The sequence below is a fragment of the Talaromyces amestolkiae genome (genome assembly GCF_001896365.1).
Source record: "Talaromyces amestolkiae strain CIB chromosome Unknown scaffold13.1, whole genome shotgun sequence".
Classification (NCBI taxonomy): Eukaryota; Fungi; Ascomycota; class Eurotiomycetes; order Eurotiales; family Trichocomaceae; genus Talaromyces; species Talaromyces amestolkiae.
The window spans coordinates 1-59062 of record NW_024468049.1 but is presented as its reverse complement, the minus strand read 5'-3'; the positions used below and the strand labels follow the sequence as shown (position 1 = coordinate 59062).

At 44.9% G+C, this 59062-nt stretch overlaps 14 protein-coding genes across 14 annotated transcripts; 9 read left to right on the top strand and 5 right to left on the bottom strand.

The window, feature by feature from the left end:
* Positions 1–647: 647 nt before the first annotated feature.
* BHQ10_006705 (uncharacterized protein) lies at positions 648–3395 on the top strand (the record flags this gene model as incomplete). Its single annotated transcript, XM_040879321.1, has 6 exons — positions 648–810; positions 867–1172; positions 1242–1435; positions 1489–2322; positions 2405–2858; positions 3019–3395. 6 exons carry the CDS (start codon positions 648–650, stop codon positions 3393–3395), a joined length of 2328 nt encoding a protein of 775 aa, XP_040735209.1.
* A 3917-nt stretch (positions 3396–7312) lies between these two features.
* Positions 7313–9513, top strand: BHQ10_006704 (uncharacterized protein; the record flags this gene model as incomplete). Its single annotated transcript, XM_040879320.1, has 5 exons — positions 7313–7453; positions 7513–8473; positions 8541–8563; positions 8623–9070; positions 9125–9513. 5 exons carry the CDS (start codon positions 7313–7315, stop codon positions 9511–9513), a joined length of 1962 nt encoding a protein of 653 aa, XP_040735208.1.
* Positions 9514–10442: 929 nt separating this feature from the next.
* BHQ10_006703 (uncharacterized protein) lies at positions 10443–12317 on the bottom strand (the record flags this gene model as incomplete). Its single annotated transcript, XM_040879319.1, has 1 exon — positions 10443–12317. One exon carries the CDS (start codon positions 12315–12317, stop codon positions 10443–10445), a length of 1875 nt encoding a protein of 624 aa, XP_040735207.1.
* A 734-nt stretch (positions 12318–13051) lies between these two features.
* BHQ10_006702 (uncharacterized protein) lies at positions 13052–14872 on the top strand (the record flags this gene model as incomplete). The annotated part of the gene is made up of 6 exons (XM_040879318.1): positions 13052–13131; positions 13209–13319; positions 13369–14098; positions 14229–14283; positions 14333–14390; positions 14449–14872. 6 exons carry the CDS (start codon positions 13052–13054, stop codon positions 14870–14872), a joined length of 1458 nt encoding a protein of 485 aa, XP_040735206.1.
* A 2031-nt stretch (positions 14873–16903) lies between these two features.
* On the bottom strand, positions 16904–18018 carry BHQ10_006701 (uncharacterized protein; the record flags this gene model as incomplete). The annotated part of the gene is made up of 5 exons (XM_040879317.1): positions 16904–17151; positions 17198–17301; positions 17362–17467; positions 17529–17687; positions 17745–18018. 5 exons carry the CDS (start codon positions 18016–18018, stop codon positions 16904–16906), a joined length of 891 nt encoding a protein of 296 aa, XP_040735205.1.
* Positions 18019–30042: 12024 nt separating this feature from the next.
* BHQ10_006700 (uncharacterized protein) lies at positions 30043–31150 on the top strand (the record flags this gene model as incomplete). The annotated part of the gene is made up of 3 exons (XM_040879316.1): positions 30043–30305; positions 30371–30437; positions 30494–31150. 3 exons carry the CDS (start codon positions 30043–30045, stop codon positions 31148–31150), a joined length of 987 nt encoding a protein of 328 aa, XP_040735204.1.
* A 5516-nt stretch (positions 31151–36666) lies between these two features.
* Positions 36667–37653, top strand: BHQ10_006699 (uncharacterized protein; the record flags this gene model as incomplete). Its single annotated transcript, XM_040879313.1, has 2 exons — positions 36667–36693; positions 36742–37653. The coding sequence occupies 2 exons, from the start codon at positions 36667–36669 to the stop codon at positions 37651–37653; spliced, it is 939 nt and encodes a 312-aa protein (XP_040735203.1).
* Positions 37654–39753: 2100 nt separating this feature from the next.
* BHQ10_006698 (uncharacterized protein) lies at positions 39754–40977 on the top strand (the record flags this gene model as incomplete). The annotated part of the gene is made up of 1 exon (XM_040879312.1): positions 39754–40977. One exon carries the CDS (start codon positions 39754–39756, stop codon positions 40975–40977), a length of 1224 nt encoding a protein of 407 aa, XP_040735202.1.
* A 794-nt stretch (positions 40978–41771) lies between these two features.
* BHQ10_006697 (uncharacterized protein) lies at positions 41772–45809 on the top strand (the record flags this gene model as incomplete). Its single annotated transcript, XM_040879311.1, has 10 exons — positions 41772–41829; positions 41888–42138; positions 42204–42481; positions 42570–42801; positions 43874–43946; positions 44007–44064; positions 44394–44737; positions 44826–44977; positions 45045–45327; positions 45394–45809. The coding sequence occupies 10 exons, from the start codon at positions 41772–41774 to the stop codon at positions 45807–45809; spliced, it is 2145 nt and encodes a 714-aa protein (XP_040735201.1).
* Positions 45810–46579: 770 nt separating this feature from the next.
* On the bottom strand, positions 46580–47911 carry BHQ10_006696 (uncharacterized protein; the record flags this gene model as incomplete). Its single annotated transcript, XM_040879310.1, has 4 exons — positions 46580–46618; positions 46678–46794; positions 46856–47710; positions 47768–47911. 4 exons carry the CDS (start codon positions 47909–47911, stop codon positions 46580–46582), a joined length of 1155 nt encoding a protein of 384 aa, XP_040735200.1.
* A 477-nt stretch (positions 47912–48388) lies between these two features.
* Positions 48389–49315, top strand: BHQ10_006695 (uncharacterized protein; the record flags this gene model as incomplete). Its single annotated transcript, XM_040879309.1, has 1 exon — positions 48389–49315. The coding sequence occupies one exon, from the start codon at positions 48389–48391 to the stop codon at positions 49313–49315; it is 927 nt and encodes a 308-aa protein (XP_040735199.1).
* Positions 49316–50085: 770 nt separating this feature from the next.
* BHQ10_006694 (uncharacterized protein) lies at positions 50086–51624 on the bottom strand (the record flags this gene model as incomplete). The annotated part of the gene is made up of 1 exon (XM_040879308.1): positions 50086–51624. One exon carries the CDS (start codon positions 51622–51624, stop codon positions 50086–50088), a length of 1539 nt encoding a protein of 512 aa, XP_040735198.1.
* A 513-nt stretch (positions 51625–52137) lies between these two features.
* BHQ10_006693 (uncharacterized protein) lies at positions 52138–53135 on the top strand (the record flags this gene model as incomplete). Its single annotated transcript, XM_040879307.1, has 2 exons — positions 52138–52195; positions 52249–53135. The coding sequence occupies 2 exons, from the start codon at positions 52138–52140 to the stop codon at positions 53133–53135; spliced, it is 945 nt and encodes a 314-aa protein (XP_040735197.1).
* A 431-nt stretch (positions 53136–53566) lies between these two features.
* Positions 53567–56402, bottom strand: BHQ10_006692 (uncharacterized protein; the record flags this gene model as incomplete). Its single annotated transcript, XM_040879306.1, has 8 exons — positions 53567–53756; positions 53868–53944; positions 54003–54055; positions 54120–54355; positions 54427–54891; positions 54972–55320; positions 55372–56168; positions 56221–56402. 8 exons carry the CDS (start codon positions 56400–56402, stop codon positions 53567–53569), a joined length of 2349 nt encoding a protein of 782 aa, XP_040735196.1.
* Positions 56403–59062: the final 2660 nt, after the last annotated feature.

Genomic DNA, 59062 nt, shown 5'->3' with positions numbered 1-59062 from the left:
TGAGCCGTTTACCAGAGAACTCAGTAGGTCAGAGAGAAGTTGACATTGTGAAGACTGAGATTGTAGGTACTGTAACAATGAATAGATAAATTAGGATAGTTTAGACTTCGGCGTTTCTCTTCCAACAATAATATAATCAACAAGGCTGACTGAAGTCATTATCACAATTCTAAAGATCTTGAAGAGCGGCGTAGGGGCACTGACAAAATCACAGAGTCATAAAGAATCAATGTGTCAACCTGTTGAACAACTTTGACGGTCAAATCTTGACTCGAGCTCAAAATTTCATGACTTGATAAGAATCGGTTATTTTCTCCGACCTTTACCGGGTGTCTAACAGCCAACTAGATTTCTTGGCGTGGGGTAATGAGTCATTTCAGCCCTTTTGGTGTGAACTTTTGACGGAGATTCCAGGCGATCACGGCATGATCAAGATCGGGAAACAGGCCGAGCTTTGCCGGCTGATAAAGTCCATCTCTGTAGGCTCATAGTGAGGCTGACTATTTGATAAGTATTCAATCAACCCGGTATTGCCAGTTGTTCCCGTAACTGTCTCTTCGCATTCTCGTGTATAGACATGCATGAATAGACTGGTCTTGATTGCTTAATCTGGTTCTCTGACGGTGACTATAAAAAGTGAAATCGTGATGAGGCTAGCATTTAGCTGCCTGGCCTTTCTGTGGCTCGGTGTTTCGGCCATCACCTTGCCGGAATCTTATAATGTTGTGTGGACTTCCCAGAGTAACCGCTCGGCGGATTCAATGCCACTTGGTGGTGGTGGTCTGGGAGTCAATGTCTGGGTTGAAAACAGTAAGAAGAAACAACCCCTATCCGCTTAGAATGTTTTGTCTCACACGGTGCCCCAGACGATATTCTTTTATACATTGCCAAAGAAGGAGCTTTTGACGATAACAACAGTCTTGTTAAATTGGGACGCATACGTCTAACACTTGACCCGAACCCATTCGAATCTCAATTCAAGCAGACTCTCCATCTGAATGATGGTTACATTACGATCACGGGGCAAGACAAAACAGCTTTAGACCTATGGGTCGATATCAATAATGCTGCTCTCCATATTGAACTCAGTTCTCCAGTCAAGGAGGTGAAGGTTAAAGCTGCGTATGAAAGCTGGCGGTGGACAGATCGTCTCATGGCATACGATGAATGGGGTAATTCCTCTTCTATCTTCGCTTCCTCTTTTATTGCTTTTTATGCATGACGATCTAAAATCTTTCTAGAACAATCGGACTGGAATCAAGTGGAGTATATCAAACCAACTCCACTTACTCGGGCCGATAATATATCATTTGAGGAACACGGTGTACGAATGTTTCACCAGAATCAACCGAACACAACATTAGATGTTGTTGCGGCCGAACAACATTTTGAGATGTTTAACGAAACCATGTTCAATCCACTGGCATACAACACAGTAAGTTGTAATGCTTTCTGAGTCACGATGTCTTATAGTAACAACATCACTAGTACGGGCTGTATATGTATAGTTCTAAATTAATTCCCGGACCCATCACTAGTGGCCATTATATGAACACCACTTTCAAAGCTTGGAGCCTACAAAGCGAAGCAACGTCAAACTTATCACTCACAGTATTTACGTTCCGGAAACAGACCCCTAATATCCAAGAATTCAACGCTAGTTTTGAAGAAAATATCGTCAATGCAACGCAAGAAAAACATGAGAACGTTAAATCCTGGTGGCACGATTATTGGGACCGAAGCTGGATTATCATCAATGAGGGAATGGGAGAACACGATCCTGGCTTTACAGTTGGCAAGAACTACCAAATTTTCCGCTACATGCAAGGATGTAATTGGGGTGCCGAATGGCCAATGAAGTGGAACGGCGGTCTGTTTACCTACGATCCATATTGGGTAGACCCTACGAATCCCTGGACACCAGATTATCGTTCTTGGACAGGGGGAGTTCACACCGCACAAAACCAACGTCTTCTCTACTGGCCTATGCTGAAAAGTGGTGACCTCGACCTGATGAAACCACAATTTGAATTCTATCGGCGTTTGACCCCTGTCGCCATGCAAAGAGGGATAACCTATTTCAACATCAACGCCTCGTTATTTACGGAACAATTAGAAAACTACGGTCTCCCAAGCTACCTTGACTATGACACAGACATTTATTTCTATAATATGTCTCGGCCAACCTCTTTCCCTGTTGGTATTGAGTGGAACGATTGGCTTGAATGGCTACAAGACACGGCAAATGAATTTGCTGATATGATACTTCAAGCAGCCATGTTTTTTGATTTGGATCTAGATCCATACATGCTTTTCATTGAGGTATGTGATTTTTGCCGACGTAGCTCCTCGCATATTGTGGAGACTGTGAAGAATGATCACTAACTTTTGCAACTATGAACAGAGTCAGCTACAGTGGTTCGACATTTTCTATCAACAATACCATAGTAGAATCGATACTTATAGTACGGCACAGATAGGTGGCACGTCAAAGCTTGTCATCTATCCTGGTTCTGGAGCAGAGACGTACAAAGTTGCATACAACCCAGCCTCGACGGTATCTGGACTTAGAAAAGTTCTAGCCGATCTTCTTCAGATCAACCCAGACTATGTGATGGGTAATACGACATATTATCTGAATTACACGGATCGTGTGCCTGAAACACCATTAAGATATCAACAAGGCTATGAATGTATTAGCCCTGCACTGGCGTATGTTAGGATTCAAAACTCAGAGGTCCCCCAACTTTATCCTGTCTTTCCATGGGGTGAATACGGTCTTGGTCTACCAAATCTTACTAGAGCTATCAATACCTACTTCTACGATACCGAAACGCAGAGTTTTCATGGCAATACTGGTAAGTAAGCGTTCTTCCTTTGTCTGACATCATCTACTTTTCCTTTGTTGCCTAAGAGGCAGAAGGCAGAGTGTATACTCATGCATATTCAGTAGCGTGACTTATTTAGATATATGAACGATGTCAAGAAAAAGCTAATTTTTATTGACTGATTTCCCAGGATGGAAACAAGATGTTATTTGGATGGCACGAATGGGTCTGACTAAAGAAGCTACGAATTTAACCGTGTCCCGCTGGGCCGACTCTACTGTCTCTCGCTTTCCAGTCTTTAAAGGTCCAAACTACGATTGGGCACCTGATATGAATCATTTTGGATCCGCATCAATTGCGTTGCAAGAAATGTTGCTGCAGACATATGTGAACAATAACACACAAATAAGGTTATTGGGTGCATGGCCAAATGAATGGGACGTCGACTTCAAGCTCTATGCCCCATTTCAAACAGTTGTTAAAGGGGTTGCCAAGAGTGGTCAATTAGGAAACCTAACTCTTATACCTTCTTCGCGTAAAGCCGATGTCGTCTACGGCCACAATTAGCAGGGTCGAAGCAAGTCACTTTATAGCTTCCGCACGTTGGAGGACAGTCTCGCTTAACAACTACAATCCCGGGAGTCATTGAGGGTACAGTGGATTTTCATCGAGAACCTATTTTACAATGTTCATAGCTTCTCATCCATTGTATTAGAAGTGAAGGGCGGCATTCATTTTGGAACTGCTTTCCAAGTCATATCGTGGTTTATTGAAGTGGTTGATGGGCCTTGAGTTGTCTAGCCCATGGTTGGTGTAGCGTGAAAGACGCGAAATACTAGGGAACGGAAGTAACGAGTGGAGTACGCTACTAGGCCCATCGCCACCTTTTGCTGCATTCTGACTAGGTTGAATACAGAAACTGAAAATAGTGTGCACAGCATAGATATAGAAATCAGCATTGACGGACTACATTTATGCCCAATCTTTCTAATTAAATTGAAAGTCAGTAAGAAGAGTTGATCCACAAATATATCCTTAGGTCGGATAGTCCCACCCCTTCCACAGCATCGAGTTGACAATATATACATCCTGTCCATATCTTACAGTTATACAACATTCTATGAGTAGTAAATCTTATGCACGTCTAAAAATCGCGCTTGTAATGGCAGGGCGTAGACATCGCACTGAGGATCGGAAGCTCAATCTTTACTATTACACTGTCTTGAAAGCTGCCACCCAACTTTATAGCTACCTATCAATGTTATAGCCATTTCAATGACGTGAAGTTTTTTCATGATCTATGTCACTTAAGCCTCCATTGTCTTGGCTTCATGGGCAGTCACTCACTATTAAAAATGAGTAGCAATCCAGCTACCAATTGATTTTCACTAGACTATCACCTATTTTCCATAGGTCTCGTCCTTCTGTAAACAATACATTAGATAAGTAGAAGTCAATCTAAATTAGTTATGAACTCTACAGATAATACTTGCATTGACTATACCAATTATAATTGGCCTCTTTGCCTATAAACTGTATCTTGAGTATCACTTCTCTCAGGTAAGAATTAAAATATGATCCCTACAGGCTAACTGAGGTATTAACGCCAATAACAGCACCAGGCACATCATGGGTTATCTCTACCGAATCCTTTTGACCGGTCGATCATATTTATGAATGCCAATGGGAGACAATTGTCAACCACTAGAGCTTGGGAATACCAGTAATCTATTCTTCTTCTTTGGTATCTATAGTGTGGTCTTAGCATAAAGCTAATCATAGATTTTCTCAACACAATAATCATTACCTAAGATTTTAATGAATTCAGACCGAGAAGAGCTCCTTCAGTCTCTGTCTCTATATGGTTTAGCGACCGATTTTGAGGCTATTATGGGTGCAGTCTATATTGATTATGAAAAGAATCTACTAACCTTGGAGAAGGTAATAAGGCAACTTTACGCGTAGCGCGATGGGCGATGAATTCTACAATTTATAGGAAGGTAAGAACCCGGCGACACAGGGGAAGATCTCTCTCCAATATTTTCAACATTCTTCATCATCGCTCATGGATATTAATAGTGATCCTATACCAGGTTCTAAATAACGAGATGATTCGGTACCTTAAATACTCATATATACAACATGACTATCTTCTCTATTGGTTACATACGGGTCAGGGCCGGAGGCATACGGTAGTAGTTTCAACTATTATAATGGAATGGACATCGCCATCCATATACTCAAACCGACATGACGAATCGGATCTCACTTGCAAACCGTATAATAATCATTTCGTTACTCCATAGTAAGTTACTAGTACTTCTCAGGTCTATACGTGATTCAAGTACCCTAATCACTATGATCATCCTCTACTAGTATGGTAATCTGCAGAGAAGACAGAATGGATATCATGGAGCAGGGAGGCAGATGCATCTTTTTTCTAGTCCTTCTATTCTATATTTTCATCAAGAAGCAGTTGAATTACTTAATGGAAAACTGATATGTAGATAGCACTTCTTTTGCTTTATTGGTTCCCTGAAAACCATCCCGCTTAAGGCTCCGAAGATTAGCCTAAAATTAAAGCCCGAATCAGACTGCATCGACAACTCAAGCATTTTCCCACGCTCGTGTGCACAAGACCAACTGGTAGCCATCGGGATCCGCAATTGTCACACCCCATTTGTTCCAGTATTCGTTTGTATGTTTCAATCTCCTGCCTCCGGCTTGGAGCAGCTTCTCTAATGCCTCAGGATCTATCTGTCCGTCCAGATACAGGACAACTAAGTCCTCTTCGGTCGGTGTTGGAAATTCCCCCTGCTCAAAAACATGTACGAGTTCTAGATGCCATGAAGCGCCGGGCCATCCCAGCATAAGCAGTTCGTGTCCCCCCTCGGTTTCACTGGGCGGCGGACTGCGCCATAGTACTTTGAGCCCTAATCCGTCGACCCAGAACTTTTGCGCTATGTCGATATCCCGACAGGGCCGTGCGATTCGCAAATGGGATGATGGCACTGGAAATTTCCCTGTTCCAGGATTTGAAGCAATTGGCGATAGGCTGTCTGCAGTCATCGAGAAATTTAATCTCTTATAAAGTGTGTATCGTCAAATTTGCTCTGGGTGTGTGTGGTTAATGAGTGCACTAAGAAACTCCTGAGTATTGACGCTTTCAGTGGCCGGTGGGCGTGTGGCGTGTATAGAAGGATGCTGCTTGCGTGTTCGCAGTGAAATAATGGCTGACATGTATGAACTGAATTGTTACGCTAGTTAAACAGTTAAAATAAAGCACTTCACAATCTACTAACCAGAACCGGAGCCGATTATTAATACACTACCTCAGGGCCCAAATCCACTAGTCTAAAAGAGGTGTCCGATAAATTACTTAGTCAATTAAGGACCGCATCAGTGGCGAGCTATAACCCTAAATTTAACATCCAGCTGAATCATCATTCGTCAACCATACATCGTGTACGTCGTTTGGAACTCGTCCGGATTCGTTGTAGTGCATGGAGAAACGAGCAATTAGGATGCTTCCCACTCGTTTTCGGAAAGTTGTTTTCGTTAGGGCTACAAAAAGAATTTATCAAGGGGCACATTCTGCACTACATCCAGAATGGGTACTGATAATATATGTAGATTTGATTCTTACATCCATTCTTTACAACGAATCTATTGCTCATTATAGAGGTATATTCTCCAAAAAGATGCCGTCTGTTGTATCGTGACTGTATTTCTCGCTTATCTCCTATCATTTCGGCTATTCTTTTAGTCAAGGAAGGATAAGCTTGGCCGTACAAACTTCATTGTGAGACTACCGTTACGGTTAGAATCCTGGCTCAACAAATTGATGAGGATGACATTTTCGGTAAGAGTTTGGATGGTAACGTCTCTGAGTGGTGGACTGTCGACATGTAAAGGGTCCTTTGTTAAAGAGATTGGCCCAGAATTCTATTTCCGTCGAGTACATACTCTATGTGGATTGGGATCAATGAAATCGAAACAACCATGCGCTCAGAATCACTATTCTCATTCTGCAAAAAGAGGAGATAGGTGTATACATACTCTCAGCTTACAAGCGGCCTGCCTTGGAAACTTCTCACTTCACCCCACACACTCCGACTGAATCTGACATGGTGACCCTACTTAGGAACTCTCCGGTCCATAGGCTGGCGTCGCATGGCGGGGTGTCTTGCGGGATGTCTTGCGGGGTGTATCCGCTGAATGGAAGGGACTGGGATCCGTAAAACTGCCCCTCAACCACACCATCTATTCTGTATATATTTTCCCAATTCTCTTTTGTATTATTGATTCATGACAGTTCCATTAAAGCCCGGCGGGGTTACAACTCTCCCCCGAGTGTACCGCGGCAAAATCTGCTACGACGCACCGCGCACAGCAATAATAAGATGAAGCCACGGCGTTGCCGCAATTACTGACCTGTTTCCCATCAGCGACCATATGTACACATTTACATAGCCATTTTCATCATGCCCCTTTTTACTGAACATGCCTCCAGCTGGCGTGATACTAGGACTCTCCCATCCTTCGCCCCCCCACTCCCACGTCTGAGCCCTAAGTTTGCACCCCCTGACGATGGGGTACAACGGTATGAGGTGATTATTGTTGGGGTATGTTAGGAAGGCTCTTTGCACTGTTCAGAAAGACCGTTGTCGCTAAATATGGCCAGGCTGGACCAGCAGGTCTAATGCTTCACCTGCTCTTAGCTAGATACGGCCTGACAGACCAGTCTTTATTATGCATTGACCCGAAACCGAATACACTGAAAGCCGGCCAGGCCGACGGGATACAGCCACGCACACTGGAGGTCTTTAAGACTTTGGGCATATCGGACGAAATTGAGAACGAGGCTTGCCAGATGTGGGAGTTCGCCTTCTGGAACGCCTCTGATAACCCGGCTAAGGTGATTGAAAGGCGGTCTTGCGTGCCCGAGGTGATTCCACCTGCAAGGTTCAAATACGAGGCAACCATCCACCAGGGACGTGTGGAGCGAATCATGGAGACCGATCTCCTCCGGTACTCGCAGCGCGGGGTCATGAGGAAGACTAAGTTGATTGAAATGCGGATTGACGAGTCCGCAGATCCAGAGTTCCCTGTTCTTGCCGATATCGAAGTTGATGGGGTGTTGCAAAGCGTCCGTACGAAACATCTTGTTGGCGCAGACGGCGCACATTCGGTGGTCCGCAAAGGTGTTGGCCTCGAGTTAGAAGGCCAGTCGCTTGATTATATCTGGGGAGTCGTTGATGTGGTCCTTGATACGAATTTTCCCGATATCCGCAGACGCTGCGCTATTCATTCGCCTGAAGGGTCTGTCATGGTTATCCCTCGTGAGAGGATCGCTTCCGGCGAGTATATCACTCGACTCTATGTGAACATTTCAGAAATTTTCGAGCCTGCAAGTCGCCAAGCAGAGGCGGATCTTAAGAAGGCAGCGAAAGGAAGACGAAGTAGAGTCACATTAGAAGGAATCCTGAGCCAGGCTAAAAAAGTGTTTAAGCCCTACTACATCCGGCCCAAGAGCGATGATAGTGTCGATTGGTGGGCCGCGTACCAGGTTGGTCAGCGAGTGTGCCCTGAATTTATCGTCAAAGACTCCAACGGCCTTCCTCGCGTTTTTATCGTGGGTGACGGTGAGTGACCGATGTTTTGGATGTCTTAGAAGTATTTTGTGTCGAATTCCACGCTGATCAATATCAGCTTGCCATACGCATAGTCCAAAGGTAAGCCATGCAAATGCTCTTCTATATCTTAACTATCAATAGCTGACCCAAGTGTACAGGCCGGCCAAGGAATGAACGTGTCCATGATGGACTCATACAACCTCGCTTGGAAGCTAGCTTATCAGATCAATGGATTAACTCCTCGCCAGGGAGATGCAAGGGACCCTAGCCCGCTGCTGGACACATATCACATAGAACGCCATACAAACGCGCAACAATTGATCGATTTTGACCGAAAGTTCTCGAGCGGTTTCTCGGATAAGGTGGGCACAGCCGAGTCTCATTCCGGCATTTCCCACACCGAGTTCGTCGACATATTTAGGACCGGATGCGGCTTCACCAGCGGCTGCGGCGTGGAGTATGATGAGAATATACTGGTGGACAGGTCATCTGGTGGTCTCATTAACGGTGAAGACTTTCTATCGGGAATTTTGCGATCTGGGCGACGCCTGCTAAATGTCAAGCTAAAGCGCTTTGCGGACGGGTGGCATCGTGATATTCAAGACGGTATACAATATCTTGATCTGTAAAAAAGACTGTGCTAAGGCTCACAATTTCAAGATCTTGCGTCGACTGGCAGATTCCGTTTACTGTCACTCCTTAGCAATGACCTACTTGACATAAATGGGGTCTCCGCAGCATCGGTAAACTCGACAGCAAGTCTGGTGCGGCAATACCCTACGTCTCTTCTTGAACAGATTACAGTCTATCCTAATTTGCCAGGCGAACTAGCCTGGGAAACTATCCCTCCGTGTGTGAAGGAACAGAGTGAGATGACCTTTTACAGTGGCTACGAGCTTGACGATGTGTACCGCATTTATGGAGTTGATCCGGCATGCGGTGCACTGGTGGTCGTGCGTCCGGATGGTTATGTAGGTCTGGTTGCAGGACTCAGTGACGTTACCCATATCGATACATATCTGAGTCATATTATTACTCGAGGTGCATAGATCCATTCGATCTGTTTCTATCAGAAAACGAGCCCCTTCACCCTGCCAGAAGGGCTTACAACATTCCCTCAATAAACGACTGATGTGGCTTACGTTGATTAAGTTGTGCTCCGAGTCTGGTATGTAGCTCATTACCACCTGGTCTTTTTCCGGTCTCGTGCGCATACATGAATACATGTCAAGTAATCTAGTTACTAGCATACGTGCAGAAGATCTCCAAATGAATCCGATATTTCCTTCAGAGAATCTCCACGTTTGCTGCACCGCCTTTGACAGAGGGCTAGTTTGTATAAGCTTTTTTCCGATTCAGTATCAGAAGTATTGAATGATCTGCGCCCGTGTCTCGGCTAGCGAAATCTTGAGAGAATGAGATGCGGACCTATTAGTACTAGAGTGCGCTACTGAGGAGCTTGGAAGGCCTATCATAGGGCGGTTAACAAAGTTTGGGAAGCCTCCTTACACGTAATAGATGGGACTCACTAGGCTGAGCAAAAATGATCTTGGATGGCACTTTGCTACATTAATCTAAACTTGAGCGGCACCACTTCGGCCTCAAAGCGGGTGATAGCGGGAAGTACCTCGGAGGCGTGGGTATTCTACGTACTGCAACAGGTCTCTGAACCTAAGTTACTCAATTAGAAGAGGTATTTATCTCCCAAAGACCGGCACTTGAGCTGGAAATCTACCGAACTTTATCAGGCTGACGAATTCCCCGGCGGGGTGAACCTGCTTAGTTCCGAGCTATCTCAGACTTGACTTCGAGCTGCTAAGTTCCGGATGCCGCTGATACCACCCCTATAGACTCGGAGCTATATAAAAAGAAGCTGGGATTTAATGGACTTACATCACAAAGTACATTGAGTCTCAGCTACTCCTTTCCATGTAGCTCCATAAGCGTTGCCGAGCCTTCGGGCACACTCACTAGCGGTTTACATACTTTGTTTACTCTCCAACGCAGCACACAAAACTGAGGAAAAAGACTTCGAGATGCCCCATCTGCTAAATCGACCCAGAAGGTCAATCAAGCGGTGAAGGTGACTGACGATGGCAGAAGTAGCCTCGCTGAAACTCCGTAAATGAGCGTCATAGGGACGCGCAAAATTCTCTACTAAGCGGATCTCGGGAGCGTCAAATGCATTGGTATCAATTGTATGCCCACCGCCAACGCGAGTAAAGCAAAACCATGCCAGAGCTGCTGTGAAAAGAGCTCGAGGTATATGGATTGCAGGCTCTGATGACACCCGCATCCGCTCAAGGTGCCGCTGGATCAGTAACGCGTGTAGTAGGCACCTGCTTGCATCGAGCGACGTCACCCATGATTGGATAAGAGGAGTACTGGAGCTGGCGGACCTCTCACCGTCGCGACCGCTTACTCGTTCCAGTAAGTCTATATCTGCGTAGATACTGATAAAAATCAAGTGCCACAGAACTGGTAAGCTAAAATGATCGTCCGTATCGAGAGAGAAGTGATTGGTATATATCCTCCACCACTGCATGAGGATGCTAGAAAATCGTCTTGATTCATAATCGTCGAACGTACTTGAGCGTCGAAGCTCAATAACTTGCGCACCGATACTCTCTAGGACTCCGTATGCCGAGAATCTAGAGTGCGCCACGCTCGTTTGAAGTGCATTATCTCCAATAACAGACGTCAAGCCCTGCGTCGACGTTCTTTTGTAAAGCGCGGCCCATTGTGGCGCAGTGGGTGCCATGAACAATGCATCGGAAGCTATACGTGGGTAATGTCTAAGTTGATGCTTACGGAGAGGCTCGTGGTGTAGAAGACCAGCCAGCTCCGCATCATGAATATTCAATGCAATCTCCACCCGTTTTCGCTGTTCATGATCAACCCACCGGCTCCACTGCTCAGCTAAGTCCGGGCCACTTGGATCCAACCTTTCCGGATCGTGGGGGACTTGTTGCGCGTTTTTATTAGACTCCCGTGCCCATGCCATAACTGTGCCATGCAGCACATCTGCCAGCACAAGGGTCTTGGGGCTGCCCGATAAAATGGCAAAAGTCTGGCCAAGTACAGCTGCTTGCACCATTGACAGCGCGTTAGAGCGGCTTTGCGAGAGAATTGACTCCCAGGATGCCAATATGGCTTTGTTCAGTCTCTCAAATAGACGAGTTCCTTGAGCGACAGCAGAGGCTGATCCTGCGAAAAGACTGCCAACAGAGCAAATAGAGACAAAGAGGAGGGAATTTTCCAAGGTGGGCTTAAAAGAAGGCAAATGGACAACGGGCAGAAGAGAATTGAAACGGCTGAAAAAGAGGTTCACGAAGAGATTCAGTTGGTCCGACGAGGGGAGGCTCTCATCATGCATCCGAGGCTGCAGTGTCCGCAATAGGCCCGCCCTGTAATGCTCGTCTGCCACAATGTTTCCCTGACCAAAAGAACCACCATGGTGAGTGGAAATTGCCGGTATGTTTTGTGCTCCTGCCTCAATCGGTAGCTGCGTGAACCATACCTGCCTCACACGGTTGGCTGGTAGCTCCTGAGCATCTGTTGATATTGCTACTGAGCGCATCAATGGGTGTGGGTGGTAAGTGGACGCGTCGCCTGAGTTAAATGCACATATTTGCGGAGGCAGCTGCGCCCACTCTGACACGGCGGATGACAAGGTAAAATCCAAAGCATCGATATCCATCCCAGTCCCAAAGAACCAAGAGCCTGGGTCAGCATTGAGACTGGATTCATGTAGACCATCTCTGAGCACTGATTGTTCGGCTATCGACTGCAACTGTTCCGTCAAAATGGCCTCATTAGATAGCCGAGGTGTAGTAATGGAGCATTCTGACATCATTGGGCCGGGATTGGGAGTTTCTTGAGACAGAAGGGTAAACAGCGTGATGTCCTGTTCCGGTTCGTCTGGTGATACGGGCAAGGTAGTCTGATGACTCCTCTCGTGCCGTCGCAATACATCACTGGGAGTAATATCAGATGAATGTGTCGATGAGAATAGCGGTATTGCAAACCTGCGTGAATAAAGCTTGTCACAGACTGAACACCGGTAGGGCCTTTCTTTCTTGTGGCTGCGAAGGTGGCGTGTGAGATGCTCCGGCTTTGAAAAAGTCTTTTTGCAAGAATGGCAGCTCCGACTCTGCACAGTGCTCGTTTTTCTTGTCATTGTTCATTTGTAGCGGGTGATAGAGGAGATCTAAAAGGGAAAATTGCGGGCAATTGCTGATTGTTTCTTGAAGGCTCCAGTCGGCCAGGTCGGCCGGGGGTGTGGAGTATTTCCACGTGACTGTCCACCCCACAATCCGGGAGATCAGCAGGCGGGGAATCACACAAAATGATGTACATACTCTGTAGTAGTACGGGGTGAGGAGAGCTGGGCAGTTACTTCACCCCGCAACATAGGCAGTGCGGAGAAGAGACATGTAGCTGGCTATTAAACCCCCCTAGCTAGTGCATTTCGCAAAAGTTCAATTTGTAAAAGTCTATACAGGTTGTGGAAATAAACCTGACTGTTACTATGACCAGCGGCACTATGATCACCGTCGTATTTGTTCTATTCTGTTGCTGGGTAGCATGGAAAATTCTCCATTTGGCAGTCTCTGCCCGACGCTCGCCATTGCTTCCTCCTGGTCCGCCAACGATTCCGTTTTTGGGTGAGTTTATTCTTTTTGCATGTGTTGCAGCTCTCACGAAAGTAACATCTAGGAAACCTTCACCAATTGCCTTCCAGCAAAGCGTTCCTCAGATTCCAGAAATGGGGACAAGAATATGGCCCGATAATCTCACTAAAAACTGGGCCTGCCAATCTTGTTGTTCTGAACTCGGCGAAAGACGTGAATGAGTGAGTGATACCAGAACAATGACCGCAGAGCTGATACCAATGTCGACAGACTATTCGACAAGCGTGGCTCGATTTACTCAAGCCGGCCTCCAAACCATATTGGCAACGAGATAATTACTCGCGATAATGTACACCTACTGCTCATGCCATACGGCCAGGCATGGCGCACGCAAAGGAAAATATACCAGGCCCTTGTCAGTATCACTGCCGTCCGGTCACTGCAGCCAATCCAAGACGCAGAGTCGACTCTAACAATTCATCAACTGGCACAAAACCCCGCAAGATACTATGATCATATTCGCCGATACTCCACCGGGGTGATCCTTTCTTCGGTCTTTGGCGTCCGTGGCCCTGAATTTGACCATCCCAATGTCACACGCCTCTATCACGTTCAGGATCAGTTTACCGCCATTCTAGACACAGGTGCTACCCCGCCCGTGGATATCTTCCCCTTGCTCAGACGACTCCCAGACTTTATGTCTCCATGGCGTCGCTGGGCACGTCGGATCCGGAAAGAACAACGTCAGCTCTACCTGGAACTGCTCCATGACGTAAAAGATCGACGAGTTCGGGGTTGCCGGCGCAATTGTTTCATGGACCAGCTGCTGGATGAGAGCTTTCGCGAAAAGTACGAGCTGGATGATGAGCATATCGCGTATATTGGTGGGGTTCTGATGGAGGGTGGATCAGATACTACGGCGTCCACATTGCTTTCATTTCTCCTCGCGATGGTTAAGTACCCCGTTGTCTTCCGGAAGGCACAAGAGCAGGTTGACCGTGTATGTGGTACAAAACAGTCCCCAACCTTTGAGCACCTCCCCCAGTTACCTTACATAAAATGTTGCGTATCTGAGGTAAAGTATACGCACTGCTTTTGACAATACAATCATTCCATCACTAACAATTCAGATCCTGCGCTGGAGGCCCGTAGCTGCAGGCGGTATTCCGCATGTGTTAATTCAAGGTATTCTTATCCTGGCCTAGATGCATAGATTGGATGCTGATTGCCGCAGACGATGAGTATGAAGGATACCACTTTCCGAAAGGGACGACCTTTCTAGCAAACACATGGTATGCGTCCTATCATATTCGTCCTGTAGCCCCCACTTTATTGGCCTGACAGTTTAAGGGCAATACATAATGATCCCGAACTCTACGACAAACCTGAAGATTTTATCCCAGAACGTTACGAAGAGTCCCCTATGGGCTTCAAGCCAACACAGCGAAGAACTGATGGTCTTCGGAAGACCTACGCGTTCGGTGCAGGAAGACGAATCTGCCCAGGTCAGCATCTGGCAGAAAACTCTCTTGATATCAATGTTGCAAAACTCGTCTGGGCGTTTGATATCCGTGCAGGGACTGACCCGGTCACTGGGCGGCCAATTAGCTCCAACGAGATCAACGTTGATATAGAAACACAATGGACGGACGGATTTCTGATCGCGCCTAAGCCCTTCCCAATTACTTTGAGAGTCCGTTCAAATAAACATCGCGAGGTATTGCAACAGGAGATGGATCAAGCTCAGAAAATCTTCAGCAGATATGGCGATTAGGGTCATGCTTAGGAGAAAGAGGGCAAAATGATTTAAGATTAGACGCGCTTTGAGCGAACTCTTAAAAGCTTAGCAAGCCCAGGGGAGTAGAATATACCATGAGACTAAATCCAGTAAATTGATTTGGTGGCGGACATACTACGCCCCGTTATATCACAAATTTTTAGCCAAAAAAAGTTGTTGGAAAGCGACCATCAGCGTGTCTAGGTAGCTACTAATTGTGGCCGTATGGTAAAAGATAATAGATTGCTCTGGAAGAGGGTATCATCGGGCGCGTTGTCTATACTCAGAAGGGCATGCTTAAAGTCCACTAAATCAACAGAATGCCAATACATTCGCTGACAGGCTCGCAAAGAAGCAATAGTTTATAGGATAGGAGAAGGGACAACCACGGCGGGCGCAAAAGTAATAAACACCGAAGTTACACAATAAGAACAATGAAACGCGCTATATGTACACAAGGGGAAGATTTTACTGGGCACATCTTACGCCCGAGAACAATCATAGTATGGATGAAAAGACAGTAAATGTATTAGCTCCAGTCAATTGAACGCTCTACAGAAAGACCTGGAACACGGCCTTTGACAACTCTTCCATCCTTGATGATAGCCATCAGGCTCTGATCCGTTCGACGGAAACTGCTTATCTCTTCGAGAGGATTTAGCTTCGGAAAAGAATATCGCCATAGGGACCAGGGATGATTTCTCTCAGCAGCCCTTCCATAGCAACATTATTTGTGAGCGAAGGGCATATGCAGATATATCATTACAAGTTGAGTCATACCTCAAGTGTCTGTATAGGCAAAGTTGGACCCATTGTGTCAGTACCAAAGCACACAGTCACGTCTGCTTCCTCTGCCATTCGGATTGCCTGAGCTCCCGCATTACCGACCAACGCATTATTTTTCATTGACTTTTCATTCTAGAACTTGTCGTATGGCGGCATCGCCGGAAAAGTGTGAAGACCCAGCGTCAGGGTCAGTATAACGTCATGCTCAGCCATAGGTTTGACCGTCGGCATATCAATCATACTGCCGTGTTCAATTCCAGTAATGCCCCCCTTGATTGCATGCTGCAATCCCTCAGCGGTATAACAATGGGCAGTTACCCGGGTAGATCTCATGTTTTTAGGCACGGTAGTAATAGCTTGGAGGTCGTCAACGGTAAATTGCAGGCTTTCCAACTTTTCAGTCTGAGATGCTATACCATCAGATGTACATACCTTGAGATGATTCGCCCCTTTGCGTATGTTGTCTCTAGCAGCCTTGAGAAAGTCTGGTACTTTATCACATAGATTCAGCAAGAAGAATATAAGATTACAAATAGAGTGCCGACCCGCATTTTTCAATTCTTAGTTTGCACGTCAAAACAAGCTTCAATTATTGTTTTTTACGCCCTTTCCTTGCTCCCCTCGGGACAAAAGAAAGAGGCCCTGGGTTACCACGCAATTTCTACGCCTCGAGTCTGGTTATGCCCTGTCCGCGGGCGCACAACAAACAATTGAAGGCAAGAAATACTGCCTTGAATCCAATCTGTATGATGAAGTCGGAGTCATCGCGACAAGAGGTATTACAGAGGGCCCAAGGACATCATATGGATCAATGGGGCGTGAAGATACTGTCATGTTACTTGATAGACAGGTTTAACTCGGCTCAGAAAGGCAGAAAAGTGGCCAGAGTATTTCTAAGTGTACTTCTGAATTCAGATAATTCATCGACTGAATCCTAAAAGGTGAACAAAATGAATGCTCCGGTCTGCCCTACTACAATTTATGAGGCGCAAGGAGGCTTGTACTATACATCACATTGAAAGATGCTACAAAGAGACGATAACCACTGCCTGAATAATAATAGACAACGTCACATCGTGCCCTGCATCTTCTAGTATATGAAGTTGTCCTCACTGACATTCATCTCAAAGCCTCACAAAACGGAGAATGGGTAAAAGCCACTTGACAATAGGGCACATAGAAGTGTCTCAGTCTTGCGATTCGCTTCTTAGTTGATCACAAAGGGCACGACATTTAGGTAAACTACTCATCCAACACACAGCTTGTCGAGCCCTGTTCAGGCTTCGTAGCTCCAGGACAGGTAGGTTTCACCGCGAGGCTGCCATTGTATCTTTCACTCAACCAATCTCGTAATTGTTGAAAGTTTCGACAGGTGTGCGTAACGTCCGAATCAACATAGCTATGCTTCCTGGCTTTGTTGTATATGGTGGGAACCGGTGTCATATCGCCCGCGCACATGATGTACTGACGTACTTGCTCAATGCAGTGGACTATGGAATTAGCGCGGATACAACCTGCAGGAGTATTTCCACGTACGATGATGCACACGATGTGTATAAAGGTCCTCCTGAACATAATATTCGGGATAGAAACGCTGGCGAATCCGATCTAGACAATGTAGCGTGTGAAACATATCGAAGCTATCCAGCTTGGGCCATTAGTAAACATGACTTTGCTGGCTGGCAACAGAATATGCTCACCCACTGATATATCCGCCTCGTAGTGGACTCCAAAACTGCTGAATATCTTCATACTGCTCCTCAAAAGCATCCTTTGCCTCCTGCTCACTCAGGACGATGTAGCGACCTGAAAACATTAGATATCATCTATGCCTGTGCGTTGTGTGTGTTTTGGTGGCGTATCGTACCCCAAGTCAATTCCTCCCAAGCCCTATCTAGCTCTGGGCTTGGGTCGGCTGTATAGTTGATTGATGCTGGATGAGGAACATAGTAGGTGCCATTCTCAGAATACATAGGGCCGCCAGTAAAGCGTACTTCCTCTAGATTAATTGCGGATCGTGCTGGGCCTATTTTTTATGGTACTATTAGCCGCAGTTCGACAAATATAGCGTATACAAACCGACCAAAATCAGTCTTCCACCCAGCTGAGTAGCTGTACTCGAGCGATTGCGTAGGGGGCAGTGATTTGAGGAAGAAGTAGCCAGCAGCCCAGGCAAAGGTGACAGTCGACACAACCCAAGGTAGAACAAAGGGCCAGACTCGAATTTTTGAAGTTTCTGTTGCTTTTGGACTCAATAAGCCCGAGCTAGACTCGCTATCCTTCTCGGACTCGTATTCCAGGCTGGAATATGCCATCGAGTGTTTCCTGCGCAAAAGATCCATAATCGTTTGAATCATGATGTTAAGTTGGCAGATCTGGAAATCTGCTGGTACAATAAGCGTGAAGACAGAAATCGTCACAGTTACAAAGCATCATAGCAGAGCTAGATAAGAGACAGATGGTAGAGATTGAGTATGATTACTTGATTATTAGGCAGGACTACTTGTATCATAAAATTCGGCTCGATACAGAACAATAACACTAATACGAAAACATGCCGTTGATTCTTACAATGATATACTATTAATAATATATCATCAAGTGACCAGTCGGAGAGTCAAGCCGGGATGAGTTATTGTGGTCCTGACCTAAGTAGGACAATTATCCCATTATGCTCAGCCTAGAAATTCGCTTCGGTCGATACATAGTAGAGCGCTGTATTGATGTTCTTTCCCCACTCCGCTGAGCACCAGATCGATAAGCAGACTATCAAGTGATCTTCTACCAATTGTATGATTTTTTGATCTTGTACTACATGATCTGTAGCATCCACAACATAGCCCCCAAAAGAGAGCGGGCAAAAAATACGTGTAATAATGAAATATACTTATCACTACGGGGGCCTAAAGATTACGGAAGGACGACCCATCTTATACATATTCCCACAAACCCGCTTTTACAGTTACACTATGTGGAGGCGTTGCAACAGATTAAAATCACATACAAGGATCGTAGGGAAGGCGGCAGGTGTCTCCACAGAGAAAGAAAATATAACATACTGAGATGAATACGTTCAACCGTACGTCCCGGCGTATTGATTTACACCTAGTAACTCCAAAAAACTTTCGGAAAAAGGTACGTGTCGATACTCTAATTACCGACCTGCAGAAAAGAGTAAGTTGAATATTTGTTAAAGAAGGCATCTTTTACAGATGTCAGTGATTGTTCTTAGTTTTGAACAAAAAAAATTCTTCAGTCCAATCTATGCCCTCTTTCCCTTCATATTGCTTAATCAAAATGCATTTGAAACAAGCGAAGAAGGGTTTTTATTGCTCGTTATTGATATTCATACCTTCCTTGATCATTTTTCTTGTTTCATGTCTAATCCCTCCTAGAGATGCAGCCTGTGATAGGCGAAGTCTGACTTTTACACCATTGCAAGAGGTCATCAGCTATAAATGGATCAATTACGGCGACTACTTCTATCCTCGATCGATCTATCGTACATCCCAGAAGGTTGCGCCAGAGACCGAGCAAGCTTGGCGGGACTTGAAACAAGGTCTATCATTTAAGATACATTACCCATATCTTATGTAGATACTGACCACTCTATTAGATTTTGAAATTAGCATACCGGATCAGATGCTGGGCGTGCTGAACCAATCTACCGATTATACCTGGAAAAGGCATCCAGATGGCGGTATTGCTGCAAAATTAGCAGTCTTTTATCAGCTCTCATGCCTGGTTGGTCCACTCTTATTTCTATGAACGAGTTACGTCGCAGGACCCCAAAAAGCTAAATCTCCAGTAGAGCAGCATCCGCCTCCACGTTAAGGCGGACCTGGAGGACCCGCGACGCCAGGAATTCAGGGAGGAGGTTAACCAGTGCATTGAGTTACTAAGACACAAGTTCATGTGCCATGCGGATGCCACCCCGTTTCTGCTTTATAACGACCCCGGTGCTATTCGTGGCGATCGTCCAGATATGGGAACGAAACACAAGTGTAGGGACTATGACGCAGTAGTATCCTGGTCAAAGCAGAATCCGAAGATAATGACATAGGAAAGAATAATGAATTTTGTTTAAAAGTCCAAATGTTGACCTATTTCTTTCAAGCTCCTTTCCTGCGTTTATAACATGTGTTCGCCGTGGTCATTATGTACACTCTGCTTCTTCACCTCTTCTATGGCTCGAATCCGCTCTTGCGTAATGTTATACGGATGAACAATATTTGCTTCGGCCCATTCCACTAGTTTATTAAAATTTCTGCAGTGATAGAGTCCGTCTGTACGGACGACATCGATTTGATCGTCGCGCACCTCGATTAGGTAGGGGGTCACATCCACGGTACACATTAAATTAATCCGCAGAACCTCTATGCAATGATCAACATGATCATAAAACACATCTGGTTGCCGTAAGAATGCTGGATTATCACTATAGTCATATTCGTCGCGATATGTGAACTGCCGCAAGAGATCCTACAAATCGTTTAGCAAAACGCAAAGAAGTAGTCAAGGGGACCCTACAACGCAATGAATCTGATGAAAAACCTCAAAAAAGGCCTCAATACCTCCTCCTACTTCGTCAGGTAGATGTTTCCACTCTACGTCACGCGACTTATTCAGAAGATCGAGTTTAGAGTCTGGCMCCCCCGCCGAACCATCTATATCACATTACAATCAGCAAAGTCCGAGCAAAGTTCTATTGACATACACTCCCAGAGCTTTCCCCATGCTTTTTCTACTTCAGCTGTTGGCTTTTCGTAATAGATATTCGGTATATCTTCTCTAAAGTGTCGCCATTCATACTCAACCGCTTCCAGCATGGGTGACCAAGTAGACATCTTCCTGGTACATTGAGCGTCCGTGGGAAATTGCCAGCTCGCTAATATCAATGTAAAAGATGCCACAAGAAAAATTGCACAGCAAATCAAGTACGCTAATTTGTGGACGTGCTCGGAAGTTGTTCTTGTTCTCTTTGTACCAAGTTCCTCCTCTGCTTGGAGAAACGGAATGTCCTCTTCCGAATAAGAGCCACGGCGAGAACGCATCGCGATGAGATGTGCCTTGAGATAGAAGGGTTCGGTGTTAGATAGAGTATCTGATTGATCTCGTCAAATGTTACTGCGCTTTTTAGTCATTTGTCCGATTATTTAGTAATACTTAGGAATTATCATATTTAGTAGTTGACAAGATTACTTTACCGCTATCCCGAATATGGTGAACGCAGCGCATATATTCACCCACCTGCTCTCATTGGATAGCGACCATGCCTCGCTGTAAGGTATTACCAAGAAATCCCCTTTGCGTAATATTTTCTGTATGGCCTACTATGCCAGATCAGAAATCTTCTCTCTTTTAGCCAAAGACTCAATTCAATACGTTACGCGTTCCCACTCAATTTCTCAGTATTCTACCTATAGTGGGGCTTAAATTACCAGCATAAAGAATGGTACAGTGGTCTGGAAATTACCCGTATTCAAATGATAGAAGGACTTGGACTAAGTCTACAGGTGGACCGAACTGCTTTTGAAAACACCAGATTTGTACTTGTTACATTGTGCTGATCAGACGGACTTTTTACACGTCTTTTCTATCCATTGAGCCATCTTCCCGCTCGGTTTATCCACCCAGTAGTGAAGCAAGTCTGCAAGCCACAATAACACGAAAGTAGTCATCACAAAGCCCATCGCTATTCCCAATTGACGCCGGACTGGTGTGTTATTTCCGGTCAAACGCCAGGAAAGCTCAACGGTTCGGAGACCCAGAACGTGTATCAATGGCTCATGCACCACATACAGTGAAAAGGACAATTTTCCGAGATATCGCGTGCAGCTTCTCGTAAAGATCCATTGAGCGCCTCGCGAGTGGCCAATGTAACAGACTAGCAAAACTGCTCCATAGGCGTGCCAATAATGATAATCGTTAGTCAGAGAGTATAAAAAGTGGTAGCCTGTAGCTGGAGACACGCCGCGATACCGAGGGAAGGATGAGAAATAAACAGCAACTCCTAAAAGTATCAACTTTGCGACAGAGCATAGATATCGCGCTATTGTACCATTACTGAGAAATGATGGATAAACCCTTTTTTTCTCCCGACCGCGACTCAGATCATAATCGGCAAGGCCCATGCCTGAGAGATAGAGGGCCACATCCCATCGCCCATGAGGGAGAGCTAATGTGATTAGAATCACAAGTATGATGGTCCTAAAGCGTCCACGAAGCCATAGTAGACTCCAGGAAGTAATAAAGAGAACCAATGAACAACGAAATTGTAATGGTATGGTCCAAAGATGTGCACCATAGACGAATTGGAGATGGGTCGACCATGTCCAAGGATTTGTCAGGTCGTAGAAGACGAAATTCATCCAATCTTGAGTCTGTTGTAAGATACCATCTAGCCTTTGTGGAAATGTAGGTATGTGGCCTGGCAGAGTTGCGTAGGGATAATTGAAAAAGCCCAGTTGCACCAGCAACATCACCATAAAAGTTGAAAAGAGTGGCAACGGGAAAATTCTGAAAGCACGCCGGAATGTAGACGAGGCGAGAGCCTCCCAAGCCAACAGTAATCCGTCTTCTCTTGAGAGCCTAATAGGCTTCAGAGTCATTATATACCCTGATACGATCAAGAATACGGGGACATTCGGCCCTGAGTATAACATTTTGATCGGGGGAAGCTGAAACCAACTGCTATTTTCGACATCTTGACCGTATCCGTGGTCGAGGTTTGGGAACCAAGGAAGCAGAAAATGCCGAACAAACACCAGCAAAGACATAACACCTCTGAGCCCATTTAGATAGGTAGTTGCATGAGTCCTCTCGGGATTTTGCGGCTTATCTTGTAGTTGGTCACGTACATAGGATGGCAGGAACGACAGATAGAGATAGTATGCTACATCTAGCACACTGCGGGAGAGCATCATTCTTTTCTGACGGTGCGAATGATAAGAAAGCAGTAACGGTCTCATGTTCGTACTTTTGTCATTTTCATTTCGTCTCTCCTAGACGGTTTAAGTCAGAAAAAATGTGACGGGTTGGATATTAGTCAACAAGACCGAGTGACTGTATTCCAAATATCGGTACAGCAAATCTGCTTTTGTAACCGCGACAGTAAGTGTAACTTACAGTTAATTACGGTACAACCGGTATCCGCTAATACATGATTACGCTAACCAAACAAGTACTTACTCAATCATCACCGTTTTCAAGCCCACATCTTACCATTCGTTGTCTGAGGCTCTCAGCTGAATCATAGTCTTTTAGCACGCCATTTATGTGGGGTATTGTCAGGTATGGGGACGATCTTTGATCTCTATGGACACATTTACCGGTGGCTATATCGACCTTAACGACAGAAATCGTATTTCGCTAGTAATGCGTTTTTCCTCAGCCGCATGACATCTACTAACACTTTGGTCTCGTTTGCCACGTTTTAATACGATGGCATTAATCTCAATGTAATAACAATTATACAATTAATTCTAAGATATGGCTTTGTTGATCGGAATAATCCCCGCGCAACATGGTAGCATATCTGTCCTTGTCTCACATCCAAGTTATAGGTCTGTAGTATATTTTGAGTAAGGAGAAAGTCTTTCTGTTTTATAATATACATTATTTGAGAATATCCTACGGAGAAGAGCACGTCGAGTTGTACAAGGGACTATAGAGTGGATATACATCACCATATAACTCGTCTTGTCCCTCTGGTTTGTTGCTATCGGGCTCGTGCCAATCCTTCATAGACATTTCTTGCGCCAGGTTCTTCAACATCCAGCTATTGATTGCTGACCAGTCTTTACACTGGTGAACTGTGCCCCAGCCATCAGCGACTCTTCTTACACCATCAATGTCTACACGAGCAGATTCGTAGGTCAAATCTAGGTTGCACATGATCAATTGACGCAAATAGTCAAAGCAGTGATCAGGGCGACCGGGGTGATTATGGGCATGGTGCGTTGTGCCGGTCTCCAGCGGGTGTCCGAGAATGAGCATCGTCATTTCATTCCGAAGAGTACGCTAAGACGAGGATTTAGTTGGTCTCACGACTAACGATATCAATTTTCAACTCACGAGGCAATGGAGACCATGCAATCCAGATACTATGAGTCGCTCTCCATTTTCGGAAACTGGAATGCCAGGCTTCAGAGAATACCGAGTCGCATCATTCACGAAGATGTGACCATGATGAACTAGATTTCATTTAGCGTAGGACACCGTGAAATGTACACCTGAGCTTACGCATGTCATGCCACCGCCTAGTAGAAACTGGATCTGTCAAGTTTGAGAATTCGGGATGAGGCTCGAAGGTCACGTCAACATTTGGGACTATGCTATCATCAGTTTTGCTCTCTATCCCAAACATGCCATACAACGTCACTCACAGTCTGGTATAAGCCCAGGAGACCCTTTATTATGGGTCGCCCAATATATAGTAACCGCTATCATGACTGTAATGAGGGCAGAAAAAAAGCCACCTGTGAACCAGAGGGTCCATTGAGGCAGCAAGCGATGCGGCCTTTTTTTGGCAAGCGGATAGGTCGGTGGCTCTTCTAGTTGATCATCGTCTTGGTTTAAAGGCTTGTACTCCTCCATCGGTGTGTATGAGCTTGAGGGTCTGAAAGAATGACTGATTATAACAATCGATCGAGAGAACGCCTGTGACCATCAAGAAACAGTAGTAAGAATTTGAAGAAAAAGACGAAGAAAAGAAGGCAGGCAGCTGCTCTCGTAAAACAGGACGCGCAAAAAAACCCTGTTTGCCCTTGACGTATCATGTAGATATTCTTCCTAGCTAACCTGAGACACATAGGGTACGTGTACGTACAATACAAATCGCGGCTCGTACGGAAAGCAATACCATACAGCTAGTATTGCGTAGTTTGAATACATAGAGTAGCAACGTAGCATGTACCACCGAACATGGATACGGCAATGCCCGTCGTGGCAAAGCTTGTCCTCGGGAGCGGTGTTCAGTGGATCAAACTGGGTAATTCAGGTTGTATTTGGAGCGGTGGCGGGTCCCAACATGTCGGGGCGAAATGTTCAAGCATTATCACCCCACCCGCATGCATAGCCATGAAGCTACATTTATCAGCATGATCACCAAGGGCTGTCTACTCTAAGTTAACCACGGAGACACGAGTAACGTATCAAAGCGAGTGTATTCTTTCAGTCTCCAGTATGTTACTGTTGATCACACAATATTTTAGTTTTCCCAAAAATCTAGTCCGTAGTCATTATTGGCTGAATTATGTTCGTGTAGTTATTGGGCTGGATTCAGCCCCATGAAACTGAAGCGCTGTCAATTCAATTGTTCATCTTACCTGATTAATAGGTTTTTTGAGTTGTTAAGTATAACAGCGAGGCTCGAAGTTATTCCAGTGTACGAGCACCGGTGCACTTCTGTCTACCGTGTAACCAATTTAGAAGCGAGACGCCTCGTATTTTTTATTAGAGCTTATGCAATAGTTCTGTCTCTGCGTATCTTGGACTGATGTACTGATAAATTTGCGGGTCGCCGCAGTTGGCGGATACCAGTATCGCGCTCCTTTAAATCAGCATTGAGATCAACCTGTTACACACCGACTATCATGAGGTATCCTGTGACTCGTATCTTTCATGAATGTCACCCTGCTTGTATTCAATATAGCGCCGGACGAGTCATGACATTTCCAATCTGGTTCTGACCCCGCACAGTACACACTGCCAACTGGAACAATGAAGCAGACTACAGAATAGGATCTGCCTTTGCCAAGATTAGCTTGTACGAGAGGCTGAGGTCCCGTAAAATTAGGGCGCTCTTTTACTGGATGAAGCTGACTGGGCCTTTTAATCAAGATACGGTGATTTGATTTCGCTGGTCGCCTGAGTTCCCATCTCCGCCAGAATCCAAACCTGGCTCAGTCGCACTTCTATGTGAGCAGCACATGAGGATAGAGCCTGCAAGGTCACACTGGCCTTTGATCTCCAGCGCTCTACATGTGTAGTCGATTGTGGATTAAGCGTCCTTTGCAGGGTATAACCCTGCTTCACATTACGTCTAAAGCCACTGTACCAATTTCCGTCTTATCTGCAAACTGTTCGAAGTGTCCTGTCTAGGATGTATCCATGAATTTCTATGAATCGAGTACTTCTATTACCCCTGTGCAAAGGAGACCATCGTTTGATCTGTTTTACGTAAGTTTATGGAGACATCCTATGAATGTTTCAAATCGAGTAGATCTCACAGAAGGTACATAACGCGATCGGCGTACTGGTAAACGATATTTGAAGAAGATTGAAAGTATCCTCGATGAAATTCAGTTCTATTGAAATATGTTGATGGAACTACTTGAAGCTATTGAGTTTGATACATGACTTGAATAGTTCCGTAAACCGTTAAAAGTAGACCTTCAACTTATTGACATTGATCCATCAACCATTCTCTCGATAACCAATCCGTTTGTTTATTCGCAGTCTCCCTCGTAGCGTTTGACAATTCCATTATCGTCAGTCACGACCACGCAGCCTCGCACAGCCAAAGTACCTTCAACTACATAATTCATGAGCAGAGTTTCTTAAAAAAAATTCAAGCATCGACAACTGACCAGGCTCAGGGGTAGGTGCAGCAAACGCAAAGAGAGCTGAGCCCAGGAAGAGGGCAATTACGGACTTTGTGAAGTACATAATGGTGGATAACGAATTTTTTGAGGTAGATACGAAAAGTAGATTTGAAGGAAATGTTCTGTAAGTTTGCTGAGTTGATGGTGAACAAAATGTAGAGAAAGCAGGTTGGTACCTCGTATTTATAGCAGCGCTTCTGAGAACTTTTCAAGGCTTTTATTCATTCCATGTTCTTTTTTGGGAAAACCATTCATATCACCTCCAGCGTCGTATCTTAGTATCCTTATGACACGGCGTAAACACCGGTGGATCTTCATCTCTGTCACCAAGTTGGGTAGAAAAGTGGTCCATCGTATTAAGAATCCTTCAGATATACCGAATCCGCTCTGCTATTAATTAAAAATATCTACAAATTAAAGCTTTGTGATTGCGCCATTCATAACTAATATGGTTTCACTTCCGACCTATGGCCTGTTAAGTATGGGATATTACTTCGTGGTCATGGGTTATCTAGCAATTGTCGTGTTGAGATACTACGACCAAAATGTCAATCTCCGACTCTGCAGGTTGGTGATAAGTGGACCCTCGTGTTGGACAGTATCCCCACCAGGTATTATATTTCTCAAGAGAACAGAAGGGGAACTATAGACGGAAGCTCGTATGAAGTGGTAAAGTACTCCATGAAATGTATATTATCAGGCGATATACAGCAGATGCAACGTTTCACTGCGTACTATTATTCCCAGTCTGGTAAGTACTGCACACTACTATAGACTGGTATTCAATATAATCGTATGAAGAGTCATGAGCATTCAAAAGGTCAGATTTATGGTGGAAATCCGAAACTGGGAAAACCATCCGAGTGCTACAATGCTAATTTACCGAATATGATATTTTTACTGACGTAAACTAGCTCCTAGACAGGGGGATAGAATTAATTGACAAAGTATCATTACTGGTTAGAGCAAGACATGTTTGATTAGTCCGTCATGAGCCGAAGATTAGATCAACAGTGATTGTGAACATACTGTGAGGAACGCTACATAAAAGGATTGGCATATATTCGGCAGCGGCGTATTACAGCCTCAGGCTTCTGGCCCAGGCAGCACATGCAGTTGCGCCGAGTAGCAGAAATGCAACCAACAAGAAGGTCTTATCAAAACTTGGATATCTTGTAGAATCAGCCCCGTACCGCACCATAGTTCCTCCTAGAGGTGTACCAACTAGAGTCCCCAACCCACGAATCATGTATAGCAATCCACTTAACTTTGCAAATCCCACAGGGTTGAATTGTTCTAATAAAGCGGTCGGGAAGAGTGAGACGTAAGCCCCCGCAGCGGCCCCATAGACACAAGCATAGAGCACTATCAATACCTGCTGGATATCGTTGTCCATGTCTGAGTTGGACACATAGCAAAAGGCAAATGTAGCAATAGCACTAATCAAAGTCGACAAGACCAGAGCATTGAGACTCCCCACTTGATCTGCATAATACCCGATAAGGATTTTCCCTCCGGAATTGAAGCCATCGCTAAGTGCAATTATATTTGCTCCAGCAGTCCTGCTATACCCCCGTGTTCGGGCGAAGGATGACATGAAATAGACTGGAGTCATGTATGCTGCTGCCTGTAGGCAAGTCCCCAGGCCGTGAGAGACAAATCCCAGGGAAAAGATGAGGTCTTCCTTTGACAGAGCTACCTGCTCTCCATAATGAAATTTTTGATTTTCACGAGTCTTCGGCGCCTGGTTTTGAGCTTTTTTGACCCATCCCAACGAGCATGCAGCACAAGTCACGATAGATCCTACTATGACTCCAGTCATTCCAACCGCCTTCCGGTACCCAAACAAAGAGATAAGATAGCGAATACAAGGAGCCCAGATCATTCCGCCGAAGCCTGTGCCACTAGTAATTATTCCCATGGCGAGTGATCTCCGTTTGTCGAAGTATCTTGGGGGTACGATGATAGCAGGAATGTAGATCAGACAAGCTGCACATCCCTGAAGAAAGCCTTGGCTAAGCTGGAAGTGCCATAGTTCTTTTCCAAAAGATGCTGCAATTCCTGATATGGCAAATAGACCTCCTCCCACAAGTATAACGGAACGAGCTCCGTATTTTGTACACCATGAGCTGGCGATAGGAGCACCCAACGTCATTAATGATGCAGCGAGCGTTCCAATGAGGCTGATTGCCCCCGGACTTGCGTCGCTGAATGGTCCGCCTGATGACTCGTAAATCTCCTCGTATACACCAAAAGCAAAATTCACTCCGCAACCAGTGAAGGTCAAAGTGAAGCATGATATAATTAATACAATTTGTTGTCGAAGTTCGAAGTGTCGACCCGCTTTTTGAAATATGAAATCATCGGAATCGAGCATATCAACTTCCAGCTCGAAGGGCTTATGCAGCTGTTCTGTAAAGGCTTCGGGGCTGGCCATGTTGCTTGTTTGCGCGGTTGTTGATGTAGTAAATGTGCACTTCACACTACCCTCTACTCTCTCACGTAGATAGTATATATCGCTAATATCCCAAACAAGATGTATGGTTTCAGGGGTAAAGTCACCTACTTACGGAAAATTAAATGTATGGGTGTTTGAAAAATAGAATAATGTCTAGGAAACGTGGGTGTATCAACTACAGAGTTCTGGCAAAGATAAAACTAACGAATTATTATCGAAGACTATCACTGCTGGAGGTTTTTGATCATGGCTAATGTCGATTCGGGTTGGTTATGCAGTCAACATGTGTTTCTTGACTAGGTTAGTAAGTTTGTACCCAAAACATGACAAATCATAAGCTCTCACGCTCCTTGTAACGCTCTGTTACGCGGGACTGTATCTAACAGAGATCATTAATGATCGAAGACATAAATATTCTAGTCCATACGGCATTGGGCGAGGCTGGTGTATTTTGTGGAGAGTGGGCGTAATCAACCTCACCACACGAGGTCCTCTAGCTGGAACTCAAATGGGGGCATATAGCTGAGGATGATATCAGTGGGAAGAATCGAGTTAGGCGTATTTATGGTATATTAACGTAATATTTCAAGATATAATGCCAAGCCCTTTTAGATACAGATGTGTAATAGTTGTAAATTTAAATTACCCATTCTAAATCCATGCGAGACATGTGCTAACCCTTAGGCTCTAACCCCTCCCACCAACGATCCCTAAAAATCATTCCCTGATCCCCTAACCATCCCTAAACCCTAAATTACCAGAGGATATGTAAGGCTTATCCTAAGCATATGCTGTAATAAATAGTCAGAGTTGGTAATCTTGGTAATTTATTAGTTGGTCCAACCGTTGTTATAGCTACTAACCCCGAAGAGGTAATTTTAAATTACACTAGCGCCCCAATTGATATCATCCACCGGGATGATATCAGGCTCAGCTTAAACCCGCTCAAATGGGATAGAATCGGCGCCAGCATGTTAGCTCTTCTGACGCTGAATACTAGCGTTAAAGAGAAGCTCATGTGTGTAACAGATAATAAGTGATTTCCATATACAGGCGAATCCACATGAAACGGTAATATTGGTCCACTTAATACCAGTACTTTTCGCCCCAATGCCAAGACACGATGTGATGGCTAATATCAGTGCCGAGTGGAGAGACGTACAATATGGTGTAAACGACTAGGAAAAAGAAAATTGATTATTATGTTACTAGACACGCTAGTGTTGCTAGATTATATATGAGTTGGCTCGAGAAACAATGACTAGGAATTGCGTTCATTGCCACTACATATCAGCGCACATTTTCAATACCTTAAGATGATCTCTCCCGAAGTTACCCCGGATATTCCCATCGCAAACCTTGAAACTATTAGCTATGATAAACTGCTTGAGGCTGACTCTCAGGAGATTGCGAAGCTAGTCGAAAATTGCAAGTCACTGGGCTTCTTTTATCTAAATCTGACAGGTACGGCTCGACGTGTTTTGGACGATTCCAACAGCGTTTTCAGAGTAATGGAAGACTATTTTGATCAACCTTTGAACGCTAAGTTGGAAGATGCCAGACAATCTGTCACCCATGGGTAAGTGGATTCGAGAGGAGGAGAGAAAGAAATGAGCGTTCTGGAACAAGAGCTTATACGAGTAGTTATACACCAATTGGGACTTATACAGGGGCCAAGAAAGGTGAAAAAGACTGTTATGAGACATTAAAGGTGAATAAATGCGATGGACAAACAAGATATAGATGCACTGACAGAATTAATGGCAGGTCTCTCATGCTGAAATGAAGATTCATGACCCCCAATTACCGGCCACCGTCAAAACGCACATGAATCTTTTTGAGAATTTCATTTTTGGGTCTCATACAATAGTCATTAAGCTCTTGGAAAGCCTCTCCACCGGATTAGGTCTAGCGGGGGAGCAGCGTTTTGAAAAGCGACATTGTGACGATGTCCCTTCGAGGACGACGATGGTCCTCTTCCGATATCCACGGCAGTTGACTGAAGGCGGTGGAATTGGCCATAATATGCATACAGACATTGGCAGCCTCACTCTACTCTTTTGCCGGGATTATGGCCTACAAATTCTTTCTCCCTCAACCAACCAGTGGGGGTTTGTGATCCCCAAACCTGGCCACGCAGTTATAAACGTTGGGGACTCGTTGCGCTTCCTATCCGGTCACCAGCTCGCTTCTTGTGTTCACCGCGTGCTACCAATCACAGAGAGACAGGAACATAATCGCTACTCAATTGCATATTTCTTACGGCCAGATGATAATGTCATTTATGTCGATAGCAAGGGCCGACAACTCTCTGCGAGGACGTGGCACGATGAGAAGTACGAGACCTTCAGAGAGCCTCATGAGAGGCAAGAAAAGGATGCTATTCTCACCGGTGGCATGGAGCGCAATGGAGTGTTTGTTTAGATGCCTTCTATCGTTTTTTTGTAAGATACCTTGAAACACAGCTAAATAATAAAGGAAGACACTGTCACTGCAGCACAAGTTTTTTTCACATTCCGAAGTTCATATTCGGTCACAGAAGACTTCGAAAAAGTGATTATAATGTTCTCCACAGATTTTATTGCCCACAAAATCTTCGCTTTCGTCCCCCGGCTTATTGCCACGATTTGTTTGCGTAGCTGCAATTGACGATCTTTGGGCTCCACGAAGCTTGCAATCAAAAACAAACAGCATCCCATCATCAAAAATTTTAGTCCTTGTCCACTCGGCTGCAGAGGCTTGAGGCTTAGCCTTTCTTTCAGCACTCTCCAGCTTAATTTCTAGTAGTTGATGATTCCACGCGGTTAAATAAATCAACAGAATATTCCACCTCCGCCGTCCAGAGTATTATTCAAAACAACTTCATCATAGTTGGCAATATTAAGAACGTTCCAGCTCAAAAGCCATCCACTATCGTAATTAACCCATACTATGTCGAAGAATGGCGCTTATAAATATCAGCACATTCGTTTCGTCAAGTACCAAACCTTCATGTGTTGCGGGTCCCCGATCTACCGACGAAGACTCTTACGCCTTTCCTGGCTCATTTGACTCCGAACGGAGCAGCTTAATTAAACACAGCGAATTATCAGCAGCTGGATCAGATATATTCTACAAACTAAGTTGCGGCTTAGTTGACGATATAAGACTCATTGTGAACCATCTCATGGATTATATGCACCGGTAATAGTTGAAAGCGGTTGGCGGGTTCAGCGTAGGATGCAGATATTGCAATACCCTGATCCATCCAGCCTATTGTCCGCAATGCATGGGTAACGAACAGCGTAAGCCTAGTAAACACTCGCTTCAGTTCAAGGAAGATATTTATCACTAGATTGTCCTTTTGCATCTCGGTCTTATTTACAACTTTACACGAGGTCTAATGTAGCCGGTTGAGAGGTGTCCCGTGTTTTAAGTATTATATATGTAACCAGATATGCACGGTATATCTGACCGACTAGTGGCTCAGCCCTGGTGATGGTAAAGGGGAAGTACTTTAAGAGACAATTGAAGAAGCAATATGCAGGCCTTCTGTCAGTCAATATACCAAAACATTTTGGTTAATTAACCCAATACTGTTCTGTATCTTTCATGCATGTCGCATATGATTTAATGGGCAGTTCATTCCCTCTCCAGCCTCGTACGACAAATCGGCTTCATGTACGGTATACAAATCACAAACATTGTCTCCTTCGAGTGAGACTCTTAGCTAATATGGAATATGTAATCCACAGAGCCGGAGGTTTGAGTTAGGAAGCATTGTACTTCTAGGAGAGTTCAGTTATTTGTCTTAGAATTGCTCTCGATCGTGCGTTATTTAGTCATCGTTGCTTGTTGTATTGCTGCTCTTCTTTTAGGCCTTTAAACAACGCGAAAACTTCTAGAAATACTCGATTGCGACCGTATGTCTTGAGACTGAAAAAATACTCAGGCTTCTCTCCTAGTTCCAAGGAAATCAAAGCTGCAAGTGCGAGCACATATGAAGCCAAAATAACATACTTCTGGAGTACTTTGTAGTAAGTACGTGTTTAGACTTCTCAGAATAGCCACCGCTCTGGCGGATGAACTGGTAGGCATTTGCTGGTCCGCCGACTTCCACCACTCCTCTGCCGTGTTAAACCTACGAATCATTCTTGTCGATCGCGCTCTCAAGTATTTCTATTCTGGGTTAGCATAAAGCCTAAACTAAGCGGCCCTGGCATCTGTAAATTGGAGAGTTCCAGCTTCTTCTCTAGAAAAAAAAGGAAAAAACCCGAGACATATGTGCTGGCCTTGCCCTCCACAATACTTTCAGCTTCTATCCTCTGAAAGTTACAATATGACAATGGTCGCTGTTGGCCGAGTGTGACTCCATGGCCACAACCTCCTCGCGGATAGCGCCTGACGTAGGGATATTTTGCTGGGTCCTCGGGTCTCAAGTCGAAAATCAGAGTTTTCGATAAATCAAAGGTCAACGCAAACCCTTTGAATAAAATGAATGATTGGCTCAGCTCGATCTGAACTGGTTACTTCAGTCTAGCGTGCTGAGGTGGCAATATTACTTTGTTTTACCCTATATTTCTTCGTCAACTACTAGGTATGATATTTGGATTACTCGCCAGCAGACAGCGATGGAGGGTTTGGGGGGGAGGGGGAGGGGTCGTCCTCTAAGGCAGATATCTGACGCATTACCCTCCTGTCAAGATTTAAAAGCTATCTGCTAGTACGCAAGCGGTAACATTGAGTTATCTACGGCTGAGCGAGGTACCGCAGCTAGGAAAAGATCTAAAGAGACTTTAGAAGTGGTCCACAAAAGAAATGCTAAACACGTAGTAATAAGGATGCAAAATCATGCTATTCCATAACAGATGCTATTCCCTTTAAGATGTCTATTCATATTTGCTGCCGGAACATCCGTTCCGGTCTTCTTTTCAGCTCTATGAGCCCACATCTACAACGACGGAGTCACTAAAAGTGAATATAGATCCGTTAATACTTCTCACTGAGATGGGGACTATGGAGCCTTCAGATATATTGCGTAAGCACGAATATGAATCATTATTCTCAAAGGATGATAAAGACGACTCGATATTACGCTATTTGTATGTCTTGTATTTGTATATTCCCCAAATAGAACCAACATCACTTGTATATTCTTATTTCTCTTTTTTACTCAATATCTCGTACGCGGTCATATTACTTTTTGCTTCGACCTGACGTATTTTCGGGCATCATTCTCATTTAACGACAGAAAAGTATCTGTGATAGACATAAAACCATTATTGAGAACCGCTACGAGCCGAACGGATACCAGAAAGACTACCAATGGGTCTTAAAATACTGATGCTCCATGGATACGCCCAAAACGGAGACACAATGAGAATAAAGACACGAAAGTTACATCATTTTCTGGAAATTGTTTTTCCAGATACTTCTATGATATTTCCCACGGGTCCCGTACCTTTGTTACCAAACCAATTTCTTGGGAAGCCGTACGATGGACAAACATTGAACGGTGATACTGAAGGTCTAGAAGCATACGCTTGGTTTTCTATGTACTACCATTATGACCCGCCCAATGGTTTATATGATACCTTCCAGCTTATAGCTCATATCTTGAAAACTGAAGGCCCGTTTGATGGAATCATGGGCTTTTCACAAGGTAGTGCTATCTGCAGTATGGTGGCTTCTATACTCGAAGGACAATTTAGGAAACAGGCTTTCGATATCGCCAAGTTGAACCTACCTTCTTCTATTCCGTTTCCTTCGATGTTCGAAAATCTCGATCACCCACCATTCAAATTCGGTATCACTTTTGGAGGTGCAATAGCTGAGAGTGCGAAGTATGATGGCTTTTACAAGAATCCTTGTATTGCGACGCCGTTTTGCCACTTCATAGGGCAATATGATAGTGTGGTAGATAGTCTCCAGACAATGGCATTGATAAGGGCTACGGGAGGACCGGATAAAGCGTGGACATTTCAGCACCATGGAGCACATTTCATTCCTACGGACTCGAAGAGTCTCGAATACCTGGTCTCGTTTATTCTCCAGGCGACAAGCAAGCATCTAAATGCAGACCTTTCGTTACCTTTGAGATATAAGGACCTTTCTCGTTTAAAAATCCCATCTTTCCAACAAGCCTGAAGATAAATCTGGTATTGAAGCTAACCAATTACTCTTAGCTGGTTTTTCTATACTTCTTCATCTTCAGATAATTCTCTGAGAGATATTTTATTCCTCTTGAGTGTGGTGCGGCAGAAAATTATAATTTAATTCAAAGAACATTACGTTCACAGATGAACAAAATAAATTACGTAAAAAAAGTGTGTAAGTAGTCTTCCTAGCTCTCAGAAATTCCTCCACCACTTAAGTCGAATTTCGCAAACTACGCATTCCAGGTTCAGATCAAGTCGGAAATCATGGAAAATCACGCATTTTGTTCTTGAAATAGGTAAATTGACTCTTTTTCTACTAAGTGAAACTGTGAGATTTGCTCATATCAGGGGAAATAAGGCCATTTATAGGTGAAATCTTTACTTATATATCCCTGTATCTGCTCACAATGTCTATCAAGTAGTGTAATTGTCCATCTTGCCATCTAGCCTTCGAGGTGAGCAGTAGAACTAGGAAATGACAAAATTCGCCTTTTAGGGATAACTGATATGCCATATCATATAGTTAGGTCATATTGTTGTTGCTACTAATATTTGTTCCCAACGCGCATTAAATTTGCGAACAGGTGGTGTAAAAATAAGAATGGATTTTCACCGTAGATTTAGAGCTACATCTGCCTGTAAGGAAACAAGCATTGCATTTTAAATAGCCATGCTTGGTCGGGCGATAGTTGGAGCAAAATCCCACCTGGTTTATGTACTGGACTGGTTCCTTAGTTAGAAGGCTATGGATAAAAACCAGGTTACTATAGTATCTGTTTGGGTCTTAAGGCATAATAAAGCATTGTACCTGATCAAAGAGTAGGCCACGGCGGTGATCCTAAAATATTGCCACCGAATAAGTACCGTTCCCTAGACCAGGAAGACAACAAATCTTAATTACACTGCCAAAGAAAAGCCTGCCATTCTGACAGCTGTAAGATCGACTATCGTAGAAAGAAGTGAGTTGTACTAAGTTTGTAGGCTACACGGAAACGATAACCCTTTGAAAGATCAGTTGCCTTTCGGATTAACTGCTGGGCTTTACTAAGTCAAAGATTATGAAGTCTCATTGCATATTCAATGAAGACCGGTAGTGAGATCTTAGATCGATTCATGTAGCCGGAAACTAACGTTATTGTCATACGTGTTTTACACCGGCAACCTCTGTCCGTGATTTAAGAAGCTGAAATATCGGGGACCACAACTGTCGAAATAAAGCAACAACTCACTGAGTTTTTTGACTCCTAATCTGTGCGCTAATACACTTGTAGATATCTATTCGTAGGTACCGCTAAAACTTCTGAAGCTTTTTTTGCCTCTTCCCAAGCCCCACCTCTCTTTCTGTGCTCCGTCGGACGACAACTAAGCGACCGGAAATGGTGGTGAGTTGCTTTACTGATCGATAGAGGCATCACTACCTAGACTTGACATTGATCTATATCTTACCGAACTGGAGGTTGTTACAATCATTTATGCTTGGCTTTGCCCCTTACTCGAGTATCCGTACGGATTTCGCCGTATGCCCTCGGGTCAAGGCGCGATATCCACTGGGGCCATTTCTGGATAGAGTAAGTAGTTCAATTCCACGGCCCTCGGCTGAAAAGCCCACATGCATCATCGATTTTCTGTGTCTTTCAAAGCCGACTTCAAAGACGTGAGATTTTAGTACAAGCAAGACTAAACGGTTTCACTCGAGTAGTACGTATATAAATATTCAACTCCCTACAGAGTATGTACATGTGCTATAGCTAGTTTTATGTTGAGGAGGATTGTAATAAGTACTCATCTGAATCATTTTGCAAAATGATCACCAGAGTGGCGCTGGCTGGAGTGAGTGTTGGGCTTCTATAAATTAAGCAGAGGCTAACTCGTCAGTAGAAAGGCCGATTCGGTTCGGTGGTTCTAGATGAGGTTCTTATGGCCGGTTTCAAGCCTACAGTCCTGACACGGTCGGCATCCACGATAATGGGTGTGTCCGATGGCGTCCCAGTCTATGAAGTGAACTATGCTTCGGAAGAGTCTCTTCGAGAAGCCTTGCAGGGCCATGATGCCGTAGTTTCTGCGGTTGCCGGTACAGCAATCGCAAGCCAGAAGCCGCTCATTAACGCCTCTATTGCAGCCGGAGTCAAGCACTTCATCCCGGCTGACTATGCCATGAGTCTCAAGAGTACCGAAGTGCGAGCGCTACCACCGTATACAGATGTAAAGGAAATTGAGGATTACCTTCGCGCAAGGTCTGCCGATATAGAGTGGACTATTGTCGCTTGCGGTGGGTTTCTAGAATACATATATGACCTGCCGTTTCTCATCGAGCTGGACAAGCGCAAGATTGATATTATCAATGAAGGTGATATCCCCTTCAGCGTTTCGGAATTTCGTACTGCTGCCAAAGCTGTCGCTGGCGTCCTCCAACAGCCTGAACGGGTCTTTGATCATTGTGTTCAAGTCCATGCCATGACCATCACACAAAATGGCACTTTTGATATTGTGAGAAAGTACGATCCGAATCCTGATGATTGGACAGTCAATGAAGAGGACGCAGAAGTCAAGTTCAAGCAGGGGATGGATATGCTGCAGAGAGGGGAGCTGACTATGGCGGCTGTTACGACTCTGATGGCTGGAGAAATCTGGGGTGGCAGGTGTAAGGTGGCGTTCGAAGAGACGGATAACGAGTGGTTAGGAGTACAACTGATCTCGCACGAGAGGCTAGAAAAGATTTTAAAGAGCAAGGTTACAAAGGTATTAGCAGCATTGCTTCTAACCAGATTGTTAGCAATTACTGATTGCTAGAGTAAATTTTAACAGAAATACAAAACAGCATATTCAAACCTCTAATAGAGGTGGGAATTTGCAGCGGGGTCGAAATTTCTGGAAAACCGAAGTGTAGTTTTAGGTTGTACGTCTCGCAAGCCTGGTTCAGTTCTTTGTGATGTCGTGATAGGATATCTGAACCCTAAACCCTAAGAGCTATCTACAATAGACTATCTTTTTATAATTATAACTTTCCAACTGAGCACTACTATAAAAATCTATACAGTATAAAGAGATATAATAAGTGTCAGAACGTCAATATCAAATCCAACATCAGACCCCACCACCTAGCAACTGCGCATCTACTATATATGCTCCTGGATAAAATTATCCAATCCTCAAGCTGAGCGCCATTGCAGCTACGATAAAAGCCGCAATCCGATATCCTCTTTGCCAATCCTTGCGAACGGCTGATCCGACCTCTTCAACCACCCCGGCAAAGTCGCAGCCTGAGGTAGCATCAGGCGTAAGAGGGAGATCCATGTGCTTCCCACGATTATCGAGCCATCAGCCCGGTTATTTGTGGAATTACTAAATACGACGTACCAGTCAGTAGAGTTGAGTGTAAAACGGTTGACTTTGCACAGAACATAGTTATCCCGCAGCCTAGGCACCGGTACCTCCTGAATTGCCGCTGCTCCACAACCGATTACTTTGATTGCCTTCATGATTCTCCGACTATACTTTAATATGGGGATGATCCTTGCCTCGTTGTGTTTTCGAGAGGATCGCGGCTGGATAAGGATACTGTTCAATCAATAGACTCTTATAGTGCATTCATTGCTGGCCTGCACCGTAGAATAGATTTAATTCGACTCTGTCGGCCTTCATGCAGATTTCAGCCCGACAATAGAAGTACCCTGACATCATTCGAATGCGCGCTAATTCCTGTCGTAGATGGACAATTTTCGAAGTATCATATATTAGCACGTGTTTCCCCGATACAGCATTTGCCGTGATTACTCTTAGTCGTCCGTGGCCGCTTATGTGTTTTATTTCTAAAGCAAGAGTTTCCTGTCGTAGTCGAGACGAGCAGATGCCTTTGGAACGGGGTGACCAAGAAAGGAGGAGTATTCAAGCTCGAACAATACCTTTATCGTTTAATGGAGAATTACAGTCCTACCACGTTTCGGACACTACCTGACTTAAAGCGAGGCAGTAAAAGAACACAGTGCGTTAATGTTCAAAGTCTTTACTCTGGTGGGGCGTTGCAGCTGTAGATAATGTAACGTATTTAAGGTTGACGATTAGAAAGAAAAGCGTATTCGGACATCTCGAGGTAATGTTTCTGACTTAGTGCTGGTATGAGTATAATAGTAGCTTCAAATAAAATAAAGCATTATAACTCATTGTATCCATCCTATTAGGGGCACAGTTATGACAGGCGTATTTGACGTTGAAAATCGCTGAAACAAGCGTATTCGGATGCAACGGCCTTGGAAATCTGTGCTGATGTAAATCTCGCTACTCTTTAGGACTGTAGTTTTGCCGCTTAATCGATTATCCCTTCCGCGTAGCTAGTAGGAGAAAAGATATTTCCGGGCAACTGAAATGATTGCGACATAGTTGGCTTGCTTAGGTAGCTAGCTATATTATATAATACGCTCCTAGTTGTCCGAGTGAACGTATTATAAGCGGCTCGCAATACCGGTTCATCTACTCGGCTGAAGTAGTCGCTTAAAACACTAAGATAATTACTAATGTTGTGGCGATTGATTCATGTACTAAGCCTTCACACATAAATCCAAGTAAATTGCTAGTAGTCTGCTACATTTATAATATGGTTGTACTTTTAGTGTATTCTGTATCAGGCTTCTGTACCCACAGCGTATTTCATAATCAGTACTTGATGAATTCTTGGTCCACCAGCCGAAAGCAACTCTTCCAGGGCGACGATTACGTGGAAATCCCCATCTTCCCTTAACTCGGAAGTGTGGTTTAATTATTGTTGTAGTTACCGTAAGATATATAAAGGCATTATATGCCCACATTGAATGAGGACATTTTCTATATTCTCTAGTATTACTCTTTTCAAGACTCCAAATCTCTCTTCAAAAGCATACATCTCCAACCGCCACAATGCGTTTGATGGCATCCGCAGCCGCGCTAGCGTTCGTAGCACCAGCATTCACAGCATCGCTAGTTCGATCAGATACTACCCAAAACCAGTCCGGATTTGCAGAGAACCCAGCTCTCTACATGAAAGGCTTCCGGAATCCAAGGATAGTTACTTCAGTGGGCGGTCATGCGACATGTATTTCAGGGATTCTTGACGTGAATGCATCCGCCACGAATCAACACCTTAATGTCGAAATGCCGGCGAATTCGTCTGTCGTGACTGAGCTTATACTTGAAATCTTCCAAAGCAATTCAACATATGCAGAAAATTATGGCGGTCCCCCAACTGAAGTCAGCGGAACCTATGGAATCTACTCACAGCTCTGTTTTCCGAATGGCAAAATTGACACAACAACTATTCAGCTGCTCACACATGGCATCGGCTGCGATAGATCCTACTGGAACTTAGTGCCAGACTACTCCTATGTTGACTACGTTGCCAAACAGGGTTATACAACTTTCTTCTTTGATCGTCTTGGAACAGGTCTCTCTGATCACCCAGATCCAATCCAGGTTGTACAACTACCGCTACAAGTGGAAATCCTCCACAGCATTGTTCAGCTTCTCCGCACAGGGGCTATCGCGGGCCATAGTTTCAAACATGTGATTGGCGTCGGCCATTCTTATGGAAGTATCCAGACTCAGGCGGTTACAGAAAAGTATCCGCAGGATTTTGATGCCGTAATCTTGACGGGCTTTACAACATCTGTGACCGGAATGCCTATTGCCTTCTCCAGCCAGGACTTGGCAATTGCTTCTGAAGTCCTGCCTACTCGCTTTACAGGTCTTTCAAATGGGTACTTAGTCACTAGCCATATCCAGGGCATCCAGTTCTTGTTCTTTCGGGCGCCGAGTTTTGATCCAGCACTTTTGAACCTAGCGGATTTGACGAAGCAGACTCTCACTGTCGGCGAGCTCATCAGTTCACGTTCTCCTTCAGTCGCACCGAAGTTTACCGGCGCTATTGATGTAGTTGTTGGAGAGAATGACGTGCCGGACTGCCAAGGAAATTGTTTCTACCCGCAGAACTTGGTGTCTTCCGTCCAGGGTGAACTTTTCCCGGTTGCACGTAACTCTTCTAGCTGGTACATCGTGCCTGGAACAGGACATGGAATAAACTTCCATTATACTGCTAATGAGGCTTACGCACAAATGCAGACCTTTCTCAGGAACAATGGGTTCTAAGCGGCACGGAAAGCTCGAGTCTAATCTTGAAAGTACGCATTGAAACATTGCCTATCAACGTATTTCTGCAATGTTTGCTATCCTTTCCTGGGGCTTTGGACATTGGAAATTACATCATTTTATCGCCTCTTATCTGCTAAATTGAATAATATATTTTTTATTTTCATTCGACCTTTTTGGGTCATATTAATGTATCTGTAGTTATGAGTTCCGGTGTTTATATTCTAGCAACTTGTCGTAAACCGGTGCTGTCGAGCGCCTACATCAATGTAACGTAGTCACTAAATTGCAGTTCGATGGTATTAACTGCTATAACCAAATGCCTTTCCTGATTGGTACAAGATTCTGCCTAGTATTATGCAAGTTGGATTCGTAAAAAAGAGGTACTGTTATCCAACTTAGCGGAAATTCACTTAGATCCAACAGGAGTCAACGACGATAGCATGCACCGCATCCTTTGTTGGCTTTCAGCGGATATACATCCGGCTACATGCCGTTGGTTTCGATGGCATTAGGCCATACGTGAAGAACAATAGAGTCTGTGACAGATTGGCCCTGGCTATTGTCTGTGCATTTTCTGGAGTAAGTGGTGAATCATTGTGGGGAATCATAATTGGAAGGTACCATTGTTACCCCAAAGTAGGCCGGGAAGATCCTGCAATCTGCGGAAGACATTGCCGAACTATGTATTAAAGGCCGATGAACGCCGTCTCGCCCCGTCTCTATACCTCTTTCACAGGAGCAATCAGGGTGAAATAAATAATACCACATCATCTGGTTTTGCATAAATCAGTATGTTTGGTGACTTCTCACTCTCCGAAAAGATCTTAGTCATTACCGGTGGCGCATCCGGTATGTTTCCAGTCACGCTGTTTTTGTTTTTTTTGGCAATGAAATCATCGACTAACAGGTGGAATTCCTCGAGTAGGGATTGGCTTCGCTCTCGCAGAGTTAGCTCTTGAGTCCAATGCGAAAGTGATTATCGCCGATCTGAGACCGACGGCTGATTCCACTCGGCTGGCGAAGGATCATGATAGGGKTCGCTTCATAAAATGCGATGTGAGCAGGTGGGAAGAACTGTTAGCGATCATTCATTTGTCCGAAAAGGAGTTCGGGGACGTTCCAGACATTTATGTAGCAAATGCTGGGGTTCCGGAGACGGTAAGCCAGGCATCTTCCTTTCCCATACGTAAAGAGCCAACCCTCTAATGATAGCGGATACATAGGAAAAGAATAGCTTTTGGGATGACAATGAAGACGAACGATACAGTGCATTGGATATCAACTTTTATCATCCCATCAAGCTCACTCGCCTCGCGATTCGGGCCCTCCTTAGGAAAAAAAAGAAAGGCGTTGTCATAATAACCTCGTCAATTGCTGGCCTGCATGGACACTTTTCAACGGCATTGTACAGTGCGGGTAAACATGGTACCATTGGATTCATCAAGAGCTTAGCAGCAGCGGAAGAGGAGGCAGAAGTGAAGGTAGTGGGAATATGTCCAGGGTAAGGAATACAGCAAGCAACTACCTACTTCATGTCGATCACAATATGCTGGACTATGTTAACGCATGACTTTCTTTCCTCTTTTCAGACCTGTTCGTACGCCTTTGATGACCACACAGGGGGGGAAATTGAATCGCATTGACGAAGGCCCAACTCTAATCGAGCCAAACGAAATTGCCAAGAGAATGAAGGAGCTCATCGAGCAAGGGAAATATCATGGTGGGGTGGCTTTGGGGGTGTACGGACCGGGACATGCAGAGGTTGTAGCGGATGGTTCGACTAGTGTTTTGGAAACTATGTGCCCTCCCGATTTGATTGCTGTTCGTAAGATTATTGCAGCAGAGAGAGATATTTAGAATTTTTCGAATGACTTATCAGAAGGAAACGTAAAAGCTTTCATGTGTGTCTACTCGAAGGAAAGGACATTCCTTGTTTCATAAAGAGGCCCAGTCCCCCTGTTATTCATACTCGGGTATATAACATCATTGTTGTCAATATTGTTGGTATATGAAGTAGTTTAGATGTGATTTCCATATCAGAGAAATGAAATCTACCTTGTCTCGTGTAGTATTCCCAACAAAACTTCTATTATCAAAAATGGACCTTTGAAAACATATATTTCATTGACTTTACGGTTGATTTATGATGCTTTCTGAAGTAGCTTATCTACTGTCGTATTCCATAACGATGAGAACAAATAATTCTCATAAAGGCACGCGCAGCTTCGAATCCCTATGGTAGCTAAAGCTCCATAGATAGCGCTCCGGTACAGTCCAATCGAACGAGAACCCTCTTCCATATTTAGGTAGATCCTAAGAAGAACTACCAAAGATAATTCACTAGAGACAAAAGCCACTAAAGAAAAGCGGCAAGTATACGCGTAAATGTAGATTTTATTACAGTTGCTCTGCTCATCTTCAAAAGCGAGCAAGTAGATTGGAAAACTTTTAACAACAAGAGTTAGACAACCCATACTACTCTTAGCAGAATACTTGGCTTTCAGATGATACTGTCGGTTTTCGTTTTGGCAATGATACAATACGGTAGGTATGCCGCCTTGGGATATCGATGCTATTTTTCCGCTCAAGGCACTGCGAATATAGTTTCTCATGCGGAATATTTAGCTGATAGAACTGCGAAACTCGAAGTTGCGATCGTTCCATTTGTGATACGAGTGAATGATTTTAGGAAGAGCAGTCTTTCCTTTCTTTTTCCAGATAGCCTGTCGTAATGAAATGGCTCGCACATATTCTTCATTAGAAGTCGTGGGAAGGGACAGCGATATGCTCAATGGACGTGTTTCTCCAGTATATACGATGCACATACAGGAGGCCAATATTACCTTTATTTGGTGTTTCACGTCATTGGGTTAGATGTTGACCGTTTTGGCAGAACCGCCTGAACTTCCAAATGTTAGCGCACCCGGCTGCTCGTGTATTGGCCGCGGTTCTACGGCAGCCTATAGGTACGTTCCGGGGATAAAGATGATCTTAGTAAGCAGGCTCAGTGAAACAAGATACGCTAGCTCGACCCCTAACGGATGCCGCATCCGACTTTGGTTGCGGAACTAAATCCATTGAAAGGTATCTGCTGGAAGCGAAGCAGCCCATCAATAATGTCAGGATATCAAATATAGTACTGAATATGCCCCGTACCAGGCCTAGTCTTTTCAACTGGCGGGAGATGAAAATACCGCGGAAACTGATCCGCTTCAAGCATCGGTTTTGAGAGGCACAAGTATGGGCCGGGCCCCAATAAAACTCCAAGGCCCTGGAACCTTTGATTGGTTGTAACAATGGAATGAAAACGAATTTAACATGGCCATCGCACTCTCTCCTGAAGTGACCACAGAAATCCGGAAGCTGATAGATGATGCCTGCACAAATGAACACGCTTGCCTACCTTGTGCTAGCGTCGTTGTGGTTGGCAAGGGTAACAACTCACCAACTGAACTCTTTGTGCATTCAAGAATGATGGAGGACCTAGGGAGACATCAAGAAAAGGGAAACCATACTGAGACAACTTCACGCTCTACAACGGGCTTTGATGGTATCTACTGGCTTGCTTCCTGTACTAAACTGGTCACTGGGATTGCGTGTATGCAGCTCGTCGAGCAGGGGAATCTTAGGCTCGATGACAGCGATCAAGTGGAAAAAATATGTCCAGAGCTAGGCGATGTCAAAGTCTTGCGGGAAGATGGATCGTTAGTCGACAAAAAGAAGCGGATCACGCTCAGAATGCTTTTGACTCATACCGGTAAGTTCATTGCATTTATGATAGAAAATTTCACCTATTTCTTTTGCACATGGGAACACCGGCATTGACAATCGTCTATTGAATTAAGCCGGATTTGGTTATTCATTCTTGAATGCGAAGCTTCGGACCTACGCTGGTCGAAAATTTCCTCACCGGCCTGTCTATGACGAGTTTTCTGGAAGGCTTGATGATTTCCTTCAGCCACTCGTGAATCAGCCTGGAGAACGATTTGAATACGGTGTAAGTTCGTTTACATCATCAAACTCTAATGCAAAAGTCATGTCATATTTGTGTTAAAGTGAAACAGATCAACATTGACTGGGCCGGCATAATAATTGAACGAGTGACGCACTTGAAGCTGAATGACTACATGCAACGATATATTTTATCGCCGTTGAACATCAAGGATGTTTCAATGTTTCCATCATCACATATGGAAGAACGGCTTATCGGCCTGTGGCAGCGTGATGCAAATGGACAGCTGTCTCGCCGAGATTATCCTTTGAACCGGCCGTTGAGTCACAAATCCACCACGGATGCATTCCATAGTGGCGGGGCGGGCTTATTTGGAAGCATTCGGGAATATAGCAGTATGATTGTACCCATGATTGACCACCATACTAATCCGTCCTTGTATTGATATTCGATTTTGACAGAGCTTCTCTCGGCACTGCTCAATGACGGCACGTCATCTGAGACTGGGAGGACAATTCTTTTGCCAGCGACAGTCAGAGAAATGTTTACAAACCAACTTCCCCAACATCCAGACTTTGCGCGAAGACATCTACCTGCCGTCAAGCAAGACTTGGTCTATCCTGTTAAACAGCTTTATCCCCTTTGTCCGGCCTCCTCCCCTCAAGGATGGGGTATTACATTTATGATCTCACCGGGCTTGACTGGGCGCTCCGATATGACAGCTCACTGGTCAGGCCTGTCTAATATCTTCTGGTGGTGTGATCGTGAAACCGGGGTTGCAGGCATTGTTGCATCGCAGGTCCTTCCTTTTGCCGATCCAAAGAGTATTCAGCTATGGACGGACGTCGAAGCGAAAGTGTATCAAGGATTGCATTAAGGGATGATCCCGAGAAAACATTTTTCGTTGTCATACATCTACTTGTCCCTAATGCTAGTGGTTATCTCGTAATAGCGAAATCCACGAATGTATCGTGAACCTTTACCTAGGGCATTCAGATTAAACGTTTTATTCTCACCTTTTTACAATCAAAGGTGATTTTTAGATGGACCCATTAAATGTCCTTACGTTCATTCACAATTCCATCTAGCTCCAAATCAGGTTTTTAATTAGAACTTAAGATGTTTTTTCACCTTTCGTGATAGCCCACTTAAGACAGATTCTTTTCCGTCTTAACACAGTCAAAAAGATGATATCATCAGTCCTACTGTAGCTTTCAAAATGGACAGACTCGTCGACAGAGTGACATTGCGGTCTTCCGGATTGATCGGCAACCAGGTGCACGATTATCTGATGAATCTGCACTCCTGGAAAGGTGCCTAGCGAATGTCCCAATGCCAAACGTTCATTTCCAGAAGCCGTATGACTTAGGAACACAGCTAATGAAAGGCTTAGGCATAGTGACAAAGGTATAACCATTCAGAGATATATAGTTGCTTAATTTAGATTACGTCTCTTGCCACAGATGCAGTAGTCCCGCTACAATTTCCATTCCATTCTTTGTGAGCAATTTGCGAACACCACCCAAACACCCATAGATCTCGTGTGCCCAAACGGAAGCAATGGAGCGGACGACGCACATACATGCAAATCTAGCAGATACCATGTATATAAATTAGAACGGGCTTATTTTCCGCATCACTGTCGAATCACACGATATCATCCCACTCTAGTATGGGCTTTACAACCTATTGGACGCATCAGTAATCAGTTTTCCTAATGGTGCTTCCACATTATAGCCACTAACAAGTCCAAATTGCAGATCATTGATTGCTTGACCTATTTGGATGGCCGGGTACACTTTTGCGAGGCGATCAATGGGAAATTGGCCATCTCGAAAAAGTCGGAAGATTTGAGGGACGAACTGTAGGGTGATCAGTCAGAAGGTCTTGCTCCCTTGGTCAGGTATGATAAAATGTCTATACCTTCTTAGGGTCACAAAGCCCTTCAATAACACCGGTTACACGTTTGCAAGACAACAACAGGTCTAATGCATTAATATTCAATGTCGCATTCGCTGGCGGCACACCTACCAGTGCCAGTGTTCCGCCATGACCTAGACACTGAATGGCGGTTTCCAACAAMCCTGCCGATCCTGTCGTATCAATGATCTTGTCAGCACCATTAGGTAGGATTGCCCGGAGACTCCCTTCGAGGTCGGGCTGCGTAGAGGTGTTGACTGTATTTGTGGCCCCAAGAGAAAATGCCAAGTTCAGCTTTGTGTCAAGGATATCAAGAGCCACAATGTGCTTCACTCCAAGAGCCTTTGCAGCCAGTATTGCCGCACAGCCGACTGCACCCAGCCCAAGTACCACAACGCTGTCCTCGGCCTGCGGCTGAAGCACGTTGATGACTGTTGCCGCACCCGTTAGATACCCGCACCCCATTGGTGCTAAGTACTTCAGCTCTTCCGGGTGTGCATCAAGCTTGATCAGGCATTTCTCGGTGACAACGGCCAATTTGCTGAGTGACGACTGCCCAAAAAACTGTCCGTGCACACTCCTCCCATCAGGCAAGGATATAGGTGATTTTTGGCCAGGGCCCTTGCGAGCAGTGCTAAGGAAATTGATATTTGTCATATCAGGGCAGCCACCGCACTGGGAGGCTTTGCAACTCTTACAATTCTGACAAGTGTGGAATGACAGAATCACAGTATCCCCGAGTGTGAGCGACTTATCCGCCACAGCGGAGCCGATCCATCGCACAACACCGAGACCCTCATGGCCAAGTACGACGGGATAGTCACCAATGGGCATACCCCCTTTTGGCACCACAAGATCCTACATCGTCGTCAGAAGAGATATTGAAACTATGCGGATCTTAGTATAACGACACACCGTGTGGCACAGACCAGTATATCTCATCTCAATCAACACCTCATCGGACCGGACCTCGTCCAGAATCACCTCTCGAAGGATAAATGGAGCCCCTTTGTGGTCAACAACATATGCCTGCGTGTGAATATTCTTCGGTCCTTCCATATTTTACCGGTTGATTTTAGGCCTGAAAAACCGAAGAGAGTTGAAACGGAATGGTTTCATGATTGGAAGTTCGATTCAAGTACATACTGGTTATGATAACCATAACACAGAGTGTGCGGTATTTACATCCGGGGCATACTGGAGGAAAGCTGGAAATTCACCGGTTCGCAAGTCCACTTCGTTCGTCCGGGGATAATATCCTCTGCTCAACTGCCCAATAAAGTCACTTCAGGATACACCAAGCGTCGTTCCTACATCCGAGCCTTTCGAGCCTCCGGATCACTCCCCGCAATAAAATTGTGGAGAAGAGTGTACGGTCCCAGTTTTATTTGTTCGAAAAACAATACTTAAGTTTCAGACCTAGAACCAAGCCATGGATGGCAAAGAGCTGCTTCTTATTGAAGGAATTCTGGCCAGTATAGGCTCTTATACCCCACTTGTTATTCTCGACGCATTTTTTTGACTTCACCCGACCAAATGGCTGGCCCGAAGGAGCTTGCTCACGAGCCTATTGCCGACGGCCTCCTCTTCGGCGAATCGCCCCGATACAGAAACGGCTTGATATACATTAGCGACATGACCGGCCGCGCAATCTACACTATCAATCCTTCTTCAGGCGAGAAAAAGAAGCTGTTTGTGGCCGAAAATCAACCGAATGGCATGTGCTTTGCGCCTGACGGGTCTCTCATCTGGTCTTCAATGTTCGACGCCAAGTTATATCGACGCGACTCAACCGGTACTACCACCCTATATTCCGACCTTTCCAACGTCATGACTGGGTACTGCGGTGATATGGCGATCGACACCAATGGCCGTGTGTATTTAGATGACACGGGCGCACGAGTCTTGCACGGCGAGCAGCCGCGACCAGGTCGACTGCTGATCGTCGAGACGGATGGCTCGGTGTATGTGGCAGACGAGAATATTATTTTCCCAAATGCTTTGTTCATCAGCAATGACGGGAATTCAATTTACTGTGCTGAGACATTCGGGTACGGCCTGCTAAAGTGGGATATTGGAGCAGATGGAAGACTGTCGAATCGCCAGAAAGTGTGGTCGCCTGCAGCTGTCTCGCCGACCGGACAGACAGGAATAACATCACATGGTCTGATTGGCATAGATGGCGGATGCATGGATGCGGAAGGAGGAATGTGGCTCAGCTTGCTGGGCCTCGAGAAATTCATCCGCCTCGATCAGCAGGGTATTGTGACCCATGAGATCAACGTCAATGGCCATGCTACAGCTTGTACACTTGGTGGTGAGGATGGTATGACTCTTTATTTGGTTACGAACTGGTTCCCCGAGGATGAGGAGAGTATTTTCACGGCTATGGTGGCCAAAAAAACGAGGTGTACGGTCAGCTACGCAAAGGTGGACATTCCAAAAGGGACTTCCAGGCCGTGAGCATTACTTTTGAGAAAACAGAGCCTCTATTGCTAGAACAATGGAGAGAAAAGGGAAGTTGGAGGCAGATGATGGCGCCGGATTTGCATACAGTGAAAAATAATAGGGTAAACGAAACTGAGTGTCCGTAAGGAAAAACTTAGGACATGAGGCAGCGGACAATTCGAGCTATTGACTATCAGGCCGTCAGAACATGGGCAGATTACACAACAAATATAAAACATACTGGGGACAATGATAATTATGCGAGCTACAAATTATAAATCTGATGAATATAAATCCTTTCGAAATTTGAACATACATTTTCGAGAATAATGATATACTCCTATTGCTCATATGACAATACATAGCTCACTACTGACACGAGATGTATTTTAGCTGCAAGTAATACAACTAACTCGTCAAGGTCGATATACCATGTGGTTTCTCAAGTTTGAAACCCCGACAAGGCTTCGAAAGCATCTTCAAGCCATCGGTTCAAGGATGGACAAAGTGATGATGCCTGAGCCATGAACAAAGACGATTTCGGCTATATTTAGGAATATTGGATTTTCCAAATGGAGGCCACTTATTCATATCGCGGTCAGACTTTCTAACTGTCCTTGTGCATGGATAGAGCGTTCCAAGAGGCAATCCTGTATGGACAGCAACTATCAACCTGACGGGGAGGACACGACTTAAATATGAATACAGAAAAACCGAAAAGTTCGTAGTAATATTCTACAAGTTTGAACGACGATATCTGTTTACGTGCGTGATTACTTTGGCGGCTACTCTGCCTTGGACACAGCGTGAAATTCCAAGTCCTTGGTGATACTTCCGTACTTGGCCTTCCAAAGATCCACAATATAGTTTACCCGCCCTTTCCACGGCCCAATGTCCCCGCATCGAGGCATGCTGCTAGTGGCCTTCTTGACATAGGTCGCGTCTAGGTTCCACAAACGTCGCGGTTGGATGGGAGATCCAGCCGGCACGCGGGGGACTACTGTGTCGTAGCCCTTCTTCTTCATATGTTGCAAGAGTCTGCACAGGAGATGGGCGGTAGTCTCAGCACCGAGTGTCCAAGAGGCGTTGATATACCCAATAATGAGTGCTAGGTTTGGTACGTCTTCTAGGAGTGCAGCATGCCAGGCAAAGCGGTCCGCTAGGTCGATGGGTTTGTTATCAACATTGATACTGATGCGCCCGCCAATGGCAAGTTTCAATCCTGTAGCAGGGACAATGATATCGGCATCCAGCCAGTTTCCTGACTCTAGTATGACACCGTTCGCCTTCACGCACTTGATATGGCCAGTTTCCACACGAGCCTTCCCTATTCGCAGACTTTCGAAGAAGTCACCATTCGGTGCAAAGCAGAGACGCTGATCCCAGGGTTTATAATGTGGCGTAAAATGCGGATCAACAGGTGTGTGGTCTGGAAGCTGTTTTTCCACAGCTCCTTGCAGGACCTTTCTGGATCGCTCGGGGAACAACCGACAGATTTTGTATAAGATGATTATAGTCCACATGAAAATCCATCGATCAATTTTGAAAGACCAGTTCTGGGGCAGGAACTTGTGTCTCCAAGAACGATCAGTCGTGTTATCTATGGACATGATATACGTGGGACTGCGCTGTACCATCGTAACATGGGAAGCCTTTGCTGCAATGTTGGGCAGAAGCGTGATGGCAGTTGCTCCACTACCAATGATCACGACCCGCTTGTCAACATAGTCGAGGTCATCCGGCCAGAATTGTGGATGTGCAATCGCGCCCTCGAAACTACACAAGCCGGGGATCTCGGGCTCAAGACCTTTGCTATAATCGTAGTAACCTGTTCCCAAAACGAGGAATCGAGCTTGGAGCTGGACCCGGTGACTGGCCTCTATCTCAACATGCAGCTCCCACAACCGCAGGGTGGAAGACCAATTTGCGGAATCAACACGGTGTCGTAGTAGGATGTGTCGGTCGATGCCCTCAATTTTGGCAGACTCATGGAGGTAAGAAGCTATGGACCCGCCATCTGCAATGGCCCGGTTTTCACTCCACGGATTCCAACCAAAGCCGAAAGTGTGGAGGTCTGTGTCGGAGCGAATACCAGGGTAGCGAAACAGGTCCCATGTGCCTCCGATATTGCTCCGGCCCTCGAGAATGCAATAGGTGAGATTAGGAAGCTTACGCTGGATGTGATGAGCAGTATTGATTCCGGAAATTCCAGCGCCTACAATTATGACATCGTAGACGCTAGCGGAGGAGTGGTCTAAGTCATTCATGTCAAACGGTCTCTCGGTGTACCTGAAGTTTTGGTGTATGAAGAATTTAGAGATCATATAGTCAATTCACTTATAAATGCAAAGGTCCACTCAAGCCAGCGAATTATTTCTATTTGCCCTCGACGCGCGGGAGGTGATCCGGAATTCGTGAGGCTCCCCAGATACCCGTTGTGCACTTGCGGATGTGAACCCGTGCGCACCCTCCCCACGTTTTGTTCCCCAGTTTTGGGTGAGAATTCAATGAAGATAGCCTGAAGCCTAAAGATTAAGCCAGAGACCTGGTTAAAGAGCAATTGCGGAAGCGTTTCCATACCTGCCGGGAAAATTTCCCCAGATACTGTTTTGCTCTCCGCCTGATTTGATTGCGGAGTAACGGGGAACGCCCAATTGGCATGATAATGCATGATCCCAGGCTCTTTATGGGCTACGACCGCAAACTCAAGGGAAGTACTATAAATAAACTAGAATCATTGCCTTGGATAAGCCAGCTGCGGTGCCCACTAAAACATTCAGGAATAGAAGTCCTTCTAATTATCGACATTGTTATTTCAAGTCTCGCTATTAAACAAGATGCCTCCCAACAGAATCGACGTCCACCATCACTTCGTTCCGGACTTTTACCGTAAAGGTCAGCGTCTCATGTATCCTTTACCATTTTAATGTCTAACAAATATGCATCAGCCGTCCAAAGCTCGGGTGGCGATCCGTCTGGTTGGTTTATCCCTGACTGGACCCCAGAGCTTGATGCAAAGGTGAACCAGAAGTTTGGTATCACAACCAGCATCCTGTCTTTAACGGCGCCTGGTGCCTGTATTCTCAAGAGTCCTCAGGCTTCTGCGGATCTTGCACGCAAGGCCAATGAGTATGTCGCCAAACTGCGCGACGAGAATCCCAAAGGATATGGTTTCCTGGCGGCGCTACCAAACATCTTGAATAAAGACCTAGCCCTGGCTGAGCTCGACTATGCCTACGACGTGCTCAAGGCAGATGGTGTTGTTCTCTTTACCCGATATGGCGAGGATAACCACTACCTTGGCCACCCTGACTTCAAGGATATCTGGGCGGAGCTAAATCGCCGCTCGGCAGTTGTCTTTGTGCATCCTACCCACCCAGTGGATATCAGCCGGGTCAGTGACCTGCCTCAGCCCGTTATTCGATACCCGTTCGAGACAACGCAGACCGCACTCGATATGCTGTACAACAAGACGGTTCGCAACAATCCCAATTGCAAAATCATCTTGTCTCATGCCGGTGGCACTCTTCCGTTCCTCCTCAGTCGCCCAGCCAGCATCCTTACCAATACAAAAGAGGAGCTAGATGAATTCTGGGAGGATGCCCGCAACTTTTACTATGACACTGCCGTGGCTGGTTCGGAGAATGTGCTGCGGATTATGGAGAAATTCGCAAAGCCGGGCCACCTTCTCTATGGCAGCGACACGCCCTACGCCAACAATGATATCGTCAACTTCCATACATCGCGACAGGATGCCTACCAGTTTGAGGATGCAAGCCTTCTGGCGAAAATCAATCGCGAGAATGCTTTGGCCCTGTTTCCTAGACTGAAATAACACCATATGGAGCTTGTGGTCAACCATTTTTAGTTACCAACTTCTCGAAACGATGAGTAGTAGCAAGGGTCTCCCGCAAATTCTCTAATATCGTAGAGTGCGCAGCAAGGCAGACGAGCCATAATAATTCTTCAACTGGTGGAAGCTCCAGTTAGTAGTGGTCATTATTAATTTTAATCTAATGTTGAGTCTATACCATTTTCTCTCATAATACTTTGAGCAAATTTCGGTGAGGATGAGTAGTCTTTGCTCATGTTATCAGTAGCTGCTGTAATGTTAAGATTGATCAAAGCATATATTGCTACAACGTTGTTGGGTCGCTATACGTATAGTTGTCCATGCCCAGCTTTGTAGTATTAGACATGTAAAAAGTAGGTTACAACTGAAAGAAATAGTACCTGACGATGATGCAGACTTCACACAAATTTGGCTTAAAACGGAACACCATCCTTAAAGCCCTCAACAAATGGGAATACCGAGAGCCAATTTATCTCGGAAGGATCATTTATCCAATTTGCAGTCCCTTCATCGGAAAATATGGCATTGTCAAAGGACTTTTGGGAATTCTCGTGCAGTAGTGGTGAATTTTGGCCCCAGTTCAAATTTGCTGGCACATCGTGCCTAGCAGAAACGTTGTCGAGAGTCGGCCCAGAATGATTGGCCGGATGCTCATCTAGATCAGGGTTTAAATAAATAGACTCAGTCCCATTGTTGGACATACAAAATGCTTACCGGTTTGCGAGGGAAAAATCTTTGCTTGAACGGCCTCGAACAGCCTTAAACATCTCCTTGCAGATCGGCTTTGTAATCTGTAGGCGCGAAAGAACTCCAAGCATTTATTCCAGCTTGCGACGAGCGTGCCCTTACGTTCAATTCGATCGAGGCAACACAAACGACAGATAAGAAAGACAATAGCGCAACTATGTATATCTAGCACGTTTGTGGATGAGCACGTGGTGATCAACGGTGATGTGGAACACATACAGAAAACATTGTGCCATGGTGGCGGAAGGATATCATTATAGATTTCAAGGTTATCAGTGATCAGTTCGACAAGGTCACAAGCTGACGAAACACACAGGTTGACACCTTGCTCCAGCATACTTTGGTGCATCACCGACTCCATCGAATTGTCTGGTTCGGAGTGTGGGCCGCCACTACTCAAATGGAGGAGCGCCGATAATACCGGCCGGAACATGATCAACCGCACATGGAGATACCTGCAAATAACTTATCCATAACGATCCGAAAGCTTCATAGGTGCATAATTCAGGGAACATTAACTGCTCACCTTGCATGTAGAATGGTTGCTTGTCTGTAAAATTTAGCGGTTCTGCGCCCGAACGACTCGTTCGCCAAGGTCCTTGGATTGTAATTCTGGGGTTTCAGCCAAGCGGGCAAGTTTTGGCTCCAGGCACACAGTGACTTGTCGATATTGAGCAAAATTTGTATATCACCACTTTTGAGCTTGTCGTTTCCCATGGACGCTCCAATGAGATTAATATTGATGTCAAGCTTTCCGTTTCCCTTGTTACCACTCCCGTAGTATAAGGTCCATAGAACTTCACCAATAATATTCTGCAATTTGATAGATTGGACGTAGCATTCTGTCAAGCTGGGAACATCTTGGGGTTGTGCTGCGGGTGTTGTGGGGTCCTGGCTCAAAAACTCATCATCTATCGCCGATGGGGCAGCACTTCCTTTAGACACAACAGGCTGGATCATCAGAGGTCGCCCGTAAGTCATAGATAAGACTCTAGAAATCGGGTTTAGACAGTTTATCTCAGAATAATCTTCCTTGTAACAATATCAAACTCTCCGTTACAAATGACATACCTGTCAAGAATCATGCATCCAGTCCAAGCTCGTCTTCGCATCTCAGTCTCCACTTGGTTCAGGTTGCCTTTGGAACAGCATCCCTGATCGCAGTATTCCGGTTCGTGATGAAGGCCAATCCCTTGCGCAACGCGAATAGCGAGGCCCACTATGTTCCAGCACGCACTCGTCATGTCCGTGCTCTGAAGATATTGACCCATGAGAATGAGTATCTGGACCAGATATATATTTCCTTGGGCAAGCATATCAAAGTCTATGAGAGCTTTAGCTCGCCCAAAGAAGGCCGATCCAAGCTCACTTCGATCGCCGCCCTCCCCTATGGTGTCAAACTGAGATCCCAGCGCAAAAACTAAATTGAGCAAACAATGAAATAGTATGTCGTCCAGACCATCGTAAAAACCTCTATCCCGTTGCGATTGAGGTATCTGCGCGGAATGGTAAGTAAAAGAAGGTGTCCAGAGAGTGAGATACTTTTTGGTAAATGATTGACGGTGCAGGAACGGATACAGAGAATGAAATTTGATCCAGTAACTTTCGAGCAACGCATCAGCCTGGTTTCTTGGTGGAATGATGAGCCGATGTCCGGCGAGGCTGAATCTGTTCTTGGACGCTTCGAATGATGGAGAACGAGATTTCTCTCCTACAGAGATAGCTTCATCCTGGAAGAAGTCTAGCATGGCATTCTTCTGCCGATCGCAGTTCGGGGAAACCTCGCTTCGACTCATGGCCCGACGGGCCTGGCAAAGAAAGCTAAGGGTGCTAGAAGGGCCAAAGAAGTCAGGCCCCTGGCTCTCTCGACGGCCGACGGACCCAAAAACACCCATTGCATCAATTGCAGACTCATCATCACCCTCATAGCCTTCCATAGGGGTACGATTGTCCAACGACGCTGGCCCCTTGGCGTCCTGGAATCCCATGGCAGCCGACACGTAGGTAGTTTTATTTGTGCTCAAGACATGGCTGTTTGCCTTCGAAATATCAACCGCTTCAGACGGTACAAACTGTTGATGATGCGTAGGAACTCCGGACCCGTCACTTTCTTCTTCTACGAATCCTAGGGCCGAGACTTCAGGTGTAATTTCAGGGTCGTCCTGATTAGCCGATTTGGTAGATGAGATGGCGACACTAGGTGTGTCAGCAATGGCCTGGCGACTGTTCTCTAGTTCTTGAATTCGACATCTCAGTGACTCCACGTAACTGGAGAAGACGTGTGAGTGGCTACCCCGCTAGACTCAAGAGTGATCATTACCTGTTACTCCACCCCTTGGCACTCCTGCCCTCTTCCCAGACGCAGTCTGGAGAAGATCGTTTGGCACAGGAGCCGCAGACAGGTCTGACCCCGTCGCATTTTCTCTTCCGGTCGCGACACTCATTGCACGCGATCGCGATTCGACGTCGTTTGAGGTCACGATCCGATCCCTGCAAAGGCATGCTTTTTCTTTGGTATGATGTCTGATGAAAGGCCTTTATGGATGGGGAAAAGGACAACTTGGCCTGGAACAACGGGAGGCGGCTGGCTTATGTAGAAAGGACCAGCGTCTTCAACCGGCTTGCCAAGCGGGGTTCTCCATCGCCCCACGGGGAAATGGAAAGGTTATTCGATCCACGGCAGCTTTCATTGAATAGCATGCGAATGCCAGCACTATGGTAGAAGCTATGTTCCAATAATTTAATGCAAGCGTCTACAGCCAGAACCAAAATTTACCAAGCTGACTCATCAAATCTCTAAATCGCGACTCCTACAGTGCATGACGTTGATCATTCGAAGTTCAGGTACATGTTCTACTCGTACTACCTAGTGAAAAGATCAAATCAAGGGCCCTGAAATATTTTATTTTATGCAATAGATTTTCTGCCAATAGAGACTTTTAATCAACAAACCATGAAAGTGCATCAATTCAGCCAGAGTTGTGCATGTCCACAGAGAGATTGACACCAGTCATTCCTTTCGAATGATGCTAGCGAGGAAAACCGCTGCACTTGCAATTTCTTCAGGCTCACCTGATAGTAGCGGATTGCATTCGATCAAGTTTAGCTCACTCTGGCTCTCATGAGTTTGCGAAGCGATCAAGGGTGTTCTGGTAACTGAATTCTCCCAAAATATGCGGTCAGTCAAATGTTAGGGGTAGAAGCAGGTTTTTAGAACTTACACCTTGGTAAGATGGAATTGCAGTGAATGCCATGAGGCGCGTAATCCATGGCAACGGTACGCATCAGGGCCAACACCGCTCCCTTTGAAGCTGCATATGCAGGAGTCCCTAAAAGACCGACAACTCCCAATACAGATAATATATTGATGATATTGCCAGCGCTATGATATCCCGGGATTCTTGGCTGATTAAGCATCTGTAGGCCAGCATATTTACATCCAAGAAATACACCCCGCACATTAATTTGCCCGTCGAGTCAAAGACTTCTTCAACCGTTTCATTAACTGGACATGGGCTTGATACCTCGGGGACAATACCTGCATCATTGACCATGCTGTCCCCAGTCAGTAAAAATCGCTTCATCAGAAGGTACGAGCCAACACGTCAACCCGACCAAATTCGCAGCCGCGTTTTTGACTAATTCCATGACACTGCTTGCTTCCGTGACATCTGTTGGCACAAAATGGGATTATCCACCTTAACTGCATATTAACTCGCCAGTCAGCTAGTCTGACATCTTACCAAATGCATGGCGGTCTACGCAGACAATGGTGGCGCCATGTTCACCAAATACCAGTGCTATTGCTCATACTAAACCAGAAGAAGCTCCAGTGGTGGTCGAGACTTTGCCAGCAAGTTACCTTAGAGCACTGGTCATATTGGTTTAACAGTAGACAGATGGAAGGATGAGTAGGACATAATAGAAATGTCTCAGTCATAAGTAAAACTGAAGAGATCATAATTATATCTCACAAATATTTGGCAGATGTCTGGTATGTCGTAGATCATGATATGTGTGCGGTTCTACGGTTTCTACATTATGTTGTGCATAAATAGTAAATAGTGAGCTTTAACGGCGGGAATATATCCGCAGATGACCGGAAGTATACCCGCACGTTTTCTCACCTCCGTCCGCATAGCCTGCCGTAGCAACCGGCTGATCCGAAGCCTTCGATCCATCTATTTAGTGAACAAGACAGAACAAGTATAGAAAAATAGCTAATAATGATTCCTAGGGTATTTCACACTCTGTCTGAAACAAGTTCATAGTGGAGAATTTGCAACAAAACATGTCAAACGAAGCAATAATAGGCCTTGACTGTTACGAACTAACTTGCATGACACTAGAGCACGCTAGACGGAATAGGAAAAGGCACTTTTGGTAATTGCGAAGTATCATCCGTACGATTACCAACTAAAAGGAAATAGGTCATCAACGTGACGCTTGATATGGGACACGCACAAAGTCACGTGGAGACAAGAATAAGATACCACTAATGAGAAGAATAATTGGTATACACAATGAGCCCAGCTCATTGGACAAAGAAAGATATACTGTCTACCATCTACCAGGAGTGGTAGACGATATACGATGTACGGAACCAGGAGGATTAGATATATAAAGACACTCTTTCACTAATATGTATTTAGTTCTCTATAGTTCTTTGATATAAGTTACTTAAATACAATAGTAAGAGTCAGTAAGGTATTTATACTTGTATAGGTACTAGGCTATACAGAGAATCTCTTCTATTCTAGTTATATTAAGACTGCTAGTACTAATAAACTATTGTTTCTTTAGTTACTTGGTCTACTTTATCGATGACAACTCTTTGAACCTTTGTATGGTTCAATAAAGCCTAGCGTACCTCGACACAACGCTGTTTAACTAAGGTGGATCCAGGTCCGTGACATATCTTAATAAAGAAATATATTCTAAATACTAAGCTAAATATTAATACTAGCTATAAGAGAAACTAGAAATTTCTTATAACTAGATAATAAAGCTTAAATAATAATATAATTAAATAGTTTATATACTATATAATAAGAAATAATAATAAAAGAACTAATAGATTTAAGAGAATTTAAAGTATTATTAGAATAAATAATTTATAATTAACTTAGAATACTAATTAATAGAATTAATAATTATTTATT